General features: G+C 36.9%; 2 protein-coding genes across 2 annotated transcripts; one reads left to right on the forward strand and one right to left on the reverse strand.

Annotated features, from left to right (window-relative positions):
* Nucleotides 1-27,749: 27,749 nt before the first annotated feature.
* LOC122579701 (transcription factor MYB53-like) lies at nt 27,750-29,243 on the reverse strand. Its single transcript, XM_043751924.1, has 3 exons — nt 29,071-29,243; nt 28,850-28,979; nt 27,750-28,576 (listed from the first exon to the last, which is right to left on the reverse strand). The coding sequence occupies exons 1-3, from the start codon at nt 29,201-29,203 to the stop codon at nt 27,838-27,840; spliced, it is 1,002 nt and encodes a 333-aa protein (XP_043607859.1). The 5' UTR covers nt 29,204-29,243; the 3' UTR covers nt 27,750-27,837.
* Nucleotides 29,244-37,319: 8,076 nt separating this feature from the next.
* LOC122610347 lies at nt 37,320-39,216 on the forward strand. Its single transcript, XM_043783342.1, has 5 exons — nt 37,320-37,626; nt 37,724-37,948; nt 38,345-38,518; nt 38,669-39,015; nt 39,067-39,216. Exons 1-5 carry the CDS (start codon nt 37,320-37,322, stop codon nt 39,214-39,216), a joined length of 1,203 nt encoding a protein of 400 aa, XP_043639277.1.
* The last annotated feature ends 32,873 nt before the right edge of the window (nt 39,217-72,089 follow it).

Raw genomic sequence — 72,089 nt, forward strand, 5'->3', positions numbered from 1 at the left:
GCAGGATCCAGTCTTCAGGAACAACATATCCCGGTTTCAAAATAAGTGCTTCATTCTCAGTAAAATGGACATGATTACCCTTGTCGCAAATATGAGAAACACTCATAAGATTATGAGATAACTGTTCCACATAATTGACTTTTTCTAGCGTAATCTTCCCATTGACAACATCACCTTGGCCCGAGATGTTTCCGCCCTTGGGACCTGCGAAACTAACATACAAACCATTTATATCTTCATAGTTGGACAATACTTTCTTGTCCCCTGTCATGTTCCGAGAGCATCCACTGTTAACATACCACAAACTGATAGGCGTCCTTGGTTCTCCCTGCACATCAGATGATAAGATGGTTAGTTTCTGAAAGGAACCCAAACCTTCTGAGGTTTAGGTTTGCCGAATTCATCTCTAATGATTAATTCGGTCCAATATCCATCGCTCTATAATGGAGCCTTGGATGAAGATGGTGTCATAGACTGTTTCTTAGGTGAACTGAAACGAGCCTTAGGAGGAGAATTCCTTGGTGAATTAGTACCATATCTTGGTTGACTTTCGAATCAATCATAGATTTTAGACGAACTATTAATTCTAGAAGGGGGTGATCAGTTCTGTTGAGCCATCTTATTCCTAGGTGAATTACTCCTTTGAGGTGTACGGGAACAACTGGACTTCCACTACTAGTAGTAGTATTCTGTGAAGGTCCCTGTCGTTCTGGGGTCTTAGATCTATTGTTATGAGCAACAATGTCTGAGTCACTAGATGCTCTAATGGACATACCCTTATCTGGACATCTTCTTTTCCTATTAGGACAGCAACTGTATACATGACCTACTTCATAACAATAAAACATGATTTTTTCGCCCTTGCTTTCTTAGCTTTAACATCAAACTCAGCTGAAGTTACGCCTAAACATTCCATAAGTTGAATTGTGGCTGACTCTTCTTTTGACAAAACAGTTGACTCATTATAATTTGAAAAATGTACTTTCTTTTGAGAGTTTTTATGAGTCGAGTATGGAGTGAATCCACTTGATATAGATTCATCCTTATTCCATACTTTATCAATTTTTTCATGATCTATCTTTTTAAATTCAACTTCAGTAGATGCATAAACAGTATCACATCCCTTCATTGTAAAGCATTTAATATTCTTTTCATCGGGACAAGTTAAGCTCCCTTGACTAGACCCTAGTGGAGCACTAGCATCATAAACTCCATTTTTAGGATCTACTTGTTTAACAAAAGAACTTCTAAGCTTATGTTTCTTGTTTAGCTCTTTTATCTTATCAATCGACTCTTTAGAAGATTTAAGATCAACATTTTGGTTTTCTGAGACTGGTGGAGCAATTTCATCAACCTCTACCTTCTCAGAAAGTTGTGTTAGAGACTCTGTATAATTATCATTAAAAGGACCTCTAACTTCTTTATAATCCAAATCCAAACCACCTTTATCTTTTGAATCCTGTGGTATAGCTGTTTGCAACTGTATTGATCTTATTAATTCAGATCCTCTAATTTGTTCCAGTCTTGTATTAAGCTTAACTACTTCAATTTTTGCATCAACTAATTCATTCTCCTTTTTAGAAAGGTCTTCAATTAGTTGAGCATATTGTTCATTTCCTACCTTTTCCATTAGAACTGACTCTCTTAATTTTTCTTTTAAAACTAGAATATCCTTATCTGATGCACAAATTTTATCATGATAAAGACTTTCTTGTTTAACAAGGCCAGAATTTTTAGCAAACAAAGAGTCATTTTCTTTCTTAAAGGCAGAATTTTGACTAGTTAAGTTAATGACTGATTTATTCAGAATGAACACCTCAAGTTTCAAATCTGACACCATTTTACAAACATCAACGATTGAAAATAACGAACATGATACCTTTTGATCTGCAGCCTTGCAATCTGCCATGTATGCAACATAATCTTCAGTTGTCATACCTTCAGATATCACAAAATTCTTCATTTGATCTTCAATGCTCTTATTAGACATGTCATCAACTGGCTTAGTTAACTCCATCTTTTCTTTAGATGTCTTAACAGCAGTCACAACTTCACTCTCAGATCTCACAGTCTCAACAACTTTTCGAACATTTTGTACAACAATTGCCTTTGACTCCATAAAATGAGGAGTACTTGCTTGTTGTGGAGAATCAGGTAACGTTATCATGGCTTGAGTTTTCTGACTATTTGAAGGAGTAATACCGCCTTGATCGTAGTTTTGTCTACCAGCAATGGTATTATCAAATCTCGTAGGTCGTTGACACTCTCTAGCAAAATGACCAAATCCATCGCAATTATAACACTTCACCTTGGATTTGTCAAAACCTTTAGTGCCATTTCCTAAAAATCTCACTGTTCTCTGAGTGAGTCTCCTAACCTTAATGGCAAGCATAGCTAGCTGCCATTGTAGATCTATTTCTTCCAAATCATCAGGATCTATTTGATTGTAGTCCTCACTAATCAATGCAGGATCAGTAACCTTTCCTCCAATGAATGCTTCATGAGTAGTACAAAAAGCTGAGTAAACACTCATTCTACCTTCTACAGAACTCATACTCATTGGCGTAGAATGGAAGGATTGTGCACTGTGCTTGACATTCGAATTTGTATCATCATAAGCAACATATCCAGCAAGACCTTCTGCATCTACTATTGGTGTAGCTTTAGCACCACTTAGAAATGCATTATTCCCTAAGCTAGTACTTCCAAAATGAACAGAATTGGCATGATATAGAGACGGATCTTAAGAAAAATCTGAGTGAGTATCCTTAATTCTTCTCTTCATATCTCTGTTCTTAAGTTTGGATACTACCATCTCAAAATCTCAAGAACTATATTCCTTATCATCTTGTAGATGATGGACATAATCTGTCCATGATTTAGGTAGTGAGTCCAGAAACTTATCAACTAACTCAGTCTGAGGATAGACAACCTCAAAATATGACAACTCAGTGGTCAAATGCCTGAATCGAGTAATAATCTCATCAAGAGATTCTCCTTTCAGTCCATTGAAGGCTTCATATTGGTGTTTCAGAAGTTTGATACAATTTTTCTTCAAAGTTGCATCACCCTCACAATATCTTTTGTGGGCGTTCCATAAGTCCTTGAGTTATCACAACCCACATATCAATATCAGTTAGACGAATGTAATCTTCAAATCGTCTTTTCCACATCCAATAGTTCTCATACGGAACAGCTTTGGAGGTGTGTTCCCATGACTAACTTCATGATCATACATGATCATCTGACTGATAAGTAAGGCATTTGGAGAGTTTGCAGCAGCTAGTATGGTAGTCATTTCGAATCTTTTAATATTAAATCAGACAAAATAACAAGTAGTTCATGCGGCACAAAGTCACACGAGGTCACACTAAGTGCACGTGACACGAAGTGAAACCTAAAGGACACTTATCACGAACTTAAGCACGAAGAGCAGTTCGTGCAGACGTGGCACGAGGATGACACGAAGTCAACTGATATGACTTATGCACGAAGACGAAGATCACCTCGTGCTGACGTAAGCACGAGGTCGCACGAAGTACGAATTAAAACTTCAAGAAAACACGAATTTCGAATCGTTTTTGCAATTAATAGCAAATCAAACAGTCTTACACCTTCTAGCAATCAACCTTAGGGCTCTGATACCACTTGTAGTAGTAATTCCTGTAGGAGAACACACGAACAACAAATCAACTTAATTTGTAAATTCGTCAAAAGTTCATTACTAATTTTCGTGAATTAGTGTTGTATTTATACTAATAGGGTTTTGGTTCGTGTGGGCTTAGGCCTTAATTGAAGTCCATAAGCCTAATTAACAAAAGACCAATCGGCCTCGTGGTGATGTTAGCACGAGGGCAATCCTTCATGCTGATGACGTCAGCACGAGGGTCGTCCCTTTGGTTTTTATTTTACTTTGTTTGACCTGTACATAACATCCAACCATCGTTTAAGTGTTCTACGACACTTATAAACCTTGGTTCTATGTTCTTGTACCTGCAAAACAATATATAACACACAAACACAAAACAAAACATAAACAGATATAATATTGAAGTTCAAACGTAATCATTAAATACCAACAAAAGTTCTTATTTAAATGATTAGAAACATAGTTCTTAAAACATAAACGATAATCAAATATATGTTGCTATTGTCATACAAATCTGCATCTACAAAATACTCAGTCTCTTTACTCTGTCCCTGAACTTCATAGGAATCTGTACACTTTGATGTCTGATATAAATGAAGTCCAGATTCCACAACGAATGTTGCTGGCATTCGCAAAACCTGATGCACCAGTACAAGGTGAGTTAGAAAGACAACTGGGCAGGCCTCAAAATAGTGAGGGACCTACCAGTTCGTTTGCTGGTACTTTGCAAGTTGTCGAACTTTGGCAATAGTCTGCCCCCACTAGCTCCAGCTTGTCAGTTCCTCCGCTCGTTTATCCTAAGAGATCTCCCAACAGCTGTTCAGGTGTTTCCAAAGGCAAAACGTACAACAAAAAAAGCCACTTAGGAAGCAGTCAGAACTTGCCACTGACGATAGTACCCATGCCAGCCCTTCAGTTGCTTCCCAACAAGCAACTGGAGAAAGTCAAAGGGATAAACTGCAAGCAACCACCCTCCAAACATCTCTAGGTGAGGGTGGTGAAGGTGATATTGGGTCAAGCTAACCCAACTTAGAGTCCGTGTCAGCACAAAACTGGTAGAGCCAAATTTTTTACACTCTGATTGCACGAACTGACGAAGTTTCTGGCCAGTCACAGCCAGAGATCAATGTTCCAGACTCTATGGCCCATGATATTATGACTGAGGATTGAGCAGTTATAGTTGAGGCACCAGTGACCTCTTCCAGGAAGAAGATGCTTTGGCAATGGATCCCTCAACTGATGAAACCATCCAGGTAACTGGAACTGGTCATCAGGAGTCTGAGCTTGATGTTCAGCCATCCCTAACATTTATGGATCTAGGCATAAATGAGGATGAGTTCCAACTGTAGTTTTCGGATCCAGAAGGAACACAATCTGATCAGGAGATAGTTGATGCATCTGCACATGATCAACTCCCTTCATTTTCTGATCAACCCCTAGAACCATCTGTTTCAGTTTCACCCAGTCTACAAACGTTTACTGAAATACCACCACATCCCTCCAGATCCCTCTTAAACTCTCTTTTTGTGCCTAGAAATAGGCACATCCTACCGCCACCGTTGGTCACACTTGAGCTTTCTCAGCATGATCGACAATTTGTTTTTCTTGAGCTTTCTTCTACAACCACTTATGTTTCTCTTCCTATAGCTGCTGAATTGACAACTGGGAAGCATCACTTACTTTGCCTCCACCAGTTGCATCAGTAACCTATCGTTCTGGTCCAGTGACACCTTCCTCTTCATCACTGGGCAACCAGTTTGTGTCTTTCCAGGCCGATATCTTAAACCTTCTCACAAGGGTAAGGATATCCAAAAGACACTGGACAAAAATGCAAACTCTATCTCCAGATACCACAAGGATCATCTAACCAATATTAAAGTGGTTGATCTTGAGATTAACAAGTTTACTGACAATGAAGACTTGTTCTTTAAAAAGCTCAATGACTTGGTCACCAACTACAATTCATTAGCAACAACTTTGAAGGAAGCTTTTGACTTAACTTAAACTAAAGTCACAACTTCCATCACCAACCTGCTGACCAACACTGTTAAATCATCAGAGGTTGACCTGAAGGAACTGGAAAGACAGGTTAAAAGTCTTGTTGAAAAACCTGGTCTCAGTGTGACTGAGCTTGGGCAACAGTTGGCCATTTCAGTTGGTCAGAAGATTGAGGATACCTTGGCTGCCAGAGAACAATAATTGATTGAAAATGTGATGTTTAAGATCAGCAAGATTGCTTCTCCCCAGGTTGATCTGACCCCAATTAAATCTGAGATCAATCAGTTGAGGGGCAGTCTTGATACATTAGCAACCAAGGTATCTGAGCACATCACTTCTATTGAAAACCTGACAACTGAAGTTGGAAAGGACAAAGAGAAGGAGGTGGTGAAGGAATTCGTAGCAACTGGGCTCTCTCCAGATGATCTTGTAATTCGTAAAGCTAATCAGACTAGTGAAGACCAAACAACTGGAAACGTCTTGACTTAGTCTCAGGAAATCAATCATTTGTGGGGGACAGTTCGTATGATCTGCACAGTCTTCAAGTAGTGCATGGACATGCAATCATGGCAGCCTCTAGTCACATCGATTTTGAAGCAATAAGGCAAGGACTGGATGCTGCCAAGGGGGAAAGATCTGTCCGTGCACCTTGCACTGTTGTTGAAGCTCCAAGTTCAGGAAAAGAACTTGTGGTTGCTGGTGCTAGTACTGATGCTAGCCAGTAGGAAAGTGGGGTTATGATTGCTGCCAGTATTAAAGCTGGTGAGCCAAGGATTGAAGAGTTTGAGGATCTGGTTGATAGGGGAATGTTGATAAGGGCAAGGAACTTGCAATTGAGAAATCTGCCCAGCCGACCACTGATATGCCATTATTTGAAACTGGCAACGTTGATGAGCTTCCTCTAGTGACAGAGAGTGATAGTAAAAGACTGGTAAGAATTGGGGATGCAATTAAAGAAAGAAAGAAACAGATGAAAATAAATCAAGCTGAATCGAGAAGAAAATTACTCCCCAGATTGCTTGATGCCAGTGACTCCCTTCTCTTGGGTATGTCAATTGGGGATTACAAAAAGTTCAGAAATGATGCAAGGATAGTTGATGCACTGAAAGAATTGTTGGAAGTTGAACTTGACAAGCGTTATCTTGATGATGAAGCTGAATACAATGCCAGAAACTTAAACATATCAGTGGAAAAGGCCAAAGAAAGTAGAATCAGTGGGATTTAAAGAAGGATTGAGTAGGTTAAAAAGGTTTTCAAGCAAGTGTTGAGCCTACCCAAGTCCAAAAGAAAATCAAAGCCAAAATCTTCCAAGGGATGCAAACCTGAGAACTTTGTTGGAACCCAATAAGCCTACATCTGAATATATCCGAGCTGCTGTGCAAAAACTGAGTACTAGCCAGATTAAACTGGCAAATGAATCTGAAGCTCGAACATACTTGTCTGCAGTGCTACAACGGAGATATAATCCAGGCAAGATCACTGAAGTTAAAGTTTCGATCAAGCCAGGAGCAAAGCTCTTTGTGGTTACAATTCAATACTTCAATGGACTCATGCTCTCAACTGAGAATCCTGATGTTCATCAGTATGGGTATTCAGAGTGTGTGGAGATGCTGAATCTGTTGGAAGCACGACAACAAAAGAATAAGGTTGAAAGAGGTTGGATTCATGTGCTTCAAAACCTGATCAAGTTCAAAGAGAGCATTAAAGAAAGATTGAACTTCGATCCTGAAGACAAGCAACCCATTTCCTCAGTTGCCAAAAGAAGGAAAACTGGCGAAGGGCCATCTGTTTAAAGTTTTCCCTTCTATCTATCTGCGTGTAATTTTATTTACAATTCTTGTAACTTTTGGAAAATTGTTGTATATACAAGTTGCCAGATTGTAAGCCACAAGATAGATAACTAATAAAATCTACAAACATTTAAAACAAAACACAAGGCATTTGATCTATAAAAATGCCTTGGAAAATTAATAGGTTTTATCAAGCACTAGTTTTTCAAACTTATACATGTATAAAAACAAGTTTGAAAATACTTAGCAATATTTCAGGATAATTAGGGGAATTTGTTAGGTCCAGTTTCACTGAAAACTAGAGCCTCTCTAGTTGTAACTGGAGACCAGAAGAATTGTCCAGAAATATCTGAAATCTAGTTGCAATGTACAGCTAACGCAACTGAAGACTTCATCCAGTTGAGATCTGATCAAACCTGAAGACATTCCAATTAAAGTCGAAGACAACAAGTGGAAAATAGAGAATGACAATAGCAACGAAGCCTAGTTGACATTCTACTATACTCAGATAGAAACTGGAGAGCATTAGTTAAAAGCCTTTACAACGCTTTACACTGATTACGAGGAAGACCTTTTTGCTTTATGCAACTTTATGTAGACAATATCATTTGTCTATGATTAAAGTGCAAAAGTGCATAAAGCAGGTTGGATAAAATAACATCTTGACTTACCTTATCAAGCAATTCAAAGGAATTCAACTTATTACCTTAAATGTTGCCAATCATATCTATACGACAAAGTTGGAATCCTAATACCAACTTTGTCTATAAATAGAGGTCTTTGCACAACTAAGAAACCAATTTTGCATATTCATACATTGCAGTATTCTTGGTGACTTGTGCAATATTCTCTCAATCGCAAAAAGGAACATTTCACAACTTTAAGTGTTTCGATTGTTAAGAGAATTTCCAACTTTTAAATCAATTGTATTTTATAGGTTGTTAGGATATTTACGTTCATGTTATATCTTGGTTCCACAACAACCTTTTATTTGAATTAAAGTCAATAAATAAAATACACTTGAAAATTACATATTGTCTAACCAATTTACTCACAAGTACTTTACATTATTGATTTGTATTTACTTATTTACTTTTGTCACCTTGATAAATAAACCTCCAGTAACCTGGTATACTGTTCACTGCAACTGGTTACGTCCAGATACAGTGAATGTATTGCAAACTTATCTCACCATTTGTAGATGCAGATTCGTTGTGACAATCGCAACATAGATTTAATTATCGTTTATGTTTTAGGAACTATCTTTGTAATCATTTGAATAAGAACTTGTGTTGATATTTAATGATTACAGTTGAACTTCAATATTATATCTGTTTATGTTTTGTATTGTGTTTGTGTGTTATATACTGTTTTGCAGGTACAAGAACATAGGATCAAGGTTTATAAGTGTCGTAGAACACTTGAACGATGATTGGATGTTATATACGAGCCAAACGAAGCTAAACAAAGAGCCAAAGGGTCGTCCCTCGTGCTGACATCATCAGTATGAAGGAACAACCTCGTGCTGACATCAGCACGAGGCAAGTCGATTGGTTTATTGTTTTGGGCCTAATCTTCGATTAAGGCCTAAGCCCACACGATCCAATACATAACTAGTATAAATACAAGACCTAATCTACAGAATTAGGTTAATCGTTGGAATCGTTTGGTAAATCTTAGAAGATATTCATGAAATTACGAATTAAGGTTAATTGTTCCTTCGTGTGATCTCCTACACGAACCACAAGCCTTGTGCATCTCCTTGGGTTGGTTAATTGCTCATTAATTGACAGAAGGCAATAGCAATCTAGTTATCTCAAAAGGATTCCGCACTCTTGACATAACGAATCACGTCTTATTACGATCCAAGTAACAATAGGGTACCTTACAAGTGGTATCAGATCCCTAAGGTTGATTACTAGAAGGTTTAAGATCATTTGATTGGGTATTGATTGCAAATTCGTTCAAAAATCATGTTATTTACCATTTTCGTGATCTTCTTCGTGTCACTTCGTGCTTACGTCAGCACGAGGTGTACTTCGTGTTTGTGCTTACGTCATCCAGTGACTTCGTGTTCACTTCGTGCCATGTCTGCACGAACTGCTCTTCGTGCCACGCAACACGAACTACCCTTCGTGACTTAGGTCGTGACGCGTGTACTTCGTGCTTTACTTCGTGTGACGTGTACTTCGTGTAAGTCATACAGCTTCGTGCCACGTGACTTTGTTTGACTTCGTGCAACACGAACTAAGTGTTATTTTGTTTGATTTGATTTCAAAAGATTCGAAATGACTACTATTCCAGCTGCTGCAAATTCACCAAATGCCCTACTTATTAGCCAGATGATCATGCACAATCATGAGGTTGGTCGTGGAAACACACCTCCAAAGTTGTTCCGTATGGAAAACTATTGGATGTAGAAGAGACGTTTTGAAGACTACATTCGTCTTACTAACATGGACATGTGGCTTGTTATAACTCAAGGTTTTGATTAGCCTTCGTATCAGAAGAATGGAGTGATCAGTAGGTATACTTATGCTGATATGCCAATTGAAGAACGAAAAAGGTATGCAATTGAGGGAAAGGCCTTGTCCACTCTTACTATGGCTTTACCTCAAGATAGTGTACACTTGTTCAAAAAATACACTACTTCAAAGGATTTATGGGACGCTCTTGAAAGATATTGTGAGGGCGATGTAACCTTGAAGAAGAATCGTATCAAACTTCTGAAGTGCCAGTATGAAGCTTTCAATGGACTGAAAGGAGAATCTCTTGACGAGATTATTATTCGATTCAGTCATTTGACTACTAAGTTGTCATATTTTGAGGTTGTATATCCTCAAACTGAGCTAGTCGATAAGTTTTTGGACTCACTGCCTAAGACATGGACTGATTATGTTCATCAACTTCAAGATGATCAGGAATACAGTACATGGGACTTTGAAAAGGTAGTTTCCAAGCTGAAGAACAGAGACATGAAGAGAAGAATTAAAGATACTCACTCGGATTTTACTCAAGATCCATCATTGTATCATGCTAAGTATGTTCATTTAGCAAGTTCTAGCTCGGGGAACAATGCATTTCTAAGTGGTGCAGAAGCTACACCAATAGTAGATGCTGAAGGTATTGCTGGATATGTTGCTTATGACAATGCACATACGAATGTCAAGAGCAATGTACAATCTTTTCACTCTATGCCAATGAGTATGAGTTCTGCAGAAGGTAGAATGAGTGTTTAGTCAGCCTTTTGTAATGCTCATGAAGCGTTTATCGGAGGAAAGATTACTGATCCTACAGTAATTGATGAGGATTACAATCAGATAGATCCTGATAATTTGGAAGAAATGGATCTACAATGGCAGCTAGCTATGCTCACTATTAAGGTAAGAGGATTCACTCAGAGAACTGGGAGACCTATAGGTAATGGCACTAAAGGCTTTGACAAATCCAAGGTGAAATGTTATAACTGCGATGGATTTGATCACTTTGCAAGAAAGTGTCAATGACCTAAGAGGATTGATAATACCGTTGCTGGTCGTCAAAATTACAATCAAAGCGGTATTACTCCAAGTAATCAGAAAACTCAAGCAATGATTACATATCCTGCTACTCCACAACAGCCAGTTTTGTCACCATTTTCGGAGTCAAAGGCCGTTGTTGTTCAGAATCCGGATGGTACTTATCAATGGGATACACAATATGATGATACCTCGAATCATGCCTACATGGTAGAGTTATATGATGAGGTAGCCGCAACAATTGATTATGCTGTATACTCAAGTGAAGAAAGTGCATCTGAGATAGTTAAGCAAAATGTACGTAATGTTGCTGAGACTGTAAGATCTGAGAGTGAACCTATGACAGCAGTGAAAGCATCTGAAGAAAAGGAAGAGTCATTGAGTCCTGCTGATGACATTTCTATGAAGAGCATTGAAGAACAAATGAAGAACTTCGTGATACTTGAAGGTATGACAACTGAAGACTTTGTTGCATACATGGCAGATTGCAAGGCTGTAGATCATAAGGTATCTTGTTCTTTGTTTTCTATAGTTGACGTTTGTAAAATGGTGTCAGATTTGAAACTTGAGGTATTAAAATTAAATGAAAATTTAACTAGTTTATCTACTGAAAATGTTATTCTTAAGAAGGAAAGTAACGAGACTAAAGATTCTGATTTACTTCTACAAAGAGATCACCAACAAACGAAATTAGATTTTAATCCAGATGAAGTAGTATACTACACATTGAACCGAATTGATCATTAGAGATGAATTCGGAAAACCTAAACCTCAAAAGGTTTGGGTTCCCTTCAGAAACTAACCATCATATTGTCTGATGTGCAGGGAGAACCAAGGAAGCCTATCAGTCTTTGGTATGTTGACAGTGGATGCTCTCGGCACATGACAAGGGACAAGAATGTTTTGTCCAATTATGAAGATGTAAATGGTTCGTTTGTTAGTGTCGCAGGTCCCAAGGGCGGAAACATCTCGGGCCAAGGTGATGTTGTCAATGGAAAGATTACGCTGGAGAAAGTCAATTATGTGGAACAGTTAGCACATAATTTATTAAGTGTTTCTCATATTTGTGTCAAGGGAAACAATGTCCATTTTACTGAGAAAGAAGCACTTATATTGAAACCAAGATATGTTATTCCTGAAGACTGGATCCTGCTAAAAGCTCCTAGGAAGAGAGACATCTATGGCCTTGTGTTAGGTGTTGATGATCCTAAGGAGTTTGTTTGCTTATTAACAAAAGCAAACGAATCTGAATCTTTGTTATGGCATAGAAGAATGGGACATATTAATTTCCGAAAGATGAATGACATTGTCAAACATGGTTTGGTTGAAGGCGTTCCCATGAAACGGTTTGGAACGGAAGATAAATGTGTACATTGTCTAAAAGGTAAACAGAAAAAGTCTGCACATAAACCGAAACAAGAAAACTCTATTGCCAATCCTTTCGAGTTACTTCACATGGATTTATTTGGTCCAGTGAATGTAAGAAGTATTGGTGGAATGTACTACTGTTTGGTGGTTACTGATGATTACTCGAGATTCTCATGGGTATTCTTTCTTAAATCTAAAGATGAAACTCTGCAGATTTTGATAAATTTCTTTGTCGAAACTGAAAACATTTATGGAGTTCGTGTTAAGAGAATCAGGAGTGACAACGGAACTGAATTCAAGAATAATGTGATGGATGTCTTTTCTTTGTCAAAGGGAATCCAACATCAATACAGTTCTCCGTATGAACCACAACAGAATGGAGTTGCTGAAAGAAAGAATAGGACTCTAATCGAGACAACCAAAACTATGCTTGCAGATTTAGGGCTTCCTACTATGTTTTGGGGGGAGGCAATGAATACAGCTTGTCATATTTTAAATAGGGTTACTGTAGTTAAGCGTCATAATAAGACATGTTATGAGCTTCTACATAAGAATAAACCTAATTTACAGAATGTTGAACCATTTGGTGTACCGTGTACTTTCTTGAAGTATCTACCTCAGTCAAAGTTTGATCCAAAGGTTGAAGAGGGATTTTTCATGGGTTATAAGCCGAGAACATTAATTCGACGGGTTTACAACAAACAGACCGGCAAAGTTGACTTGGGTACAAATGTCAAGATTGTCAGTCATAAGCCCGCTATTCATTCTGGAAGTGGCAAAAACTTCGATTACGATAGTGTGTTTAGTTCACTACACGGTCCTGATTCTTATTCAGATCATGAGACAGTTGATGATGTGATTATTTTAAGAGATCACATGGATAATAATTCTACATCTCCACCTACTCGAAATGTCGATACTACTCTAACCAAAGTTCAGTCTACTACTGATGTTGATAAAAGTGGTAAGGACAAGAATAATACACTAGATTCAGATAATAGTGAACCCGAGAACACTACACCACTTACTCTGTCAAAGGTTTCATTGCCTGATGATGATCTTATTTCTGAAGAATCGGAAGATGTTTTTAGCTCTCCTGAGTTTTATATTAGAACAAATTTAGGAAAAAGTCTAAATGTTGATTCGGTTCCTCAATATCGAGTTAATAAGGGTCATCCAGTTGAAAATATTCTTGGTAATGCTACAGAACCTGTTCAAACTAGAAATCGATTGAATAAGGATCTGACTAGTTTGTTTTGTGAAGTGAAAGACACTGGATTGATAACTGAGTGTTTATATTCTGGTTTCATTTCACAAGTAGAACCTAAGAATGTTAAGGCAGCACTTCAAGATCCATGTTGGGTTGAAGCTATGCAAGAAGAATTAGCTCAATTTGAAAAACTTGGAGTTTGGGAGTTAGTAGATGTGCCTAGAGGTAAAGAACCGATTGGAACGCGTTGGGTATATATTTGCAAACGAGATGACAAAGGGATCGTTACTAGAAATAAAGCACGTTTGGTTGTTCAGGGGTTTGCACAACGAGAAGGATACGACTATAACGAAACTTTTGCACCAGTTGCTAGGATTGAAGCTATAAGGTTATTTTTAGCCTATGCAAGTTTCAAAGGTATAAAGGTGTATCAGTTAGATGTTAAGAGTGCCTTCTTATACGGTGAAGTTAAAGAAGAAGTGTATGTTCACCAACCACCAGGGTTTGAAGATCCAAACTATCTAAGAAGAGCATATCGTTTGGATAAGGCTCTTTATGGATTGCATCAAGCACCCAGAGTGTGGTATGAAAAGTTGTCGATACATTTGTTGACAAATGGTTTTAGAAGAGGATCGATAGACAGCACATTGTTTATCAAGTGAAAGAAGCCAGATTATCTAATTGTACAAGTTTACGTGGATGATATCATTTTTGGTTCATCTAATATAAAGATGTGCAAAGAGTTTGAAATGAGCATGAAAAATGAATTTGAAATGAGTGCTATTGGGGAACTTCAATTTTTCCTCGGACTGCAAGTCGATCAAAGGAAAGATGGATTCTTTATTCGCCAGTCTAAGTATGTCGATGACATCTTGGAGAGGTTTCAAATGTTGGAGTCCAAGACATATGGTACTCCTATTCAGCAAAATCATGGTTTAGGGGTTCTTGATCCGAAAGATGAACTTATGGATGCAACTTATTATCGTTCTATTATTGGCTCATTGATGTATCTGACAGCTTCGCGTCCAGATATTATGTTCGTTGTTTGTCTTTGCGCTAGATTTCAAGCTAGTCCGAAAGAGTCACATTTGACTGCAGCAAAACGTATTCTTCGTTATCTTAAGAGAAACCAAGGGCTTGGTCTATGGTATCCAATGGGAGGAACGTTTGATTTTGTTGCATATACTGATTCGGACTTTGGCGGTTGTAACAATGACAGAAAGTCTATGACTGGAGGTTGTCAGTTGTTAGGAGGAAGATTAGTATCGTGGCAGTGCAAGAAGCAGACATGTGTTGCTCAGTCTTCATGTGAGGCAGAGTATATGGCTGCTGGTAGCTGTTGTTCCCAGGTATTGTGGATTCAGCAACAACTTCGTAACTACGGTATGGATTTTCTTGATACTCCTATTAGAATAGACAATAAGTTAGTTATAGACATTACAAATAACCCTGTCATAAATAAGGTCACCAAGCATATTGATATTAGACATCATTTCTTGCGTGAGTGTGCCCAAAAGAAGTTAATTCATTTGGAAAAGGTTATAACTGATGATAATTTAGCTGATCTGTACACCAAAGCATTTGATAAGACTCGATTTGAAAAGTTAATTCTTCTCAATGGGATGAAGAATGCTGATTCGTATTAAATCTCTCGAAGAACTAATTTTGTAAATTTGTGTCTGTAAATAGCTAGAGTCATAAAAATACAAAAAGAGTTCTTAGTGTCATAAAAACCATAAAAATATCGAAAATTTGAAAATGACAAAAATATGAAGAGATTTAAATTAATGTTGTGAGATGATTAGAAGTGAGGATACTTAACTTTTAAGTCTGCTTAATCGTAATATAAATGCTTAATTCAGTGATTACAATTTGGGATATATTGGTAGACACAAAGTAGCAAGGTTTCCTTAAATCTAAACTTAATTTATACAATGTTCTTGTGGGAAACACCTAAGTTCGCAAACTATTCAGTGGCATATTAGGCTACTCGGGTTACATGGTGACTGTCCTTGGCTAGGGTATGTCGAAAGTGTCATAATTCAAAGGAAACTGGAAGTACCGAGTGTTTAAGAGGACAAATATACCGGTAATCGTGGTTGGGTCACTGTTCATAACTAATAATAAGAGAATTATTTCTCACTTGCAGACTTATGTAAATGCTAATCTGATCTAATCTGCAGAAACTTAAGATTTCTTGTAAATAAATAAAGTAGTTTAGCTTTTTAGTTATTTTGGTTTTTATTTTTATTTTTTCTTTTTGTACTAATAAATGTCAGTTTATGTGTCAAACTACTTCTTATTGCACGAGAGATTTGATAAGCATCTAATGATTCTTAAGTAAATTATATGAATTTTGTTGCTAAGGGTAAGTATGTTTAAAAGATGAATTTTCTAATTAATACATAAGTTGTTTAATTTAGAAAATGAAATGATTTTGAAAATTGAAAAGTCAAAATATTTTTGAATGTGTTACAAGTAAATTTTTGAAATTTCAATTGTTTTTTGGTTGATAAGTATACTTGACAAAGATTGGACTTGCCTTAGATCTTGTAATGATTTTTAGGTTAAGATTTTAGTTGTTTTGCATATTTATAATTTTTGTTGATCTTGATGCATTGATGAAGTTTGTTGAGTGTGCAGGTTGCAGAGTTCATTTTATATGTATGGAGACGGACAACAATCTATGCACGAACTGTGCTACAAGGATGGATTGCCTTGTATTTATAAACCTAAGACTGAGTGTGATAGGTTATAATTGTATTATCAAGATCACAACCTAAGATGTAATGTGATAGGTTGTTAATATGATATCTTGATGTATTGTAATGCATTATACATTAAATATGTTTTGATGTAAGTTTGCATTTGTTTAAAGTTAAACATCAATGAAGAAATGATCGATTTTATGTCATGATAATAATGTAAGATTTATTTGATACATTATTGTGATGACAAGTTAGTACGTATGATTTATGATTGCATATTCGAGTATCTACAGGTTTTTAGTAACGAGTATCTACAGGTTTATGTTTCTGGAATTTTTGTAGTTTTCCTTAATAAGTTTTCTGGAGAATTTACAAAATTTGTCTAAGGAAAGCAGTTCATGTGTTTTAAAAAAACTGAAAATTCGACTTCGTTCGTGCTGACGTCAGCATGCCTCGCGCTGACGTCATCACGAAGCCCACGAACTCAGTGTTCGGCCCGGACCACGAAGCTCCGGATATAAATATGGGTTTTAACCTTTCATTAATTACCTTTAATCGAAAATGAACCCTAAATAACCACACAAACTTCGTCTTCCTCATGCGCACTATTCATCCGTTCCATTTTCAATCGATTTCATCTACTTTTTGTATTTTTTCATCCAGGATTGTTGGTATATTTCCTATCTAGGATAGATATTGATGTTTTGACTATGAAAATTAACGATTACAAGTCGTTATAATGTCCAATGTTTGAATCCTCTTCGCGTGAACAGTAACTAGGACGAACCAAGAATTTAATCTTCAATTTTTGATGATTTGGACTTAAAATTGGATTAATTGATGTTTGTACACCTTATATATAAAATAATTTCGTATTAACATACTTAAATTCAAGATTAATTGAAGATATTATGATTCGGTCACTATTCACACGAAGTACATCAAGAACACGAACCACTTCGTGTTCATCGAATTTGTTTCGATTTTTTATTTTCTGGGCATACACGATCCATAAACAAGTCCACGTTGATGATTTTATTTGATTAACTCATCAAATGGAGATGTTTTTGCCTCGTGTTTCTGGGTTTTGTTTGAAGCTCGTGCTGACATCACACGAAGAGGTTTTGACCTCGTGATGACGTCATCACGAAGCAGAAGCCCAAAAAACCCTAACTTTTGGTTTTAATTTCTAACTTTTTTGTTTTCTTGTCGTTTTTGTCTGTTTTTGTGCAGGTCTGGCAGGACAAGGTAATAATGCTCGTGTGTTCATCAAGGAGCACAATGCTGCACTCGATCTCAGTATTACTCAGACGGGGTGCACACCAGAATTTCATGGTTTCCTACAGTTTCTTGCACGTTCTCGTGTACATTTTGTAGTGACAGAGAACCCTCCGTTGGTGATAAGTCTCATTAGGGAGTTTTGGAACTCAGCCTGTTCAGTGCAAATGGGTGATCATATGTACATTCGCACTACTGTTGGAGGACGTTCATTCTCGTTCTCAGCTGGAGACTTACGGACGATATTACACTTAGGTGATGTCGAGATAGAGCAAGGTCCGACTGACTTTTCAGAGGAATTTTGTGACGGTGCTCTACGTCGTATGGGGTATACTGGTGCTATTTCTCACCCATACTTCAGGAATCATCTTCGTGGCAAATGAAAGTTGCTAGCTTACTATTTGTTGAGGTCCATTAGTCATCGGAGTACAGGCTATGACCAGATGAATATCCAGAACGCTTCTCAGATGGTTGCTTTGGTGCTGAACAAGCCATACAGCTTTTCTCAGTACATTTTTGATAATTTAGAGAAGCAGTTGAAGTCATTTGGTACAACAGACAAGAAATTTTTTATGTTTCCAAGATTTGTGATGATAATCATTCGTCACTTTGCAGCGGAATTGCCATTTGACGGTCCTATGTTCAATTTAGGTCGTCTTACTTATAAGGCATTTGTTGAAAGTATGAAGCACTTGTCGGGTAGAAATCATCCGATACATGTTGATAATTCACCATTGTTCGGACATTTGATCAATCCAAACGATGTTGCACCTAGACAAGGTTGGGAAGATGAAGAACCCGTTGTTGCTGCTGCTGGTGGTGATGATCAGGCTCAAGATAATCCTCAGGAAGAGCGAGTTGATCAGTTTGAGGGACTCAATGATGTTCCTTTATATGCTGGAAATCTGGAAGATGATCCAGATATGGATGCTCTTATGGAGGATATTGATGATCCTACAAATCTTGTTCTATCAACTTCTGGAGTTTCTATTTCTACCTCTGCTCCAGTTGGTGTTGATGTTGGTCCTACTGAGCTACCAGTTACTGTTAATGCTGGTGATGACTCAGAAGATGATGAAGAAGAGGAAGAACGTTTGCCGAAGCGAAGAAGAAGACAAGGAAAAGGAGTTGACGCTGTAGAAAGACTTCCAACTTCTCAGCGATCTCAAGCTGAAGTTGATAAAGATTTTGCTATGTATCAAGCCGCTATGGAGAGATCTCAAGCTACTCCATCAGTTGCTGCTTTAAGAGCTTCAGTTTCTGATGTTCCTGTTTCTGTGTCTACTACTTCTGCTGGTATTGTTGTTGGGGAGAGAAGGTCGAGACCAAAGTTTATTATTAGAGGAATTGGTTCTCGCGCACAAGTTGTTACTGAGGCTACAACTGTTACGATTCCTACTGTTCCGGAGTCTACAGTTCGTCAAGAGCCAGAGCTGACAGTTGTTGCTAGGCCTTCGTCTACTCCTATTCAGGCTACAGTTCCTGTTTCCACTATAATGGGACGTTTGTTGGCTCCTTTGCAACACCCTCAGATGCCTCCGACAGGAACTTTTAGTGCTCGTATGCCTTCATTTGAAGCTACGATGCCACCCCATACTTCTACATCTGATGTTGCTTCTACGTCACGTCTAGTTGCTCCTGTTCAAGTGCAGCTGAGTCGTTTGTTTTCTGAGAAGAAGATGTTAGAGATGAGGGTTACAACTTTGGAGAATCAGCTAAAGCTCCAAGCTGCCAAGCATCAAGAAGAGATGGACTTAATGACAACACTTGTTCATTCTCTTGGTTCTAGACTTGACCAATTCTTGGCTAAAGGGGGAGATAAAGATGGTTGTAAGGATGATGAGCTTGCTAAGAAGACAAGAGATGATGATCATGAAGATCAAGATCCAGCTCAAGGTCCAAACCAAGGACAACCAACAGATGGTGAGCCAAAGAATAGAGGTCAAGATCAAGATGCTATTGATGATGCTATGGATACAGAGACTGCAAATATTCAGGGGGAGTCGCCAAGACAAAGAGAGTCAGAGATTGCTGGTACAGCTGGTGCTAGTACTTCTGGGACTCAAGATAAAGGCAAAGCTGTGATGGCTGCTCCAGATGCAGATCCTGATGATCCGAATGATGATGATGAGGAAGATTCCAATTCAGGTAACTCCGATTCTAATTATGATAGAATAGAAAAGGGAGATTCGAGAAAAGCTAGTGAATGATCCTCATAATCATATAGAAAAAGAAAATCTTATCAAAGGAAAATCTACTCAGGATAGTGAGTCAACTAAGACTGATTCTACTACCAATGCTTTTATAAAGTCAGATTTGCACCCTTTAATGGTGCATAGACTAGAAAAAAGATTGGGTTATGATCCACAAGCTCATATAAGAGCTAGAGCAGAGATTATGGATTATGATGATTATTATGATCCAGGATCAGTTAGGGATCAAATGAAAGAACAGTCAGGGTTAACTCATACATCTTCAGAGTCAGAGTCAGATTCGGATTCAGATTCGGATTATGAACCTTAGTGCTAATGATTTTTGTTTTTGTGATTATTATAAGATAAATATGAATGTATTTGTTACATTATATTTATGATATCATATTATTGTTGCAAGTTAAAATAGATAAAGATTATAAGATAAATATTAATGTAATTGTTGCATTATATTTATGATATAGTATTATTTATTTTAATTTCTTTTATGTATTTATACTATTTTATTATGTCTTGACTTATGATTTATGTTCTTTATCTTTGTATATGTGAATTGTTTGAATTGCAGATAAGCTTCAAAGGATAGGTGCATTGGACGATCTTGATGCTGAAGATGACTTAGAAAGTATCAATGGTGAAGATATGGAAGAAGGAGAGTTCATTACTTCAGAAGCTGATAGAAAAAGGTTGCTTGATATACCTTATGACTTTGATCGTGTCTTTAATGAAGATGAAGTCATTCAAGTTGAACCAATAGCTGAAGTAGAACATCTCAATCTTAATCCAATCAGAGACAGTCCAGATGAACCTAGGAATGCAGCAAGTTTGAGATTTGCTGTATCTGCAAACATTATTGATGAAGGACATGACAATGTTTTTGATTTATACTGGAATATTGATGCTACACGAGAGATTGATCTTAGAAGATTCAATATGCCTCCGGTGCAGCAAGATCCTGAGTTCATTATTGATAGAAGGATTCCAATGGTTGTAACTCGTGCTGGTTTTCATGTGGGTGGAAATTTGAAACCATCAATGTTTTGGGAGTTTATCTCAGACAAGGATGCACCCAAGTACTTCTCAGTGATACAAAGTTGGTTCTATGATCATAGAATCAAATTGTTTATTATCAAGAGAAAGGAGGGATGCCAGTACATGTCGATGAGTCAAAGACACTTCCACTCTCTCAGTGATTCTGACATGATAGATTTGGGAAGACGATGGTTCGTTAATCTTCAGAGCAATGGACTTGCAGATTTCTACTGGAATAGATTCAGAGATGAAAGAATTAGAAATTTCAGTGATAGAGGTCTGAAGCCAGAAGAGAGGTTGATTAAGCCAAAACCTTTGAAGAAGATTAAGAATCAAGATGGCACATTTCGTTTTGAACAACGAAGGATTAAATGTGTTAAGAAGGTTCCCGCTATCAGATGGGATCAAGATATGCTGACAGAGATGACGTTTTGGCAAATAGATATCAAGTCAGGCGAAGCACAGATGTTTGTTGATGATTCACAGGAACAAATGTTGCTATGCATGTATGATCCAATGCAGGTTATCAATTTGTCAAGAGGTGATCAGAGAAGACTTTTGGATACACCTTGTTCAGCAGTGGAATTTTGGAGAGTTGAAGAAAGGCGCTATCGTAACATTCTCGCACATTGTTTGCAAGAGAGAATTCATGCGAATAGCACAAGACTTTTGTTCAATGGATAGCTTTGTAGTTCAAGTTCAAAGACTTTAAAGAGATCTAGTTGCAATCGTCAAGGGGGAGTCTGTAGATGCAAATTCGTTGTGACAATCGCAACATAGATTTGATTATCGTTTATGTTTTAGGAACTATGTTTGTAATCATTTGAATAAGAACTTGTGTTGATATTTAATGTTGCAACATAGATTTGTTTATGTTTTGTATTGTGTTCGTGTGTTATATACTGTTTTGCAGGTACAAGAACATAGAATCAAGGTTTATAAGTGTCGTAGAACACTTGAACGATGATTGGATGTTATGTACGAGCCAAACGAAGCTAAACAAAGAGCCAAAGGGTCGTCCCTCGTGCTGACGTCATCAGTATGAAGGAACAACCTCGTGTTGACGTCAACACGAGGCAAGTCGATTGGTTTATTGTTTCGGGCCTAATCTTCGATGAAAGCCTAAGCCCACACGATCCAATACATAACTAGTATAAATACAAGACCTAATCTACGGAATTAGGTTAATCGTTTGAATCATTTGTCACGTCTTATTACGATCCACGCAACAATAGGGTACCTTACACCATTGACATAGAGGTGTCTTCAGTTAGTATATACCCATTACCCACATCATTATTGGCCATTTATTTATGTGTTTTAAGTCTATTTTATGTGCATTTGGCGCGTTTATGGTGTTTGTTAGTGTTTACAGGCTCTAAACAGGTTACTCGTGCATTTGGTACATTTCCGGAAGATATTTGGTCAAGAAGTGATTAATCATAATCGAGAGTTGTTTTAAGTGGAAGAAACGGCGAGTTCAAGATCGTAAAGGAAGAATTGTGTTCACAAGTATGTGACTGCGCCGCAGTGGAGGGTGCTATCCCTACTGCGCCGCAGTCCATATCCACAGATATGTTTGGAACACGCCCCACTGCGCCGCAGTGGGGGTTGCACGCCGCAGTCAAGGAATCAAGAATTCAAGCCGAGGAAAAGGACTGCGCCACAGTGGAGGTATCCATTGCCACTGCGCCGCAGTCACTTGAAAGTCAAAGTCAAACCCAGGCCACTACGCTGCAGTGAGGGGAAGCACATCCCACTGCGCCACAGTGGGAACACGGGATCTGAAGTCCTGGAACGTTTTCTGCATCAGATTTTTAAGAGTATAAATAGAAAACATAACCCTAATTCCCAAATTATCAAAAATCTTTCTAGGAGCTGTTTCACAAGGGTTCTTCAATCTCCAATCAAGATAATTTCTTAGGCGGATTCGTTGAAGATTCACGAGCACCCATCTAGATCGTATCTAATTAAACTGTCTTGCAATTTCAATTCCTCAAACGATTGGTACATCATGTTTCTCTTCTATTTTAATTATTATTGTGGATTGATCATGAGTGGCCAAACGTTTAATCATGCACCTTGATGTAATGAGAGTATCAATGTGATTTTAATATTTTTAATTCGAAAGGGTTTATTCAATTATCGTTGTTCTGTGATCTTGATAATTAAATACTTTTTAATAATTTATATGATATTGGTTGCATATATTTCTTTGTTGGTGGTACCAGTTGAATGTATATGTGATTTTAAAACGGTTACTTGTCTATGAGTAATTATCACTAGTTCATGGTATGATAGTGAATGTCATTTTAAGAAAAGATTAATTTTGTCAACATGATTTATAGCGGTTGGTGGTACCACGTTGTTGTCACATAGGTTCAGTTGATAATTCGATAGTCAGATAAACTAATTGTTAGAAACAGTTGTCTTTGCTTTGGTGGTACCGGCTTGGGTAATTCAACTAGCAATTAGGTGATTCGGAAATTTTTCACGGTTGGTGGTACCACGTGAGTATCTTAATATTGTCACGGTTATCTTTGATTTCTAAAGAATTTGGTCTTAATCAAATGCAATCACATTTGAAGTCGAGTGAAGTCAAGGTAGATGACTTTTAATTATATTGTCTGAAGTTATTTTCAAATTTATGCAAATAGTTTGCAAATCAATTTTACTTTAATTGTCAAAGAGGATTTTCAAAGCAACACCCGTTTTCCAAATCATTTCATAAAGCAACTAGTCATTTCCAATCCATGAGAACGAACGCGGACTTATCTCTTAACTATATTACAAACGATCTGGTCCACTGGCCGTGAGTGCGTAGTAGTGAGTTTTTAGGTAGTTCTAGTTTTACAAATTTAAAGCTCGATTTTGCATATCAGTATCTTTCGGACCTATAGGCCACACACCCATAGATGTCGAACCTGTAGGTTATGGGTGATTGAATTAAAAAGAATGAGATTATATAAGGCACGATTAGTTGCACAAAGTTTTTTTCAAATCCCGGGTAATGAGGAAACATATTCTCCCGTAATATATGCAAATATAAATAGATTTTAATCGGCTTTACAATCTCTGAAAGACTACATATGAAACTACTTGATGTCATTGTTACATATTTATACGGGAATGTAGAAAATGACAATTATATAACATGCCTTGGAAGTGCACAGACTCATACTTTGATCTAGTTCGAACCTGTCTTCTTAACTGACAGTAGTATGTCTGTTTTGGGCGTGAGTTGAAACATGAAAGAAGTGCATGTGATCAACATAAAGCTTTTATATTATTATGGGACACAAGACCTAGGTCTACTCTATCAAAATAACAAGTCCCAAGTAATCTAATATAACACATATTCGAAAATTGTTTGATGATAAATCACATATTCGATACATACGAAATTGAATCAATCAAGAAGACCCCAAATACCATTTATGAAGACAACGTTGCTGGTTGCACAAATCATATTAGAAAAAGCAACATCAAAGGAGAAAGAACAAACTCTAGCAAGCTACATCAAATGAGGGACAAATATACAACATATCAAGTCAAGTGAGAACCTGACTGGCTATTAACAAAGTCAGTAGCTATAAGCAGTTTCAAGCAGTTCTCACACAAGATCGGGCTTCGAAAGTTCAATGACCTTTGCTGAGTTAAGGGGGAGCATTATAGACGTTGTACTCTTTTTCCCTTAACTAAGTTTTATCCCACTGGATTTTCTTAGTAAGGTTTTAATGAAGCAACATAACTAGTGTATAACGTCATAGCAATATATATTCGAGGGGGAGTGTTATATATACACATATATATATATATCATGTGTATTTACTATTATACCCTTGTACAAGTCTATATAAGGGGCTTAAGCCTAACCATTGTAACGATTCATTCTATTGTTCTAATACATTCTTTGTTCCCTCCTCCAATATTTCTTCTCCTAATTTATCTATCTATTGATCCAAGATCAAGATTTATAACAATTTTGAAATAAAAAAAAGTATTTATGTTAACAAAAACAAATCATAAAACGAATGAAGATATGGGCTTATGGGCACTTAAAGTTGAGGCTAAAGTAGTATAATATAAAGTAAAAGGTTTAAAAGGTATATTTATCTATATTTCAGGGTCTTAGTACTATTAAAGAATGAAAATGATATCTTCTTTCTCGCTACTTAATATCTAGAAATTTCTTCCATTAACAAAAGCATCTCAGAGTTAGAAGAGAGAGTTTTCTGCCCCTATTTTTTTTTTGATGCTCAGGTCTATCGCCCATCTCGTCCACCCCTAGGGCCGACCCTAGCTGCCAACCACATTTGTACATGTTGAATAAAAGAGTTTATGATATATCTTGTATATTGAAATTTTGTGTCTTGATTACAATATGGGATACGTCCCCTTCTTATACATAAACAAGATAATCTAATTACGGAAATACTATGAATGCTTGGCTGGTAATTATTTTGTGATATCTTCTAAGCCAGGAAATGATGTGAATGCTGACCCTCCAAATCATTTCTTATTTTCTTTTCCAACACTCCCCCTCAAGTTGAATGGTGGCATCTGTGAAACATATCAGTTCCAATTGCTTTTGTCAAGATGTCTGCAAGTTGATCTAAGGACTTGACAAAAGGTAGCTTAACAATTCCTACTTCTAATTTTTCTTTGATGAAGTGTCAGTTGACTTCTATATGTTTGGTCCTGCCATGTTGTACAGGGTTTTATGAGATTTGAATAGCAGTTTCATTATCACACATAATCTGAGTGCTTTCTTGTGGAGGAAACCCTATTTCAGACATGAGTTTGCTTATCCAAAGTGCTTCTGCTAATCCTTTTGCTATACCTTTAAATTCAGCTTCAGCACTTGATAATGAGAAGAGAAGATTACCTTTTGCTATACCTTTTGCTTCTTGCTCCTCCATGTGACAAGATTACCTCCTACCAAAGAGAAGTAACCTGATGTTGATCGTCTATTCAGTTTATCTCCAGCCCAGTCAGCGTATGTATATACCTGAAGCTTCAAGTGTCTATTTGGTCTAAACAGAACTCCATGGCCAACGGTCCCTTTGAGATACCTGACAATTCTTAAAATTGCATCCATGTGTGTAACTTGTGATTGATGCATGAATTGACTTACCACCCCAACAGCATATGCAATGTCGGGACGAGTATGTGACAGATAAATCAGTTTCCTTACCAGCCGTTGATACCTTTCTTTATCAGCTATTTTGGCTTCAGCCTCCATAATCGGTTTTTGGTTGGCCATCATAGGCGTTTCATCTGGCTTATAGTTGATCATCCCTATTTTTGATAAGAGATCCAATACGTATTTTTTATGACAAATGAAGATCCCTTGTGGTGACCTCAAAACTTCAATTCCAGGAACTACTTTAGATTTCTTAGATCTTTCATTTCAAATTCCGTGAATAACCCTTCTTTGAGCTTCTTAATTTCATCTTCATCATTCTCAATGATGATCATATCATCGACATAGATTATCTAACATGTCATGCGACTTCCTTTGGTTTTAAGAAGCATAGTATGATCTGAATTACTTTGCTTGAACCCATACCTCTTCATTTCTAGAGTAAACTTACTAAACCATGCTCTGGGAGACTGTTTGAGTCCATACAAAGCTTTCTTCAATCGACATAGTTCTCCAGGCTCAAAACTGTGAGAGAAACTAGGTGGAGCTTCCATGAATACTTCTTCCTTTAGTTCTACATGCAAGAAGGCATTTTTTACATCAAATTGGTGAAGACTGAAGAGGCCATCCTTGATTAGCTGCTACCGAAAAAAGGACCCTTATAGTATCCATCTTTTCTACTAGGAAAAAGTTTCTGAGTAATCAATCACATAAGTCTGAGTGTATCCCTTAGCAACCAACCGAGCTTTGTATCGTTCAATTTCTCCATCTGTTCTGTATTTTACTGTAAAGACCCACCTGCATCCAACTGGCTGTTTTCCATTTGGTTGCTCCAGCGTCCAGCCTACAGTTGAACCTCAAGATGTTCGTTTTCAGTTCCCAAATAAAGTTTGTTTCAGTTCCAAGTTTGTGGGCCAATAAAGAAGGAACGACTGCTATTAACAGGAAGGAGAAAGGAATGTGTGACAACGATAATCATAATGGTTTATGAGCCCATGTGTAGAAGGAAGCTTTCTAGAAGCCTTACCTGTCCATTTCCTATTGGCTAATAAATTAGTTGTTGTCTTTTACCCATGACAACTTTTTATTATTTTATTGTTGTATTTCGATAATTCCTAGGGAAATAGTTTATATGTAGCTATATATAGGGGCTTTATTTCTCATTGTAAAATCAGTTTTTGTTGAGTTGAATGAAATTAATAAAGCAACCTCTATTTCTTATCCAAAAATCTTCATTTACCTTCATAGATCTTTGATTTCGGTGGTTTGGAATGACCCCTTTATCTATAATTGTGGTGGTTCGTCCTTTATGAATTATAGTAGCAAGGTCTTTAAATCTTCGATTACTTTATCTATGTTTGTGGTGACTACATCTTTATCAAACATAGTGGTGGGTTGAAGTGTTTCTTTTACTCTTGATTCCGATGGCCTGGTCTTTACGAATCTTGATGGTGGATTCTTTATATATCATTTTAGTTTATTGTCTTGTTTGTATTTTTTGTTTTGTTTCATTAAAAATTATAAAATACCAAAAATAGTCTTCGACTGTCGTTTGTCGTGTAATTTACGCATAAGATATATACTTAGTTTTACTTTTACATGCGTATATATACATGAACTTCACAAACTCAACATAACGGTATCTCTCGCATTGCATGAGTAGAAGGGACTAACAATATTATTTGACACACTTTTAACTTGATCCAAGTAAAGGCTAGCCATTTTTCATTGATTATGATCGGCATATCAACATATATATACATATATAAAGAAAAGTAACTTTGTATACTATACATAAACATTACGTAGAATTTAACGATTGGTGCAAGCTAGCTAGGATTGATCTAATGATTAAAGAGCGGTGAAACTTCAAACCATATGCACTCACACGTACATAATATATACATCTCACTCAATAAATATATACTTATAGTATATCGTGAAATAAAGGGTCTTCAAGGAGCACTTCTGGCCAAAAGTTCGGCGGAGCTCCTCCTCCACCACCGGAGTTAGTAGTAGTGCTACACGCGTCATCACTAGTATATTTTGTCGGTGATGGAGCAGAACCCAAAAACACAGCCGATGAAGAACTTGGGTTTGTTAGCCATCCATTATTCGACAAGAAATTTTCGTGTAGCTGCAAGTCGGGCAAGTGAGAAAATGGTAGGTTCATTTGATCATCAAGATTTGATATTCCGCTTGTAGACAAGGATCCATATAGATTGACGTAGTCAGCGTTATTAACATTTGGTGGCCGATTCATGAGGCCAGATTGTAAAAGTAGAAGTGGTGGAGCTGGCTGAAGAAGGCTGCTTCCACCAACGTTTAATTTGTTTATTATCGGATCTAGAACGTTTGTAAAACCAGTTTTTCGTGTAGGGAAGTACTGATCAAGGTTAGAAATTGGGCGAACCGCTTGTTCTGTTTTTAGGTTTGATATCATGGAGAGTTGTTGGTCCAAAGAGAACGAAGAATGGTGGTCTACTAGCTCCCTAAGGGTAGCCAAAACTAGGAGATGAGGAAGGCTGGCAAAGATATCTGTGCATGGACGATGCGTTGTTGGATCGATACCCATGTGAATCAACTTCTTTTTCAAATGTGTGTTCCAGTAGTTCTTGATCTCGTTATCTGTTCTTCCAGGTAAATGAGTTGCGATTGCTGACCATCTATACGTGTAATACACAAATAGTTAGTATGATTAACACAACTCTCAAAAATTAATTTTCGTTCATTTATCCGTTCGTGAACTAAGTTAAACAAATGAACATGAACAAGCTATGGTTCAAGTTCGTTCAGTTCACAGCCAAAGTGGTGATACCTGCACCTAATTTGTCCACATACTAATATAAAATATGGTTATATATGGACAATTTAGATATTGTACGTGTGTATCATCACTTTTCACATATACCAAAAAATAGTTACAAATTGATGCATACTTATTTCCAAGTATCGAGTGAAGGTGAAGGATTGTTTGCTCTTCTTCAGTAGAGAACTTTCCTCTTTTGATATCCGGTCTTAAATAGTTTGTCCATCGCAATCTACAACTCTTCCCACATCGATTTAGACCTAGAAAAAACCGAAATTAATGAATGATAAACGAAAAATCCAATTTGATAAAATAGCGTGCGAAGGTGTAGTTATTTTGTGTGTTTTGTACCTGCAAGTCGAGGAAGGGCTCTCCAACTGCTATGGCCATGTTTATTTATGTATTTTATGAGTATGTCATCTTCTTCATCAGTCCATGGACCTTTTTTTAGACCAGTCTCATCACAGCAAGGAGACCTTCCCATGATGGTTTTTTTTTTAGATTTAGTATGTCACATATTTGTAGATTATATATATACATATGAAACTAGTGTTATATGGGAACATCATAGTGTTGATTACTTAATAGAGTATTAGAGTATCTGAAACCGTCAACAAGAAGAGCAGGTGGCAACTTATTGGTGGTTCAAAGGAATCAATTTCGTCATATGCATAGATTACTGGCATTTTTTTTTTCTTTAATTTGCAATAAATAAGGGTCCACGAGTCGAAACTTCTTGCCAACTTCTTTTGACCTTTGTCTGATTTAAGCTTCTAAAATGAGTTGGTAGTGCCTTTTCATACAAGATTTGCACTTAGTATGAACTGCTACAAATTATCTACTACTCCTATTAAATGTTTATATTTTTTATAATTGTTTTCTTTATAATTAATAAATACGAAGTGTTGTGTTTTTTATATAAGTGTTTATTAGTATATGTAAAAAAAAATAAAATTGAATGATGAATTATATCATGACACTTGGTACAAATATGGTGATCAGTTTTTGAATTGATGGGTTGAAATAACTTGACAACATACTATTGGTTGGTGGTGGGTTAGGCGTACATGACAATTGTTACCGAAATTTAAAAATTTGGGTAAACTCGGGTAAAATATTTCTCCTTTTGGGTTTAATTGAGTGAAAACTAAATTGAATAGCAGGTTCAAATGGGTATTCTAAGCCGTCATGAACAAGTATATATAGTGGATTTTGTAAATTACAAAAAAGGTATCACAGTGTCTCCGCGGTATATTCGTCATCCGACACTCATTTTGATAAGAGTGGGAGACACCTGCATGTATAATTAATACTACTGTCACTACACAATAATTATTAAAATAATACTAATAATTTATTTCTTTAAAAATAGAGATATATATGTAATTTACAATATATAACAAATTTCTAAAATCTTTTATGAGAAATTAAAGACCGTTACATGTAACCTTTTACTAATTATAACCCTAAGATTAAGTTAATAATATCATTACCAAATTTATTATTAAGTAATCACAACATTAGTGTCTCTACTTTACATAACCAAACTTCGTCAAATTTATTATTAAGTAAATAAACACATCATTAGTCTTTCTACTTTAAATTATTAAACTTTGTGTATTTAATTAAACTTTTTTTTTTCGAAAAAAAAATATATTTTTTTAACACAAACCCATTCTAAAAAAAATCAAACATTTTCTAAAATATAAAAAATTTTTAAAAAAAAATACAACTTACACATATATAGACCTATCAAAGGGTTAAAAATCCACATACTAAATTACTAAATGCACAGTATAAGAGATCATATTATACTTCAAAAATAAACATAAATCATCAATAGATTTTAAAATATATATATATATATAATAAGGGAAAGGAATATGAGGTTGTTAGACACTTAAGTTGGGTAAAAAATCTATCATATACCTTTTTTTAAACCATAAAAATAATGGGGGCCCAAACATTTATCCAAAATGTTAAGATATTTGTATGTAAGAGATTTTTCAACCAAGTTGGATGCATAAACTTATTGCTAAACCGGACGTGTTCTGTTAATATTTACCTCAAACTATCATTGACTTATTTTTGGCCAAACACAACATCACCCCCTTTATTTTATATAGAAATGTTCAACAAACCATCAAACCATGAAAACTAGACCAAACCGAGTTATTTGGATTGGTTTGGTCGGATTGAGTTGTTAAACTTTGATCCGATGATTTAAGTTTTGAAAAATCGGGTTCTTTGTTCCGGTTATGGTTTGAGTAAATAGTTAACCGTCAAAAAATCGGACCGGACCAAAAATATATATATGTATATATGTACACTAATTTATTTATATAAACTTACTTTTACTTTTATACTTTCATATTTTCATTTTATCCTTTTATATTTTCAGCTTTATTCCTTTATTATGTTTCCACTCAAAAATCAAAATATTAAGCCTTGAGTCCACCATCACCTTTAATATTTCATATTTTATAAGTATGAAATACAAGGTATTTCTAACTTTATCGATGTTTTTAATAATATTAAGATTATAGAGTTTCTGATTTCTCTATGTGTGATAAAAAAAAAGTTATAAATATGCAAAAATGCATAATTTATTTGCAGATTAAAAATAAAGATCTTGAAATCGTCGATCCGAACAAATCATATTGGTTTACATGGTTTGGTTTAGTCTGGTTAAACAACATACTTGGTCTGGTTTGGTTTAATATATGTTGAAATTGGGAATGCCAGTTTGGTTTGAGATTTAGTCAACACTGGATCAAACCGGACCACGAGCACCCCTAATTTTATATATTTAGGCAAAAAATACCCATTAAAAATATTCTCCATCCGTCTTACTTTAAATTTCTAAGTTTGACTTTTAAAGTATCTTTATTTAGTTTTAACTGTCACTGGGAAATGATTAATGCTCCTAACCAAATTGTCTAATAATCCTCTTAACTATGAGATAATGGCATGTGAAAAGAGAATTAGTGTATACCACATGTCACCTTCTTAATGTATTAGAAGGATTATTAAGCTATTTGGTTAGAAGGATTTATCATTTTCCAAAATCATTATATGAGTTTTAACTTTTAATTACAACTCATTGCATCAAAATAATAAAGTCATCATTGACTTTATTATTGGTCAAACATAACATTAATTCTTCTATCTATACTCTAGGCACAGAGTAACACCACCAGGCAAAAGTCAACACGATCAAAGCATTTGCGGCGACGTCGCCGCTAATACTCTGACACTGACAGGGGGCCCGCTATTTTCTCTGCCAGATTTATCATTACGGACATGGGGGCCCGCAGTATTAGCGACAACGTCGCCGCTAATACTTCCTGGTCGGGGTTTGACTTTTTTTAGCCTGGTGGGCTTACGCTCCTCGAGACTCTATTAATAAACAAACTATTCCTCTCTTTTCAACTAGGTACTTTTAAAATACCCAAAATACCCTTAATTTTCAATACATTCCTAACTCACACACTAAATCTACACAATATATGCCTAAAATATTTTACACTCATATTTATCAAAACTATCTATCTCCTTTATTCATTAATTTAAATATTTTCACCTAATATCTCTATAATATTCTTAATAAAGTTATTTATAAAAGATACACCCCTTAATCATAAAATAATTACACTACCATTTACATAAATTATTTTTAGATTAATTACCAAATCGTTACCACCACCACCACTAGCACCACCCGTTGCCGCCACCGCCGCCGTATTGTGCGGATACCTATCTTGTTTAATATATTTAGACAAAGTATAAGTTGATTTATCTAAATAGTACTATAATGTTAATATATAATAATTATATTATTAATTAAGTTAAAGATATCAGTATATCACTTTGTTTTATAGAATAATGTTTATAACATTATTTTCCTTTCAGAAATAAAAGGTTATGCATACAAGAATATCTTTAGGGATTAGGTTGGTAATCTTTAAAAGGATAGTTGGTAAAGATTCAATATGTTTTAAGTTAATAGAATGTGTACCAACCGTCTTAGAATGTTCTAAAACAAGTTCTTTGAAACGTACTTTCGCCACTAGAACGGCTAGACAGTTCAAATTATTTAAGTTCTCGACGTATATGAAGGTCAATTTGATCTTAAATCTTGATTTATATGACGAGTTCATGACTAAGTACAATGAAATATTAAAGTTCGGTTCATAAACGTTCAAGTTCATAAAGGTTCTAGACCAAAATGTTCGCAAATGGTCCTTGCATTAATTGAGTTCATTTAATATGGGAAAGGTATATAAAGAAAAGGATGAGAAACATAGAGAAAGGAACAACCATATTTCGTCACCTTCTTCTTTCTTCTTTCTCACTCTAGAAACACATAGTGCAGCCATATTTTCACACACAAAATTCATCTTTTGATTTTGGATTGTTAAACCAAAATCATTTGTACTTTTAGCATCCTTGTGATAGTCAAAACATATTTCTGGAATCAAATCTGAGGTAACAACAACAAATTATGAGTTTTTGATCAAATTAAAAATGTACTTTTTCAAGTTCATGTTCTTGATGATTTGGTCAAATTTTGATATGAAATCGTGTGAATGATTAATGGGTTTTGTGTCTAAATGTGTTCAATAATATTTATGTGAACAAATTTGGGTCATAACATGCTTTAATCTACAAAACCCATTTTTGAAAGTAAAGGAAAACTTGTTCTTGATGTGCCATGGCTTGTTCATGTTATAGATGGTCTTAAAATCGTTAAAAGTGTTAATGGTTAATGTTATTATGCACATATGTACTAGTTCTATGTTCTAGCAAGTCCCGGAATCGATCTAGATTTTCATGTTATAATTCTGTTCTTATTCAGCTCGTGGGGAACCTAGGACGGTCTTGAAATGGGACGATCTTTTCCCAAGACGATCTTGTGCTAGAAACCCTAGGACGACTTTGTGCACTCATAACACAACGTGTACTTGTTCTATAACATACCACACTTGATCATTGATCATCAATTCAGTTCATAACATCATTATCACTCGATTATTCACATTAAAGGCTACTTATTAACATCGAGCTAGTTCATGAGTCGATCTAAATCAACGTACAAAGTGCAAACCCTAATTGAGTACACATAAGATATGTTCTATCTTGATTACTAAAGTACGAGTTCTATGAACAACTAAATCGAGTTCTTAAGGCTAAAGTTCATTAATAAAGGCATGTGCAACTAATTAACACGATAAGTACTTATGTGTGAGTTCAAAGACGTTCCGTTCGAGTCCAGTTCATGTACTTAAAGTTCAATTAAACTCTTTTGAGTCAAAACGTTCAAAGATCTTCAAAGGACCAAATCATCAGTTCATCAAGGACATTTCAGTGATTAATTAATCACATGAACTAATATATGTACTTATCTATGATCAATATGTATTTCGGCTTTCATCAAGACGTGCTTGGATTGAGATAGATATAACTTATCTATCTTTGTGCTTGTTTTCTGTGCTAATACTACTTGTGCTTGTACCAGATCACTGTGAGTTCACTAATCCCCTTTTCGTACATTTTGTTCAAAGTTCTTAGCGGGGACTGAAAAGCATGAAAACTATTTTCGTACTTGTACATATGTTCTTGAACTATTTTACGTACTATATTATGAGCTTGATCTTGAACTACTTATGAAATGTTTCTTAAACTGTTTAAAGAAGTATTTAAGTCTTGAATGGGCAGGATCTTAAATACATTTATACTACCGTACTTGATCTTTATTATGTCCTAGTTCGTACATGTACTTGTTGAGTTCTTGTTCACTGCTATCAAATTCATATCCCACAGTTCAGGGAATGAACCCTAGGTAATTATGGACAGCGCTGTTTAGGGTAGGCCCACCCTCATTTTCCACAGTTCAGGAGGATGCATATTACTTGTTCTTGTTCATGTCATTGTTCTGACATAGATCTTATTTGACGTACTTGAGCTATATGAGCACATTACTACATTACAGTGCAGTTCTGGCCAATCGGGTTAGCAGTGACAACTTATATCCAAAGTTCATCATATGTTCTTGTTCTGTTCACATTATTATAAAGTACATACGTTCAAAGTGCAGATCTTGACCTAGTTCATATTATTATAATGTACCTAAGTTCAAAGTGCAGATCTTGATCTAGTTCTTATTATTATTACAAAGTACTTTATTCCAACGTACAAAACTTATGATCTTGTTCTTATTATACATATATACGTATATGTAAACTAAACGTACTTTATGTGAATCTCACCAACTACTTTTGTAGTTGACCTTTTGAACTTACATGTTTTTCAGGCTAGGCTGAGTAGATCTTGTTAGCATAGGAGTCTTCCTTTCTAAGCTCATCCTTTTGGCGATTGTTCGAGCGTACAAGTTCAGGAGCTATGAAGACCTTCGTTGCTACTTCAGTTCAAGTTCTATTCTTAAAAGACAATTGTTCTGTCTTCCAGATATTGACTATTCTAAGTTCATTTATGTTTTGTAATAACAATCGTACTTCTGTTCTTTGTCAATGTCAATGGCTGTGTTGGAACTTGTACTGTGTGCAAATGTGCTTATCTGTGCATCCCGTATATTCCGCTTTAGCGGGGTGTTACAGTTGGTATCAGTAGGCATGGTTATAGTGAACACCGAGCTTTTTCCTAAGGAAAACTCGAGCTATAACTGGAATCCACTCTGAGGTAATTCTTTGATGACCGGTTTGAGTAGTAGGTACTCTTATCCTAATTAGATGTAATCTGATCAACTACATCTAATTACAATAAAAGCACCTAGGACCTCAAGGTGTGTCATTGAAGGTATCATCCATTTCTTAGAGCTCTATTAAGAACTTCGTGCAATCTCGTTCTTGATCATATCGGTTTTAGTTCATGTTCTAGTTCATTCGTTCTCTTATAGCTCATTCGTTCTGGTAAGACATACGTGCTTGTGCTTCGGTTATAGGCCTTAGAGCTTATACGACTATAGGTCCTTATCGTACGACCGACGACTGTTCTTGTTCATATAATGTGCTAAAGACGATCATTTATTAACGTACTACGTGCTTGGAGCTATAGACTTGTACGAAACGTAATCGAGTTCATATTTTCTGTCTTATCAGGAGATATAAGGAAGGATGCCTGCTAAACGGGGGAGAAAAGCTAAGGTTGCACTCGCTGTTGAACCGACTGAACCTGAACCAAGTGCTAATGCTACTGTCAACTCCACTCTAGAAGACGTAGCGAACCTCATCACAGACCGCATGAATGCGATGATGCCGAACCTTGCTACTCAAGTCGCTCAGATCCTGGAAACCCCCCTGACTGAAGGTACCAAAACCACTCAGAACAAGAGAGCTCAAAAAGAACCTGAACAAAACCAAGAGGTGAACAGTGATTCAGATGGAGCTAGCAAGATCAACACCCAAGCTGCTACTGAGGGCAGAGTTACCCGAAGCAAAGGTTGTTTGTTCAAGACCTTTACTCAGTGCAAACCCCCAGTCTACACAGGGGAGAAAGGTGCTGCAGAACTATTGATGTGGTTTGAGAACATGGAAGAAGCCCTGTACCACACAGAGACCACTGAAGACAAGATGGTGGAGCATGCGACCAGCCAATTTGACGGAGCTGCTAGGTCTTGGTGGACTGGCATCGTCACTACTGTTGGCAGGAAGACTGCTTATGCTCACTCTTGGGAAGAACTTCAGAAGATGATGAGAGCTGAGTTTTGTACTAAAGATGCATTGCAGAAGTTAGAACAAGAATTTTAGGATTTGAAGCTGGAGGGTTTGGAGATTGAGAAGTACATTTTGAGGTTTAATGAGCTTGCCAGACTTGTACCACATTTGGCTTCTACTGAGGAGAAGAAGATTGATCGTTTTATCTGGGGCTTGATTCCTGAGATCCGCCGTGACCTCATCAGCAAAGGCCCCAAGACCATGTCAAGAGCCACTGTACTGGCTAAGACCTTGACCAAAGATATCATCAGATCTGGAGGATTGGCTGAGAATGTTGAAAAGGGGAAGAGAAAGGCTGAAGAGGTGGTTGAGAAGAAAGTTGAGCCCCCAAGTAAGAATGGGAAGATCTTGAAGAACTATGCTGTGACCGCAGTGCCTGAACCGACTAGATACTCTGGAGCTTATCCTAAGTGTAACCTTTGTAACCTTCATCACACTGGTGTTTGTTCTGTCTGCTATAAGTGCCAAGGTGTTGGGCACATGGCAAAGTATTGTAATGCTGTCTCAGCGAACTTGATTAGAACCAACCCACCGCCAGTGAACAGAAATCCACCTATGAGAAATGCAAGACCTCTACTACCACCTGTTGTTCCAGTTCAAAGAAATCAGAACCAGATCCAGAACGCTAAAGTTCAGCGTGTTGCTTATCCACGCGGGCCAAGAAACTAGAACCAGAACCATTAGCAACAGCAAAACCAACAAGGCGCTGCTAACGCCCGTGTTTTTGCTCTGAACGCTGAGGAAGCTCGTCAGAACCCTCGGGTTGTGACATGTACTTTTCTTCTGAACGATCATTATGCTTCCGTACTATTTGACTCCGGTGCTGAACGTAGCTTTGTTGCATTAGACTTTAAAGCTAAGACTGACATGAAAACTGGCAAACTAAATGATAAGTATGTGGTAGAGTACGCAAATGCCCATAAGTACGGCACTAATGAAATTGCTTTAGACTGTCCTTTGATCTTAGTAGACAAGAACTTTATGATTGACCTAATCCCTGTCGAGATTAGTAGCTTTGACGTTATCGTGGGAATGGATTGGCTATCCAAACACCACGCGACTATTTGTTGTCACGAGAAATTAGTTCATATACCGCTTCAGAACAGCGAGATCTTGATCGTACAAGGCGATAAGTCCACGAACGAACATAAAATCGTCACAGCCATGAAGTTCCGTAAGTACTTAGACAAGAAAGAGCATCTTGTGTACCTAGCTCATAAGTGCTAAAGAACTAAAAGTTCAAGACATCCCCATTGTTCGGGACTTCCCAGATGTCTTCCCTGACGACTTACCAGGTATCCCACTTGTTAGACAAGTCGAGTTCAATATTGATCTTGTTCCCGGTGTAGCACCAGTCGCTAAAGCACCATATCGTTTAGCTCCTCCTGAAATGCAAGAACTGTCCAATCAATTACAAGAACTTTTGAGCAAAGGCTTTATTCGTCCTAGTTCATCCCCTTGGGGAGCACCGATCTTGTTTGTTAAAAAGAAAGATGGTTCCATGAGAATGTGCATAGACTATCGTGAACTGAATAAACTAACCGTTAAGAACCGGTATCCTCTACCTCGCATAGACGATCTGTTTGATCAATTGCAAGGTGCCTCGTACTTTTCTAAGATCGATCTATGTTCGGGTTATCACCAGATTCGTGTTCAAGATGGTGACGTCCCAAAGACAGCTTTTCGTACTCGTTATGGTCATTACGAATTTCTCGTTATGCCATTTGGTCTAACTAATGCTCCAGCAATCTTTATGGACTTAATGAATCGTGTCTGTCGTCCGTTCTTAGACAAATTTGTGATTGTGTTCATTGACGACATACTCGTGTACTCTCGGAACAAGACTGATCATGAGCAACATTTACGTTCTATTCTCTAACTTCTTCGAGAAGAAGAGTTGTACGCTAAGTTCTCTAAGTGCGAGTTCTGGCTTCGCCAAGTACAGTTCCTCGGCCACGTCGTAAATGATCAAGGCATTCATGTCGACCCGGCCAAGATTGAAGCCATTAAGAAGTGGGAGGCCCCGAAAGCTGCTACTGAAGTTCGTAGTTTTCTCGGATTAGCTGGTTATTATCGTCGTTTTATCGAGAACTTTTCTAAGATCGCACTACCGTTGACTCAACTGACTTAAAAGACCAAAGACTTTATTTGGGGTGAACAACAAGAACGAGCGTTCCAAACCCTAAAGGATCGACTATGTAAAACACCTGTTCTAGCTTTCCAAGAAGGCACCGAAGACTTTGTCGTGTACTGTGACGCTTCACATCAAGGTTTAGGCTGTGTACTGATGCAAAGAGGCAAAGTGATCGCCTACGCATCCAGACAACTCAAAGTGCATGAAGAGAACTATACCACCCACGATTTAGAACTTGGAGCACTTGTTTTTGCCTTGAAGATTTGGAGGCACTATTTGTACGGAACTAAATGTACTATCTTTACCGATCATAAGAGCTTGCAACATGTGTACAATCAAAAAGAGTTGAACATGAGACAAAGGCATTGGGTGGAACTGCTAAGTGATTACGATTGTGAAATCAAATACCATCCTGGAAAGGCGAATGTGGTAGCTGACGCCCTGAGCAGAAAATAACGAGTCAAAATCTTATCCATTAAGGAGGCAGATCGTACAAACTTAAGACAACTTGTGATCGAAGGCCAAGAGATCGGCTTGAGATCAAAAGACAGCATAAAAGCAGAGCGGTTAGGCCCAATTGCTCAAGAACTTGAAGTTGATGATGAAGGAGTCAGGAAGTTCAAGAACTGAGTTTGGATCCCTGCAGTCAATGGTGTTCGGGAGATCATCATGCAGGAAGCTCACAGTTCAAAGTACTCGATTCATCCGGGCGTAGACAAGATGTACAAGAACTTGAAACTAGACTACTGGTGGCCTGGGATGAAGAGAGAGATCTTTGAGTACGTCAGCAGATGTCTAACATGTTCTAAAGTCAAGATCGAACATCAGAAAGCTTCCGGTTTGTTGAAACAATTAGAAGTCACGGTGTGGAAGTGGGAGGATATTACCATGGATTTCATTATGAAGCTACCTCGTACAAAGAACAACCAAAACTCTATTTGGGTTATTGTAGACAGACTGACGAAATCAGCTCGTTTCCTTCCAATTCGTGATGACTACTCACTAGAGAGACTCGCTGAGATTTATATAGATGATATTGTGGCCAAGTACAGTGTCCCTTTATCGATTGTGTCCGATCGAGATCCACGCTTTACGTCCGACTTTTGGCAGTCACTTCAAGAAGCGTTAGGTACTAGACTTAACTTGAGCATCGCTTATCACCCACAAACGGACGGGCAAAGCGAATGTACTATTCAGACTTTGGAGGACATGCTCCGTTCTTGTGCATTAGAGTTCAGAGGAAGTTGGGATAAACATCTTCTGTTGATCGAGTTCTCGTACAATAACAACTATCACACTAGTATTCAGTGTGCACCGTTCGAGGCCTTATACGGTCGTAAGTGCAGATCACCACTTTGCTGGCTAGACGCCGGTGAAAGAAGCTGGATGAAGCTCCCAGTCGTACAGTTCACTATAGACAAAATAGCTGTTATCAAAGAAAAGCTTAAAGCTGCTCAAGACAGACAAAAGTCCTATGCAGACAAACGCCGTAAGCCTCTAGAGTTCGAGGTAGGCGATAAAGTTCTATTAAAAGTTTCCCCATGGAAAGGTACTGCCCGGTTCGGCAAGAGAGGCAAGTTGGCGCCTCGGTACATTGGACCTTATAAGATCATTAAACGTGTGGGGCTAGTAGAGTACAAGCTGGAACTACCGTTAGAGCTTGGCAACGTTCATGACACATTTCACGTGTCCAATCTTAAAAAGTGCATGGCTGACAACCCGACCGTCATTCCTGTTAAGGATGTTCATATTGACGAAGGGCTCGAGTTCACTGAAGAACCCATCGAGATCATTGATTGGGATGCTAAACAGACTAGACAGAGCAGAGTACCACTAGTTCGTGTACGTTGGAGTGCTAGACACTGGTATAATGATACCTGGGAACGCGAGGACATCATTAAGAAGAAGTACTCTCATCTTTTTGATCGGCAAGACTCTTAATTTCGAGGACGAAATCCTCCAAGTGGGGGAGAATGTAACAATCGTCTTAGAATGTTCTAAAATAAGTTCTTTGAAACGTACTTTCACCACTAGAACGGCTAGACAGTTCAAATTATTTAAGTTCTCGACGTACTTTAGACCTAAATTATGTGCTTATATGAAGGTCAATTTGATCTTAAATCTTGATTTATATGACGAGTTCATGACTAAGTACAATGAAATATTAAAGTTCGGTTCATAAACGTTCATGTTCATAAAAGTTCTAGACCAAAATGTTCGCAAATGGTCCTTGCATTAATTGAGTTCATTTAATATGGGAAAGGTATATAAAGAAAAGGATGAGAAACCTAGAGAGAGGAACAACCATATTTCATCTCTTTCTTCTTTCTTCTTTCTCACTCTAGAAACACATAGTGCAGCCAAATTTTCACATACAAAATTCATCTTTTGATTTTGGATAGTTAAACCAAAATCATTTGTACTTTTAGCATCCTTGTGATAGTCAAAACATATTTCCGGAATCAAATCTCAGGTAACAACAACAAATTATGAGTTTTTGATCAAATTAAAAGTGTACTTTTCCAAGTTCATGTTCTTGATGATTTGGTCAAATTTTGATATGAAATCGTGTTAATGATTAATGGGTTTGTGTCTAAATGTGTTTAATAACATTTATGTGAACAAATTTGGGTCATAACATGCTTTAATCTACAAAAGCCATTTTTGAAAGTAAAGGAAAACTTGTTCTTGATGTGCCATGGCTTTTTCATGTTATAGATGGTCTTGAAATCGTTAAAAGTGTTAATGGTTAATGTTATTATGCACATATGTACTAGTTCTATGTTTTAGCAAGTCCCGGAATCGATCTAGATCTTCATGTTATAATTCTGTTCTTGTTCAGCTCGTGGGGAACCTAGGACGGTCTTGAAATGGGACGATCTTGTCCCAAGATCGTCCTGGGCAGCTCACTTGGTTCCTAGTTCTTGCTCGTTCGATCTTGTGTGGTGTTGTGGTGTTGTTGGTACGTTTAATGGGTAACTGATCCTTTGGATTGGTTTAGCTCAAACAATTGTTCAATCAATCGATCATGTGCCTTGTTCTTGTTCATTGAAATCATTGGGACGATCTTGTTCATGTCCATTAGGACGATCTTGAAGTATTGTACACCAAAAAGGATCTTGACTAAACTAAGACACTAAGACGATCATGAATATAGACTTGTGAAACGATCTTAGCATTTTACCTGAAACGATCTTGAACAAGGGTTAACTAGGACAACCTTGTACTTCATGAGTGGGACAATCTTGAACTATAAAAGCCCTAGGACGATCCTGAAATGGTCTAGAGAAATGATCTTGTGCTAGAAACCCTAGGACGACTTTGTGCACTCATAACACAACATGTACTTGTTCTATAACATACCACACTTGATCATTGATCATCAATTCAGTTCATAACATCATTATCACTCGATTAATCACATTAAAGGCTACTTATTAACATCGAGCTAGTTCATGAGTCGATCTAAATCAACGTACAAAGTGAAAACCCTAATTGAGTACACATAAGACATGTTCTATCTTGATTACTAAAGTACGAGTTCTATGAACAACTAAATTGAGTTCTTAAGGCTAAAGATCATTAATAAAGGCATGTGCAACTCATTAAAACGATAAGTACTTATGTGTGAGTTCAAAGACGTTCAGTTCGAGTCCAGTTCATGTACTTAAAGTTCAATTAAACTCTTTTGAGTCAAAACGTTAAAAGATCTTCAAAGGACCAAATCATCAGTTCATCAAGGACATTTCAGTGATTAATTAATCACATGAACTAATATATGTACTTATCTATGATCAATATGTACTTAGGCTTTCATCAAGACGTGCTTAGATTGAGATAGATATAACTTATCTATCTTTGTGCTTGTTTTCTGTGCTAATACTACTTGTGCTTGTACCAGATCACTGTGAGTTCAATCCCCCTTTCGTACATTTTGTTCAAAGTTCTGTATCAGGGACTGAAAAGCATGAAAACTATTTTCGTACTTGTACATATGTTCTTGAACTATTTTACGTACTATATTATGAGCTTGATCTTGAACTACTTATGAAATGTTTCTTAAACTGTTTAAAGAAGTATTTAAGTCTTGAATGGGCAGGATCTTAAATACATTTATACTACCGTACTTGATCTTTATTATGTCCTAGTTCGTACATGTACTTGTTGAGTTCTTGTTCACTGCTATCAAATTCATATCCCACAGTTCAGGGAATGAACCCTAGGTAATTATGGACAGCGCTGTTTAGGGTAGGCCCACCCTCATTTTCCACAGTTCAGGAGGATGCATATTACTTGTTCTTGTTCATGTCATTGTTCTGACATAGATCTTATTTGACGTACTTGAGCTATATGAGCACATTACTACATTACAGTGCAGTTCTGGCCAATCGGGTTAGCAGTGACAACTTATATCCAAAGTTCATCATATGTTCTTGTTCTGTTCACATTATTATAAAGTACATACGTTCAAAGTGCAGATCTTGACCTAGTTCATATTATTATAATGTACCTAAGTTCAAAGTGCAGATCTTGATCTAGTTCTTATTATTATTACAAAGTACTTTATTCCAACGTACAAAACTTATGATCTTGTTCTTATTATACATATATACGTATATGTAAACTAAACGTACTTTATGTGAATCTCACCAACTACTTTTGTAGTTGACCTTTTGAACTTACATGTTTTTCAGGCTAGGCTGAGTAGATCTTGTTAGCATAGGAGTCTTCCTTTCTAAGCTCATCCTTTTGGCGATTGTTCGAGCGTACAAGTTCAGGAGCTATGAAGACCTTCGTTGCTACTTCAGTTCAAGTTCTATTCTTAAAAGACAATTGTTCTGTCTTCCAGATATTGACTATTCTAAGTTCATTTATGTTCTGTAATAACAATCGTACTTCTGTTCTTTGTCAATGTCAATGGCTGTGTTGGAACTTGTACTGTGTGCAAATGTGCTTATCTGTGCATCCCGTATATTTCGCTTTAGCGGGGTGTTACAGACTGCTTTATTCATAAGCCATAAAATTTCCATAATAATAATAATATTATATTGAATAAAAGCTTTTACATAAGTTGGATGGGAGTCTAGACACTAATTATGCTCCCACCCCTTTTTGGATGCAAAAACATAATCTATGAAAGATAAATCTACCGCTCCTAGCATTATTAGAATGACTACTAGAAATAGACTTAATGCGTGAGAGTGTGTCCAAAACATCCTTGTCGAATTCCCCGAGCGTAGAGAAAGCGAATGGTATGAACTTGTGTCCGTTCTCCTCACATTTAGATGCGTACTTCCTCTTTTTCTTCTCCACGGCATTGTGCAAGGCTACTCCGGGTGCCAAGGAAGTGACCCCCATACCAGCAAAAGGAGAAATGCATGTCACATCTAAACATGCATCTTTACCTTGGACCCAATTAAACAGTAGAAGGTCAGCGGGGCGTAGATCTTTGCCATTATCTGAGAAAAACCCCATTGGAGCTTCCTTACGCACCATAATACCCACCTTCGAACACATGTCAACAAGAATATCACGTACCAAGTTATGTCTGAACTTTACACCTACTTCACTAGAACAGTGGACCGCATGATCTCCCCATTTGTCCATCCGATGCACATTGCAACTCGGGCATATATTACCTTCAGAGAACATCGGTATCGAAAGCCTGTATTTCAAGACACAACGAAACTGACGATGGTTCATCCTCTGCCCCAAGCCGTCAATAGGTATGGTGAATAAAAAATCCTGAGCATGTGAGGCGCGAATGTTGCTAAGAATAGCTAGCTCGCGAGAACTTAGAGAGTACTTAGAAGCTAGGTCTTTGTCAATGACACCAAATAACACTTTGCCAAGGTCTTCATCATTTGGGGGGCACAAGTGCGTGTGGTGACAGAGATCATGTCACCATTGCATCTAGAGTTGAAAACATCGGAAGCATGCTGAAAAGAAGAACCAAGTGAATCAATACCAGTCTTCACCAATATCTTAGCTTGCAGAGCGCTCGTTTGCAAACGAGAAGCGAGGAAAGCATAATGAATAACGTCCCCGGCTGAAAGGATGACTAGACCACCCAAATTGATCGGGAGAGTGGCTAGACGCCATTGCCAATCACCAAACCCCGACCCTGAAGCTGTAACCACCTTTTCCAATGAGGCGCGTAACGCCTTATCAAAATGAAGTTTGGCCTCTGATAAAAATAAGGGAGAACATGTCCTCAAAGAGTAAGATAGTTTCACAACCCCGACACAATTGCGTAAAAGAAGTAACTCACATTGGGGATCTTGAAGTTTTTAAATTGCCTCCATTAAAGAGATGGTTTTTGAGACCCTTTTCAATGCCAAATCTTGACAAAAACCTCCATCCAAACTAACTGAACTACCAAGAAGCTTGACACCTTTTAACGGGCGTGAAATTTTTATAGGGAAAACCCCCTTTGTTCTACTTCTAGGATCCTCCACGGGCCTGAAAAGTTCAGTCTTGTATACATTGAAATGTAAACCACGAGCTGGTCCATCTGCACTAATGATGTTCAACGCCTTTGCTACCATAAGGGTATCTCCAACAATAGTACCATCATCAAGGTACCAAGCCTGAAGGGCAAGATCGCACGACTGATTAATAGTGTGAACCAAAGGGTGTAATGCAAGGGCAAACAACAATGGACCCAATGGATCCCCTTGTTGAACGCCCTGACAAGACCAAAGAATAGAGTCATCATAATAGAGCCTAGCGGGTCGAGCATAACAAAACTCAACCCAAGGAGCAATGGATGGACATCGCGCCCAAGTCTCCTCAAGTAAAATGCCCCTATCGACAAGATTAAACGCATTCTTAAAATCGACCAAAAGCATAGAAAGTCCAACCTCAGTACCCTTAGACTCAATGAGCCTATTCACAGAATGCAAAACAGCCTCACACCCACCAGAAACACCGACACCAAATTGAAAGTCCTCTAAATAAGTATTCATAGAATTTCCAACAGATACAGCAGCAACCTTAGAAACAAGCCTCCGCCACACCGTACCAACAGCAATAGGACGTATACCACCACCCGGTTTGACCAACGGAGTTAGAGGGGCACTAGCAATATACTCTCCTAACTCGCTTGGGCAATTACCACTAAGGAACAGGTTGACGACCCTAGTAATAGACCCTAACAGGTCATCAGCGACCGCGGAAGCAGCCCCTCCTAAAATATCCATTAACTGTTGTGCTCTGAGCCCATCCCGCCCACATGAAGTCCCTTTGGGAAAGCTGTGGATCCTATTCAACACCATTTCTTTCTCAACAAAAAGGGCATCCCCATCACCCTGAAAAGAAGGCCGAGCGGGGGGTGGGGCATAAGGGTGTTTGGCCTCCAACTCATACAAGGTGTCAGGAGTAGGTGGGGCAACACCAGAAGACGTGAGCACTTTAATAGCAGCGTTAAAGTGCCCATCTCCCAATTTACGCTTACATTGTAGCAAGTTAGCATCACCTTGTTTATTAGATTTCTTAACCCCACTCAAGGTTGGAGTTACTTCAGCCAAACGATCCAATACCAAACCAAGCCTATCTGCTGGAACACTCCATCTAACAATAGCACGAGAAATGCTATCAAACTGACAACGTTCTCTTTCACCAGAACGCCTTTGAGCTCTATTAGTGGGCACAAAAGAGGACAAAACACAACATGGCAAAATTAAAAGTTGCACCCATGCTGCCAAATCCCCCGGTCTCACAAGGACATTGTCAAGTGCACTGCGAAAAAGCTTGGCAAACCCGAGCCTTAACCTAGGAGGAATGCATTTAATAGTACGCAACTTCTTTGAGAAAACACGGCTAAGAAGGTTTATGTCAAAACAAATGGACTCACTATCAACAACAACCTCATTAGAAGCAAGAGTACCCGCCAACTCGTCACTAACAACCATACACATATCGGGTCTAGGAGGCACAGGGATACCACAAATTGCAATTCCATCAAAACAAGGTGCAGGAGCTACCACCCCATCATCATGTTTACAATTCTTACTAAAGGTGTGGGTACAAAAACAGACACCACAAAATTTATTATTGTTATTGTTATTATTATTATTGTTAATTCATAACGTAGTTTAATTTAACAAAATTTAATATAAATTTTTAAGAAAATTATATTGTATGATATTTTCACTAAGTATATCTGGGTATAAAATACAATAACACTTAAATTTTACTAATTGTTTATAGAAAAACAAAATCATGAAATTCTATGTTTGTTTCTCTATATGCAAACAGTTGTAGTGTTACTTTATATTTAACTTTGATTGTAAACGTTATAATCCTCAATAAGATTTGTTCATTTATATATTAACTCTTTTACAATGATAATAATTTATAGAGTTAATTGTAAAAATTGTTCCTTGTGGTTTATACATTTTAGGAAAGGGTTCATTTTCAAGAATTATTACAATTGGAGTTCCTATTTTGAAAATGTTTTGCACAATTTGTCCAATTTTGACAAATCCGTTAAAGGTGGCCGTCAAGTGTGCACGTGTGCATCACGTGCGGGGTATTTATGTACTTTCAACCCCACAGGGACCCCCATTGTTAAAATAGAAAAACTACAAGGACTAATCTTGCAACTAACTCTTATTTATATATAATAAAAGACTATTGGCCTAACCGCTTCTTAACGTTAAAAAATCTTAGTTAACCTAAAAACTAAATTTACATATATCATTATTAAAATTATAAATCAAAAAATATGAAACTAAAAAACTTTTGATTATAAACTGATGCGTAAAGCACGTAAAAACAAAGCACAACGGAATTTAATGATAATTGGGAAATTCTATTTTTGGTATTTTCTGAGTTTTATGATACAAACAAACAAAAACAAGACAAACAAATACAGATAAAGGAAACATTCCAACCCACCACTATGTTTGATATAGATCGAGTCACCACAAATACAGATAAATGAATCAAAGATTTTGGATCTCACCACTATAGTTGATAAAGGACGAACCACCACAATTATAGATAAAGGGATCACTCCAAACTACCAAGATCAAAGATATATAAAGGTAAATGAAAATTTTTGTAAAAAACAGAGGTTGCTCTATTAATTTCATCCAATTCAACAAAAAACTACGTACTTTTATAATGAGAAATACAACCCATATTTATATCCACATAAACTATTTCCTATAAGTTATCAAAATAATAATAAAATAATCTAAAAGTTTTCATGTGCAAAAGACAACCACTAATTTATTAACCAATGGGAAATGGACAGATAAAGCTTATAGAAAGATTCCTTTTGCAAGAAGGCCCACAAACCGTTAGAAATAAAGTGGGCACTAATTCCTTTGTACTCATCGTCTTTGTACAGTTGTCATCCTTCCTTTATTGGACCCCACAAAGCGTGCGTCAAAACACTTTATTATGGTATCTGAAAAAACTGAAATCTGGACTTCCACTGGAGACGTACATCTGGAGCATCCATCTGGAGATTGGAAGTGGTCACTGGAGAGCTTTAGTGGACTGGTGGGCTTCAGTGGAGAACTTCACTGATGGATTTCTGATGATTGTATCTAGAGCTTCTTGCCACTGGAGAAGTGTTATGACTGGTAGCTGAACTGGTTCAACGAATACTTGTCTGAAATGGGCTATCGCTGGCAGAATTAGCATGGCTTGCTCAGATGGCATCAATGGCTCAGAATTCTGCTTTAGCTCAGAAATGGACTTCATCTCAAAATTTAACTTCATTTCATAATCTTTTTTTATCTCAGAAATTCTAGTCAGTTTAGTCGATTTGCTCAACTCACTGGCAACGGTCAGTTCAACGAATCTGGACATTTCTGCATCATAAAGTTCATTATATTAATACTTGTAGAAAACGTTTATAAACTTACAAATTTTAAAAATCGATCACTAAATGACACTTTTTAACTTTTCCATAAAAGAATAAATCTTATTAAATAATTAACTTAAATATAGTTTTAACATTTTTTAGCTTTTCATGATTACTTATTGTTAAATTACTAAAAACATATTTCCACTCAAAATTTTAAAACTTATAGATACTTTAAAATATGAGTAAACTTCAATTCACATAATAACTTATATATACTTTTTAGAATATATCAAAGATTTTGTTTTTGAAGGAAAATATCTATTTACTAGTTTGTTTTCTCATATATTTGTAAATTAAAATTTATAAGTTTTTTTATTTGCATTTATTTAATAAGTTATTTTATTTCAAAAAATGTTGTTGACTTCCTGTGTATTTGACACGAGAATGGATAATTAAAATACCATATATTATTATTCGAACAGATTTGTTTTTTTTTGTTTTTAATAAACATCAAATATCTAACATACAATATTTTATTTATCTAAGTTTATATATTAGCAAAAGTTTATATATAAATCAGTTTTCAAAAATAAAAATATATAAAGTATATCTCCATTATTAAAATTTTTAAAGTATACATAAATTTACTATTAGAGACCTAATCAGCATATAATTATATATTACAATCTTTTGAATTAAATAAAAAAAGATATCAAGGTGTTAGTTATAAGATTGGTCTCTATGGTTTTTTCATTTTAGCAATGTGGGTCCATATCGGGTGGAAAGTACATAAATACCCCCACGTGTGTTGCACACATGCTGGTGTGCACATTTGACAGCCACCTTTAACGGATCTGTCAAAATTAGACCGATTTCGCAAAAAATTCTCAAAATAGGGACCCCCATTGCAATGATTCTCGAAAAAGGACCCCCTTGCTAAAATGTACAAACCACAAGGACTAATCTTGCAGTTAACTCTACTTTGTATTATTTGCATCATGACACTCATTAACCAATTCTAAACATTTTTCTATGTTTATCAAATTACAATATCATGAAACGATAACATGTCACTTATTATATATGTTCGTATTACGTGAAAGAATAATCTAGTTATATATATATATATCCTAGTTATTAATACGATGTGGATATAGGCTATTTAAAATAAATGAAAGTTGCAGCTCGCTGACAAAAACTTAAATTGTTTTTGGGTTTAAATAATTGAATTCATATTTTGCAAACCAAATATCATTTTTTGCTCTGTGTTAGAAAAAAAAATACGAGGTTGACATGCACCCGACCCGCTTTGAAACGCACCCATTTGATCTGCATTCTTGAAATGACCTGCTTAGACACGCACCTGTTTTGACCTGCACCCGTTTTGACCCGTAGCCATTTTGATTCGTTACCAAATTAAACCCACCCGACCTGCTCATTTTACCAGGCCTAGTGTGGGTTGATGTATCATGACATACTTCCCGTTAAAGGACAATCAATTGATGGTTCCAATACACCCAATACACTGTCAACTCAGCGCCACATTAGCAAAATCTCTTTCCAATACATTTCCCTCAATTCACACCCAATGCCCAATACATCCAATACATTACAATACACTCCAACATATTTATTTTTACACTCTTAATTAAATAAAACCACAAATATTTTTTTTAAAAGTAAACGATTAATGTTATATTAAAACTTAAAAATAGCATTTTATTATATAAAAAATATTACAACACATTAAAAAATATTACAATGCATAAAAAAAGAAACTCAAGAATCCTAAAAAAAAAAACATTACAATGCAAAAAAAAAAAAGATCCTACATTATTAAGAACGAGTCATCTACTCGTTGTCTTCATCATTGGACGCTTCAACACAGTCTTTTTACTCGTCCAACACTTTCGCCATCGCCTACTCAATAACTTTCGTTGTCGACGAGTCGGGTTTGATTGACCCGCAAATGATAACGCCGTGTACATGGCATGATTTTTTTCTTCCTCACGAATGGATGTGAGGGCGTCATTTCTTTTATCAATAAGCTTTTGTTTCAAGCTTCCAAGTTCTTCGAGACGCGTAGCCAAGTTGGAGACACTTGAACGAGATGAGGTCGCATCCGACGATCCCGATGTACGTGACGTTTTGCCTTTCGCTTTTGTGGGAAGGGGAGGGATTTCATCCGGACCGAAGAGACCGGTATCGAGTGGCTTATTTTCGTCGAGGTTGATTAGGGCTTGTTCTTCATTTCTAGATTCGATGATGCGGGATAGCCTTATCTTTTTTAGCATGCCATCAACACCACCAAAAGATAGAAACTTTGGTTTATCTTTCAACACATTCCAAGCATCGTACATTTTAAACTGTCAACATATTTCCAAATTGTATGCCCGCCTAGCTTGTTCCATGACTTATGCGTCATCTTCACCACTACGTCGGTCACTATCATAATTGTTCCAAAAGCGTTAAACTTTTCGACTTGCTCTTTAATGAGACAATATTTATCAGTGATTTGATCGGGTCGACACTTGATTGTAGCTGCTGCATTGTAGCTTTCGGAAACCTTGTTCCAAAAGTGGTCACTTGTTTATGAGATGCCGACTGGTGGATCTTCATATACATCGAGCCAACATTTGGTTAAAAGTTTTTTTTCCATCCCGGGCCATGGAACTTTCGGTTCTTTGATTCCTTTTTCAACCGTCGACTTTTTTCCTTTTGCTTTCGACTTACCTCTGGCACTAGTTTCAACTTCTATGGTGGCTACGGGTTCGGTTTGGGGTTGTGGATCAGGGACGGGTATGGGTACGAGTACGGGTAGGGGTACGAGTTGGGTATTTGTACAAAAGTGCCAACAATTCGATATTAGCGATATTTAACGTAAAAAAACGGTAATGGAGGGGACCCTAATCCCCACATGATTTGGGCACTCTGAAGGATCGAACCCGCGTATATAATATTCACATTTGGGTCTAGGATTCATTGGTAATGGGTACCTTAAAGGAATTACTTTTTGTGCCAAGCGAGGATCGAACCTGAGACCTTAAGGTCATTAAGTGATTGTCTTACCATTAGGCTAACTCCTTGTTGGTAAAGCGATATTTAACGTATTTAAATAATACGTATCATTTGAGTATAAATAAGTCGACAAATATTTCATTGCATAACATATAGTTCTACAATCATAGAGAAAAGCATAGTAAGGTTTCACAGAAACACTTACAACCATGACGATTTTACGAGATTTAAGATCAAAATTAGGACGTGATGAAGATCACTGATGACTATTGCTTAAATATAGAAAGAACTTGGACTTGAAATCTTGATAAAAAAAAAGTGTAATAACCCAGCCTTAACTCAACATTATAACAGCTCCAAACATTACTTGAGAATTTCCTTATGCTTTAAAAATTAAAGGGCCTTCTTTTTACTTAGAACTTTCAAGAGTCCAAGATTAAGATTATTATCATGGGTGGGGGGTGGGGGGGGTGAGTATAGAGTTGTGGAATGCCCAATGGAGGGAGAAAAAATTGTGGGAGATGCAAGTTTAAATGTGGTTTGAGCTTGCTATTTGTTTGATCAAATAATCGCATTATGGCTCAACCGAAGGTGTGAGTAGGGTCGTGGGTGTTTTGTTGGCGATTCCCTCCCGGACGAAGGGTCGAAGACCGCTTTACGCCTATTGCTTATTGATCCTAAGCCGTTATATGTGACTTGGGTTTTAAGGGTTTTATCGAGGGTTTATTCGGAGGTCGAATAAACGATGGTGATTGAGGGTTTTAGTGTATTGCGTATATGATGATATGACGTATGGCTTCTACCCTCTATATATAGAGGGTAGAGGGTAGAAACTAGGAGAGGATGGTAAGAGAATTAGGGTAAATCTCTTCCCCCCTTATGAATATCTTATTTCATTCTTGAGTAGATTGATGGTAATCTTGTTACGAAACGTGTCCGATATATTCGAAGCCATATATATGTTATTAAGATCGGATAATCATAGAAAGTATCTATACCCGATCTTCTTAATGTATTTTGGTTTAGAAATGGGTATTTGTTACCACGGGAGTTCTGGAGTGACTGTACTGGACAGAAGTCGAGCTCCGTTCTAGGTAAGTAATTTTACCTGTACAAAAGTGCCTTCGTATCTGCTTCGGATACGGAACTAGAGCTCCGTATTGGGTATCTCATCAAGCCCCCCAGTCTGATGGGAGGTTCTATCTGTAGAAAATCGCATTAGACTTTAAAAAATAAAAATAAATAAAAACATACCTGCATAACCTGGGGTTCGAGAGCTATGTTTAAGATGCTTTGTTCTTTTTTTGGAGCACTTTGTTTGGCTAAAGTCGTAATTTCATCATTGCGTGTATATATCCCATCAAGAGTTTATTTCTTCTTCGTGTATCTCTTGACAATGAGTTTGTTCGTCAAGTTCACAGATCCCTGTTGGTGCATGTTTCTCTGTGACAAACGCATTCTAGATGTGTTACATATATTTTTATATATTTAAGTATTGTAATTTATCTTGTAATTACCGTTTGTCAATAATATTACCTTGGCATATATTGTTGATCATATTGGGATCCATTTATGTTTATATGTTCGTTTATTATTTGTATTTTGCAGGTTCTAGACAAAACATGTAAAGAGTCATTAAGTTAATTGTGTTTCTTCGTATTAACAGCTGGAGAAACATTATCTTAAATATATATTTCCAATTGGTAATATTGACGACGTTTGTTTCTGCGTATCCACTACAGTAGAAAACTGTAAGTCCCAACTCAAGAGATGGTACTAACTAAAGATACCTCTATGTCGATGGTGAGATACTTTACAATACACACACTGTATCTGGACGTGACCAGTTACAGTGTGTAATATACCAAGTAATCTGAAAGTTACTTTTTAAGGTAACAATGTAAATAAGTAAACACAATGCAATAAAGTAAAGTGCTTGTAAAGTATATTGGTGAGACAATATGTAATTTTCAAGTGTATTTTATTTATTGATGTTTAAATAAAATACAAGGTTGTTGCGGAACCAAGATAATACACGAATGTAAATATCCTAACAACCTATGAAATACAATTGATCTATACTTGGAAATTCTCTTCTTCAATCAAAATATTTAGATTTGTAAAATGTTTATTTTTGCGATTGAGAGAATATTGCACAAGGTAACCAAGAATATTGCAAAGTCTGAATATGCAAAGTTGTTTCTTGGTTGTGCAAAGGCCTCTATTTATAGGCAAAGTTGGTATTGGGATTCCAATTTTGTCGCCTAAATATGGTTACTAGCATTTAAGGATTCAATTTGAAATCCTTTGAAAATGCTGGATAAAGTATAGACATAGAGTCACTTTATCAACCTACTTTATGCACTTTTGTATTTAAATCAAAGACAATTGAGAATGTCAGGATAAAGGTGCGTAAAGTAAAAAGGTCTTCCTCGTAATCAGTGTAAAACTTTGTAAGTACTTTACACTGATACTCTTCAGTCTTGATCTGGGTAGAAAGTCAACTGGGCTTCGCTGCCATTGACATTCTTCTTCTTCCACTTGAGGTCTTCAACTTTAACTGGAATGTCTTCAGATGTATTGGTTAGATCTTCAACCAGAGGAAGTCGTCAATTGCATAACCTGTACATTGCAACTGGACTTCTATATATCTGGACAAATCTTCTGGTCTCCAGATGTAACTGGAGACTGGCCAATTTTCAGCAAAACTGGTCCTAACATATTCCCCCTATTTATCCTGAAATATTACCAAGTCTTTTAAAGGTCTTGTATCTATACAAGTATGAACTTGAAGGACTTGTTTGATTAAACCTAACTAATTTTTCAAGGCATTTTTATAGATCGTCAAATGCCTTGGGTTTTACTTTTAAGTTTGTTAGTTCTAATTTGTCATCCATCTTGTGGTTACAATTTGGCAACTTGTATATAAATGAATGAAATTACAACATTTACAAGAAAGTAAATGAAAATACAAGTAGATAACTTGAAGAAGAACTTAATCAGATGGCCCTTCGCCAGTTCTTCTTCTCTTTGCAACTGAAGAAATAGGTTGTTTATCTTCTGCATCAAAGTTCAGCTTTCTTTGAAATTGATGAGACTTTGAAGCACAAAAATCCAACCCCTTTCGAACTTGTTCTTCAATTGCTTACCTTCCAAAAGACTCAGCATCTCCAGATGCTCTGCATGGCCATACTGGTGAATGTCTCGATCTTCAGTGTAGACCATTGGTCCATTAGAATACTTAACACCAACATAAAAATGTTTGGTTCCAGGCTTGATCGTTACTTGCACTTCAATAATCTTGCCTGGATATTGTCTTTGCTGTTGTACTCCGGCCAGATACTCTCTTGCTTCAGTTTCATTTGCCAGTTTCAACTGGCTGGTGCTCAGTTTTTGTACAGCAGTTTTGATATCTTCAGTTGTAGCTTCAGTTGGTTGCACCCAGGTCCTTAGGTCTGCATCCCTGGACAGTGGCTTTGTTCTTCCTTTGGACCTAGGTGGATTAAGTAACCTTTTCACCACTTTATTATCATTCTCGATCCTTCTCTGGATCCCACCTGTTCTATTCTCCTTGGCCTTCTCCACTGATATATTCACTTTCTTAGCATCAAACTCGGCTTCATTGTCAGGGATAGTGTTTGTCCAGTTCTATTGCAAGCAACTCATTTAAAATGCCCACTATCCTGACATCATTTTTTGCCTTCATGTATTGTCCTGTTGACAAGCCCAACAATTTGGCATCACTAACATCCAGTGACTTTAATCTTTCAAGTTGTGACCTAGCAACTGACTGGTTAGCTTGTCTTTGTTTCTTTCTTTCTTTAATTTCATTACCAATCCTTGTCAATCTTTTACTTTCACTTTCAGTTACTGGAGGAAGCATGTCACAATTGCCAGTTTCTAATAAAGGTATATCAGTGGAGATCTGCAAAGATTCATCAGTTGCAATCTTTTTGCCCTTATCAACATTCCCCCTATCACTAACATCCCCAAATTCTTCAATCACTTGTTGACTGGCATCAGTACTAGCAACAACAACCTGCCTTTCCACCAGTGGCATTGTACCTACACCAGGCAACTTTGGTGCAAGGACAGTCCTTTCCCCATTGGCAGCATCTAGACTTGCCCGTACAGCTTCCCAGTCTGCATTATGGAAGGGCAATCAGTCAAGAGGCTGCCACGATTGCATGTCCTTGCACTCTTTGAAGATTGTGTACATCATTCTGAATGATCTTGAAAGATGGTTGGTCTCTCCAGATTGAGTCAAGACATTGGCAGTAGTTTGGTCTTGACCATTCTTCAATTCTTCTAATAATTTGGCCAGATCTGGAGAGATACCAGCCTGTTCAACTGGGGAATCCTTCTCTTGCTTCTTTATTTCTTCCACTTCATTGACTAATTTGTCAATCGAAGTGGTGTGAGATGACATCTGGGTGGTCAGATTATCTATAACACCCCTCAACTGTTTGATCTCAACAGATATTGGGGCCAGATCAACCTGAGGATGGGGTATTTTGGTAATCTCAGACATTACCTTTTTAACCAATTCATCCTCCCTGCCAACTAGTATATCTTCAATTTTCTCGCCAATAGAATTGGTCACTTGTTGCCCAAGCTCTGCCACATTAAGGTTAGGTTTTTCCAAAAGTGCCTTAACCTGTCTTTCTATCTCCTTCAGATCAACCTCTGATGATCGAACAGTTGTATTTAGCAAGTTGGGGTTAAAAGTGGAAACCTTTGACTGGAAAGGTCAAAAGCTTCTTTTAATGAAGTTGATAAGGTGTTGCAGCTTTGGACCAACTCGTTGAGCTTGTGGAATACCAAGTCCTCATTTGCAGCAAAGTTGTTAATCCCCAGATCAACAACCTTTTGATTTATGAGAGATTCCCTTGTTGTATCTAGAGAGGGACTTGGTATTTTTGTCAATTGTCTTTTGAATATCCTCCACCTTGGCAAGAAGATTTCAGATATCGGCTTGAAATAAGATAAATTGGCTATCCAGTGATGGAGGGGAAGGTGTCGTTGTGCCAGCAACAAGGCCAACTGGAGCAACTGGAGGAGGCAAAGTGAAAAAAGCCTCCCCAGTTGACTGACCAGCAGCAACAAAGATAGAAACAGAAGGGGTTGTAGAAGAAGAAGGAATAGAGAGATCAATTTGTTGTCCATGCTGAGAATGCTCAGGTGTGGACAACGACGACGGTTGGGGAGTGTGCCTATTTCTAGGCACAAAAAGTGAGGAGATCAAAGATCTTGGGCATGGTGGCGGTGGTGGCATTTCAGTTGCTATTTCTAGGGCTAGATCTTGTAAAGAGAAATCAACCATCTCTTGATCAGAGGCAGTCCCTTCAGAGTTTGAAGACTTCAACTGGAATTCATCAACATTCAGGCCCAGATCCATGAATGACTGAGATAGCTAGACGTGTGGTCCAGACTCCTGATGACCTTCTTCAGTTGCCTGAAAGGTTTCATCAGTTTGTGGTTTAGTTGTCGAAACAACTTCAGCTTGAATTGAGGTCACTGGGTTGCCTCAGTAGTGGTTGCTCTATCCTCAACAAAAACCTCATCGGCTTAAGAGATTTAAACCTCAATCTCCAGTAGTGTTTGGCCAAAGGCGTCGTCAGTTCGTGTAATGGAAGTGTCAGAACTTTGGCTTTGCAAGGGAAATGCTGACACAGACTCTATTATGGGTTGGGTTGACCCAGTTATCTCTTCACCACCCTCTCCTACAGAAATTTTGAGGGTGACAGCTTGTTGTGTTCCCATTTAACTATCTCCAGCTTCCGGTTGGAAGGAAACTGGAGGGTTGGCTGGGTTTCTACTATCAGTGGCAAGTGCTAACTTTTTCCTAGAACGTTGTGTACACTTTTCTTTTTTGATTACCTTGAGACCTGTTGGGAGGTCTCCAGTGATAGTGGTGGGAACTGACAAGCTGGAGCTAGAGGGGTTAGACTATTGCCCAGGTTCGGCAACTGTCACATTTCCAGCAAACGAACCGGTGGGTCCCTCATTATTTTGAGGCCCACCCAATTGTCTTTCTGACTCACCTGGTAATGGTGCATCAGTTTTAATGAATGCCAGCCGCATTCTATCTGGAATGTTAACCTCTCCAGCTTCAGATACTAGAGAGTCAAAATTCCTCAACAAATATGGGACAGTGAAAGATGATGTAGTATTTTTTATATTCATCACCGCCCAGGATCAGTTTAAAACAGAGAGAGAGAGATACCTGGAGAAGGGGATGCATAATCCCATGGTGCCCTTCAGTTTCTGCATCAGACTTCTAAACAGAATGTCAGCGAAGTCTACTCTCAATCCGTTCCATAAGCAGTAGGCTATCTCTGCTTGTGAGGAGTTAATCTAGTCTAGTCCACTAGAACTCCTACCCATACTTTCCACCTTGTACCTCCAGGATGGTGTGAGGCCTTTCATTGTCATGGAGCCTTTTGTTTTGAGGACACCGTTTTCCAGACACTCCTTGTGAACCATTTCAAGGAGGGTTTACCTGCAATTGACATTTTAAGGGAAAACTACTGGAGATTCTCCATGTCCCAAGTAGTTTAGTTTAAGAGCATCCCGCAATGTCTCTGCAGTTAAGGTACACTCAACTGTTCCACTTTTGAGTGTGAAGGTGATTGTTGAACAGTCTTCATTGAGTTTGGTCGTGTACCAAAACTCACACAAGTAGTCGTGAAACATCTTGAGTGGATTAGCAGAGAAGGATGGGCCGATAGGTGAATCTTTGAGAAATTTTTGGATTCTCCCAATCAGTGTATCGGCCCCTAGGTTCCCACCAAACTTGCCAAAGGATTATTTGGATTTAGTTTGATTCAATTAGGGTTTGATAGGGCACCAGATGCTTGTTTAACATCTGGTGTTGGAGCATATGGATCAGAAAGCCAATTGATGTCTCTGGTGCGGGATGATTTAGGAGCCATTATTCTATAATATGAAAGTGAAATTGAATAGAATTTGGGAATGTAAATGTGTTTGGAGTAAATAAGGGGTATTTATAGGTTGAATTTACAATCCCAAAGAAATACCACGATTATTTTAATGGCAAAAATCAAATTTGTAAGATATTTTGTAAAAATAAATTTGAATTTTGAAGAAAAACATTTAAATCTCCGTGTCAGCATTAAATTCTACGACGACTTAACTTCTCCAAGTGCCCAATAACTTTCATTTTCACAATTAAAAGTGCATTTTCTTCTCAAAAAGCCATGACATGACATGTGATAGTTGTAAGTGGATCAAAACAGTCGAGTGTCTTCACATGTCATAAACATTGACCAAGTAATCTTACTGTTATGAAAATCTGGTTGACCTCCAGTTTTAAGACAAGATCAAACATGTACACTGGAGTATTAATCCAATGCCAGTTTCAACTGGAGAACTCTCTAGTTGCAATTTTTCAAACAAAAAACAATTTGGTCAGAAAAATATTTTGAGTCTTTCCCCCTGGAATCATGACCTAGAGATCAATTAGTGCCAGGATAGTATCACAAAGGCATTCGATAGCCTAACGAGCAAGGATCATTTGGACCTCCTCAACTGGAGAACTTCATCAGTGTCACTAATGCGTTCATAACAAAATCTCCATTTTTAAGGATTTAGCATTCCCAATTCGCTGATAAGGTGTTTAAAAGTTTTCTCATCGAGAGGTTTTGTAAAAACATCAGCTAATTGTTTATCAGTGGGGATGAAATGAATTTCAATGTCTCCTTTCATAACATGATCACAAATGAAATGATACCTGATGTCAATATGCTTTGTTCTGAAGTGCATCACTGGGTTGTGAGATATAGCAATTGCACTGGTGTTGTCACAAAAGATTGGTGTTCTTTTGTATTTTAGATCATAATCTAACAACTGGTTCTTGATCCAGAGAATCTAGGCACAACAACTGGTCCCAGAAATATACTTTGACTCAACACTGGACATAGAGATTGAAGTCTGCTTCTTGCTGGTCCAACTTACCAGTTTTCGTCCAAGGAAATGACAACCACTAGTGGTTGATTTTCTATTAATCTTACAACCTGCATGATCTGAATCTGAATAACCCATTAGATCTACCCCTGAGTCTTTGGGATACCAAAGACCAAGGCTAGGACACCCTTTCAGGTATCCGAAGATGCGCTTAACAACATGCAAATGTGATTCTTTTTGGTTAGCATGAAATCTGGCGCATAGACATGTTGCAAACATTATATCTGGTTAACTGGCAGTTAAATACATCAGTGAACTAACCATTACATGATATTCCTTTTGGTCCACTGGTTTGCCATTTGGGTCAGAATCCAAATTCATTGGAGCTGCAATTGGTGTATTTATCGATGGGATTGAATCATATTTGTATTTTCTTAACAAATCTCTGACATATTTTTCTTGGTTAATAAAAATACCATCTTTGGTTTGTTTATTTTGAAGACCCAAGAAAAATGTTAATTCACCCATTAAACTCATTTCATACTTAGTTAACATGATTTTTGAAAATTTTTTACACATTGCATCATCAGTTGACCTAAATATAATGTTATCAACATAAATTTGTACCAATAAGATATTACCTTTTTCTTTCAAAATAAATAAGGTATTATCTATTGCACCTCTTTGAAAGCCATGTTTGAGAAGATGTTTAGTTAAAGTGTCATACCAAGCTCTTGGGGCTTGTCTAAGACCATACAAAGCTTTGTTCAGTCTATATACCAAGTGAGGATGCTTCTCACCAATGAAGCCTGGAGTCTGCTTAACATATACTTCTTCTTCTAGTGTTCCATTCAGGAATGCACTTTTGACCTCCATCTAGTAGACTTTGGACTCCAGATGGGTTGCATAAGCCAAGAAGATTCTTATGGCATCAAGTCTAGCAATTGGAGCAAAAGTCTCATCAAAATCAACACCCTCTTCTTGATAGTAACCCTTGGCTACCAATCTGGATTTGTTTCTTACAACATCGCCATCTTTATCCATCTTGTTTCGGTTAACCCATCTTATACCAATGGGTTCTTTCTTCAACCCTGTTGGACAAGGAACAAGTTCTTAAACATTGTTCCTTTCAAACTGGATAAGCTCTTTTTGCATTGCTTCTAGCCAGCTTGGGTTTGCCATAGCCTCGTCAATCTTCTTTTGTTCAATCAGGGATAAGAAGGTGACATTCAAGCATTGCTCACTTGTGGCTCTTATAGTCTGAAGCCCACTACTTGGATCTCCAATTATCTACTCAATTGAATGTGCTTGTGTCCATTTAGTGTATTGACTAGGTTGATGTACAACAATATCAGTGCAAGTAACTTGATGAGCCTCCCTAGTTGTTGCATATGGAGAAGGATCAGTCCAAACTTTTTCAACATCCTCATCAGAGTCAAAGAGATCACGATTTGCATCATGAAATTCTTCAGATTGAGCCAGTTCTTGAATAACTGGAGAATTTGGAATTTGAACTGGTTCTGATATTGGAGTGGCACGTACATCAGATCCAATCACCAATTTTTGTGGTAAATTAAAACTGATGGAAGGATAAAATGGAGTGTCACTGGTGGTGTTATCCTTTACAACTGGTTCCAAGTCTTTATGATTGGAAATATCTTTTGGCATATTAACTGACTGAAGAACTGAGTCAAATACACCAAAATCAACTGGAACAACTGGAGATAAATCAAGGTTTGGTCTTTTATTGATTGCTTCGTTTGATTCATCAAATGTGACATGAATTGACTCATGAACCTTTTGGAGTCTATAATTGTAAACTCTAAAGGTCTTTCTAACATCTGAATAACCTACAAAGACACCTTCATCAGCCTTTGCATCGAATTTTCCTAGATGACTAGAATCATTTAAGATATAAACTGGACAGCCAAATACATGAAAATATCCATCATTTGGTTTTTGATTCCTAAGTACTTTATAGGCTGTCTTCCTGTGTCTCTTATGTTTTGAGTGTGATAAGCTGTTGCCACTGCTTCAGCCCAAAAACTGGTTGGAAGACCAGATTCAGACAACATACTTGTTGCAGCTTCAATCAAAGTACGATTCTTCCTTTCAATAACACCATTTTGCTTTGGAGAGTGAGCTGAAGAAATGTTTTTTGAGATTCCAGTGTCATTGTAGAAGGAGTCAAGTGTCTTGTTCTGAAATTTTGTACCATTATCACCTCTCAACTGACACACCTTATAAGTATACTTGAGCTCAATTCTATTGATGAGTGAGATGATTTCAGCAGCTGCATCACTTTTGGTGATGAGGAATACCACCTAACATAATCTGGTGTATTCATCAACCACAACTAGAGTATATTTCTTGCCAGCTCTAGTTTGAACATTCACTAGACCAAAGAGATCCATATGAAGCATGTGAAGAGGTTCTGTAATGCTAAAATTCTGTCTTGTCTTGAAACTGGCCCTTTCTATTTACCCATCTCACACCCTGGACATGGCTTTTCCTTTTTAAAGGAAACTAGAAGTATCCCATCTGCCAGTTGTTTTTGAGACAACTTATTAATGTGTTTGAAATTAAGGTGGGATAACCTCTTGTGCCAAAGCCAGTTGGTGTCCTCATCAGCCTTGGTATATAAACAATGCTCTTTTAGAACAGGTTCCATATCCATGATGTACACAATCTCTTTCCTTGGAGCAATCATTACCACTTGAGAATTCTTGTTAAATATGGTGCCTTGTGCAATATCAATTTTTCTCATAGATTATATCGCGTCCACTTCCTGTATCTAGTTGTATGTTTTTTTGGCACACATTGCCTATATTTACTTTTATATTCACCAGGTCTATTGAACCTTGAACATCAAGACCACCGAAGTGGTAATGTTGGGGTCCCTTATTGATCAAGGTGTTCGAGAGTATCCTTCTTCGGTGCTCATCTAGTTCTGCTTCATCAAAGTTGGGTTAGGTTCTTCTCACCAGGTGTGTAAGCTTGTTATCCTTTGTTGCATTGTCTATCTGCCTTAATAGTTTGTAAGTATACGTTGATGTCAATAGCAGTCTAGATTAATTGGGCTTATTTGTGATATGTCTTTGTAATGTGATTGTCATTAATGTACTTTGTATTATGCATAGATTACTAGATTAAGTTAAAGTATTAAATGTGTAATAGATGTGCTAAGTATGAATTACGACCTCGTAATTCATAGAGGAAATGCGACCTCGTAATTACGGGGTCAATTACGAGGCAGGACATCAATTTCGACCTCGTAATTGTGTCGAGCTGGGCAGTAAATGCGAAGTCGACTCGCTGAAGCCCATGTCGCATGATTCCTATATATATCGAACCCTAACAGAGATTAGGGTTGAACATTTGTCGAAATATAAAGCATATGTTGCAGGTTATAGTCGTCAAGGGTTGTTCCGCTAGCCTCAAGAAGATCTGCGAGGCAGCAGATAATCTAGAGGCTTTGTTGTGAATCACCTCTGAATAATTGGAGCAAACTATTAACGATCCGTTTCAAGGGGTATCAGAGCCTCTTGTGTAACAACCTGATATGTCCATTTATATGCATATTTCCATATCATTTATAAGTCGTTTTAAGCTTAATAATGTGCAAATTATATGTATATTCGATGCTTTGATGGTATTGTTAGTGATTGCAGGCTCAGAACAGGTACATTGGTTAGAAATGCCATTTGGAAGGTTAAAAGATGCATTAGGATGATTCTTGGGCGAGTACGAGTGAAGACGAGTTGAAAAACACAAGTTTTGTAAAATCTGGAAGCTCGTGCGGCACATGGAAGTGGTGTGCGGCGCACAGAAGTACATAATTTTGGTCAGGGAATTTGGCGAAAGTTGGCATGCGGCGCACAGGAGGCTTATGCGGCGCATATCGGGGCAAGGAGAGTCTGAAATTTGGAAATTCTGAGTTTGTGCGGCACATAGAACTTGTGTGCGGCGCATAAACTAGGTCGGCTGAAGGGTTTTTGATTTTTGATTAAATACAAGACCAAAACCCTCCCATTCAATATACAATCACCTCTAGTCGATTTTAGGGTTCTTTGGGGCAATACTCAGCAGCTTTTTCGTCCATCAAGGTCCAAGGGTTGTTCGTGAGCTTCAAGGCATTCGGTTATCGATTTTCTTAGCTTCTACTTGTTTCTATACATTGGTACAATATGTTCTCTTATACTTTTACTCTTTGTGCTATGTTTATGATTATGAGTAGCTAAATAATTCGTCATCCACTGAGATGAAGTGATACATTGACTATGGTTGCATATTTTTAATCCAAGTTGATTTTATTAACGTTATGTCGTGATCTTAATGAATAGTTTTCTCGTTCTATATTATTGTGCTTGTTGGTGATTCTTACATGCTTTGTCGATTGTGTCGGAAGTATATAAGTTTGATTTCAATTATTTGTCTATGAGTAATTGGTGCTAGTTTATGGTGTGATAGTAAACGGCATAGTAACTATAGGAAACGATTTGTTAATTGGAATTAATAGTTGATGGTGTCACATTAACTTCAAATAGACATGATTGTTAATACTTAACCAAAAAAAATTAATTAATTAGGGTAAATCTTATTAAACGTTGGTGGTGCCAATTTTCTAGGATTGAACTAGTTAGTTAATGGGTTTGAATAGAGTTATAAGCTTGTCGGCCACCAAGTGAGTTTCTTTGTTCGAGTCTAGGTTATCTTGTCAGCATATTTGGATTGGGTCTTAATTTAAATGCAACCTAAGTTAGTGTATCACGGAGTCGAAAGTGGATGATCTTCTCATCCTATTTGATATAAGAAAATTTTCTTTTCGATAAATTCTTAGGAATTTCCAACTCTTTCAATCAACTAACTTTTTAATATAAAAATCAAGATGACGTGGTGCCTTTAAAAACCAAAATCTTTTTAACTACTTTAAACTCGCTAGCTTTTTGTAGTCTCCGTGGAACGAACCTTTACTTGCTTTGATCTATATTGCATACGGATGGGTCCACTGCCCGATTGTGTGTGGTATTCGATTCGGAGTATTTTTAAGGATTTTAATTTAACTAGATTTTCACACATCACAACCCTACTTTTTAAATATTATATACGTGCTAGTTAGGTTGTCTATGATCCCGCAAGCCATAGTTATACTTGAAGCTAGTAGATAATGCCCCTAAATTAGCAATCTAAAGCTATTGTTAGTGTTAAGTTCAATTTAAAAAATGTCTCTGAACAAAAAATTTTAATTAATATTTAATCAACTTATAAATAATAATATAAGTCTCACAAGTTGAGCTAGCAATCAAAAATACTTATAAATGCCCAACAATTTAACCATCAAGCTAACTAAATAATATTTGGTTGTGGAAATAGTAGGAGCATCTTGAAAAATTTGTAAGTACTTTATGTACATAAAATGCTTGAATAATAATAAGTATATGTATACATGTTTAATATAAATACAAGATTTATAACCATTGAACCATGTAACAAATTAAAACACCAAAAATGTATACACACATATATATATATATATAAATACTAGACTAACTAACAAACTTATACAAACAAACAAATACATATTACACTTATAATACAAACACCCATCTAAATATATACAAACACTTATATATATACTTACACTTTATAAAAAAAAAAAAGTAAAAACCCCTTCATTCCCCCTCTTGGTCGTCCCCCCCTTCACCCCCACACACATAATCCATTTTGAATTTACATGCACTCTTTTTAGTCTTGGAACTCTCATTTCTCACACACTCTTCACACTCTTCACACACTAGTCTATATTTTCTGTCAAAAAACTCTTTCAATTTCCTTTTTTTCTTCATCATTTTCGGCAGCCAAAAGGAGTAAAAAGCAAGGCAAATTAATTTGAAAAGGGGTTGAGGAAAATCAGTTTGACGGGGTTGTTAAGTGGGATCCGTATGATCATGTGGAGAAGTTTGAAAAGGTTTGTCGATTGTTCAAGTATGGGTAGACTCAAATGCCACATGTTAAGCTTGAATTGTTTCCGTTGTCTCTCACGGGAGAGGCGGCGACATGGTATAATAATCTCGATGAAAACATATTTGAGACATCAGAAGAGTTGAGGGAAGTATTCATTGAGCGGTTCTTTCCGGCTCAATTGGTTGAAACAATGAAGTTGGAGATCCGGGCGTTTAAGCAACATAGTGGTGAGGATTTGGTAGATGCTTGGAAAAGGTTGAAGGAGAGATGAGATGCCTCAAAATTATATCCAAGTTTGCGAAACTTTTGATATTTGGGGTATTGATTCCATGGGTCCATTTCCACCTTCAAATAAGAATGTATATATTTTGGTGGGGGTAGATTATGTTTCAAAATGGGCCGAAGCAAAGGCTTTGCCAACAAATGATGCTAGAGTTGTCATAAATTTTTTGAAGTAATTTTTCAGTAGGTTTGGTTGTCCTAGAGCCTTGATTAGTGATAGAGGAAGTCATTTTGCTAATTCACAACTTGATAAAGTACTTCAAAAATATGGGGTCGAACATAGGTTTTTTACTTCGTATCATCCTCAAACTAGTGGTCAAGTTGAGAATACAAATAGGGCTTTAAAAAGGATTTTGGAGAAAACCGTAGGGGATAACCCGAAAAATTGGTCTAGTAAGTTAGATGATGCTTTATGGGCATTTCGAACCGCTTATAAGACTCCAATTGAGACTACACCCTATAGGTTGTTGTATGGGAAAACTTGTCACTTGCCAATTGAGATAGAGCATAAGGCATATTGGGCTCTTAAAAATTGCAATACGGATTTGGTGGAGGCGGGTGAGTTGAGGTTTTTACAATTGCATGAAGTTGATGAATTTCGATTGCAAGCTTATGATAATTCTAGGCTCTATAAAGAGAAACTAAAATGTGGCATGATCGTAAGCTTAGGATGAAAGATTTTAAGGTTGGTGATAAAGTGTTGTTGTTTCTTTCTAGATACAAGTTTAAACAACCTAAATTGACCTCTAGATGGATTGGACCGTTTGTTAGTAAACATGTTTATCCTACGGGGTATGTGGAGTTGTATCGGTCGGATGGAACGTCATTTATAGTTAATGGTCAAAGGTTAAAAGTGTATCATGAAGAAGAGGATGTGAAGGGAGTTGTAGTTGATGAACTCCCTTTCTTTGAGTTTAATGAATGATTGTGGGGATGAGTCTAGCTAATGACTCTTTAATAAATTAAGCGCTTCTCGGGAGGCAACCCGTGTGTTTTTATTTTAGTTTATTTCATTTTTCGTTCTTTATATTGAAAAATCTAAAAACCAAAAAGATTTTTGTTTTTGTTAGTGTAGTTATGTTTATTTTTCGTTTTTATAGCTTTTTGTTGAGATGTGCAGGTCCCGAAGTGTCCAGAAGTGTTATGGTAAGTCAAAACGAGCCAAGGTAAATTTTTAGTTTTGAAAAAGGGCCTGTGCGCCGCATGGTTTGGTTGTGCACCGCATAGAATGGAAAAATTGTCAAAGAAAATTTCGAAAAAGCGTCTGTTCGCCGCATATATGTTTCATGCGCCGCATATCGGGCCTATTTTACAAAAGAGATTTCTGAAAATTCATTTTGTGCGCCGCATGGGGTGTTTTGATTGAGAGTTGACCGAGCTTTGACTTGGGTTTAAGTGGATTGAATTTTATTTAGATAAGTGGGGCCCACGAAAATCTTAGTTGTTCTTTTGTTTGGGTCCTGGAATGGCTGGAGAACATACACAAACAAACACATTCAAAACTTTCAAGTGTTCTTTGTTTTCTCTCAAAAAACCAAAACCGACTACCACCCTGTTAACTCGAATTTTCTTCTTATTTTTCTTGTTTATTCAACATGGTTCGCACATCCAGGGTATATTTCTCTCCCTCTATCTCTTTCATTTGTTTCTTGCATTGTAGGGAGGATGGTACTAGTGAGCCTAGGTTCACTTCTTCATCATCATTTGCTTTTGACTTCTCTTCTTTGTAGGGTCATCTTTTTGCTATGCAGGGGTCTATGGATTTGATACTTGATCAGACTCGCTCGATGACTGGTATGTTACATCGAGTGGTGGACCAGCAGGAGCATTATCTTCCACTTTGGGAGAGACAGATGGAAGAACATCACAAGCAGCAGAATGAGTCTCTTCCAGAATCTGAACGTACCGAGTTTGTTGGTTATACTCCTCCAGCGATCACGCCTGCCAGCGAGCGTGCTTTTGACTTCTTTTTCCCTCAGCAAGGATACCAGCAGGAGCAATATCGCTTCCAACCTCCCCCATTTGACCCTGCATCCCAGTCCTTGGGTTTTGGTATGTACACCAGTGCTCCCCGTTATCAGGGGAATTACTTTAGCTATCATACACCGGTGGGAGATGAGGCTGGAGGGCAATCTACTATGGGTACGCCAAACATTATTCCGGGTGAAGATTTCTTTTCTGAGGGTGATGGTCGTGGTAGAGGAGACGGTGTGGATTCTATTTTCCATCCTCCTGAGTTTTGATGTGTTATGATTGAGGTTGATGGCGGTGCCGGTTTCCATGGGCATTGAGTCATTGTGGTTATATGTGGTTCATCTTGGTTGTTGGATTGTTGGGACATTGCACATTTGTTTTAAGTTTGGTTTGTAATGCCTTTGTTGGCGCCTTAACATTTTTTTTTCCCGTATTTAGGGTAGTTTATTTGGTTTATGTAGAGTGAACAGTAAGTATGACGGGGTGGTTGGTAGTTTAATTCGATTTATGTTCTAATGCTCATTATGTTTAAGTTTGTTTTGGTTGTGTTTTATGTTTTTGGAGAGGAGCAATTCATGTGCATATGTTGGCAGTAAGTTCAGCGCCCATTCATTTTTGACAGTTCTATCAAGCATACAAACATTTACCTACATCCGGCAAGTTTTTGAGATCTTTTTCTTTTCTTTTATTTTTGCTTTTACCTATTTCCCGTTAGAATGTTTTTAGTTCATTAAAAAATTGCATGAACTTTTTGATGATTTTTGAGTAAATTTTTAACTTTTGATTGCTTGTCCTATAGTTTAATTACTTTGTCATTTAAGATTTAATCATACTAGTAAGTAATTGAGCTATATTCCCTTTGGTAAAACTGTTTTAAAATTGTGAAATGTGTTTTTAATGATCGTTAAGGCAAATCCATTCGGGATTGATTACATGACTAGCACACTCTACCATAAAACACCCAAATATGTGAGATCTTGATTCATGTATAGATTTAATAGGTGTACGGTTTTGGTTTAGTTGCCTAGTAAATTTGCCCCTCTCATAGGCTTTTGGATTTATCCGAAAGTAATAGTCTCTTTTAGAGCTTTGAACTATGACGTGCAAGTTTGAGGTTAATTTATTCCATTTCCGCTTTTCTTTATTTGATATGAGTGTGCCGGTGATAGCGTTGATTCTAGAACTTGTCTTAGTTGATCGTCCCGTAGTTTGCTAGATGATAAAGAGATAAATTTAGGATTAAACCCTTTTTCTTTGTTTATTCACCATTTGTTATGTTTATCATTGTTTAACCATGTTCGTATGCATGTGTTTTAGTAGCTAATCACATTGGTTAGTGAATTTCCCTTGTTTAACCTTTGTTTGCACTCATTTTTAGTGCAAGATACACTTAGAAAACTTGTTGAGCCTAACCTTTCGTTTGTTTTAAATCCACTTAAATATATAACCTATCCTCACCATACCAATAGTCGAAATCCTTGGTTGATCATTAGTTGCCTATACTAGTTGGATGATTTGGGGTTGTCTTGGTTGTGTTGGGTTGGTAGATTTCCTTTTGATGGGATCGATTCGTTATAATTATGGAAAAATCTAGATTGTTCTAATTAGTATTAGTTATGATTTGTCAACAAATTTCAAAGTTATAAAAGGGGGTACCAATTAGACAGGGTAAAAGTAGTTCATTAAAAAGAAGAAAAAGAATGAATGACAGAAAAATGAAAAAATGAAAGAAGAAAAAAGAACTTGGACTGTCATTTGGTATTTCCCTCATATTTGGCAAATCAATGTAGAGTTGGTACCTAAGTTTAAACCAACAAAGTGTTCTTTGATTGATTATAATCTTCATTTGAAGTTGGCAATGTTTGTTTAAAGTCAATATGGGTAAGATTCGGTGGTTTGAAGTCGTTTGAAGGTAATACACCACAATGGTGGCGGTTTTTATCGTTCTATTGGGGAGTAGAGTCGGGAGAATGTCTTTTGGAGTTTAGATAGATGGCAACTAGTGATATGGGTTGTGTTGAACTAGACTATATGTAAAAACTTTGTTAATTGTTGTGTTATTTCCTTTTAAAACCAATTATAACCTTAAAATTCCATACACATTGTTAATGACCTTTGTAAGCCTTTGTACATTACAACCGTGTTTATTACCTCTTTTGATAGACGTTATATGGTGCTGGCGACATAGGGACGATTCTATTCCAAGCCTATGGTTAAAATATATGCATCACGACTAGGATTCGAGTGATCGATACAATATTTCAACCCAATAGTTTGTTAGTTGGAGAAAGTTAGTTGAGATATTCTTTTTTCATTTGATTAAAGTGCTTAGTCGTGTTTTCGAGGTTTGTGGATCATTCAAACATTGTCAAACATTTTGATTTTTCATTTAAGATTAAAACTGCTTAACTATTCTTATGGTTTTGCTTCTTTTTGATTAATTTCATGTTTTGCAATTGAGAACCAAGGGAATGAATGCTTTGAAATCTGAATTTGCTTGAGGAGAAGCAAGACTTAAGTATGGGGGGATTTGATATGTCCATTTATATGCATATTCCCATATCGTTTATAAGTCGTTTTAAGCTTAATAATGTGCAAATTATATGTATATTCGATGCTTTGATGGTATTGTTAGTGATTGCAGGCTCAAAACAGGTACATTGGTTAGAAATGGCATTTGGAAGGTTAAAAGATGCATTAGGATAATTCTTGGACGAGTACGAGTGAAGACGAGTTGAAAAACACAAGTTTCGTGAAATCTGGAAGCTCGTGCGGCGCATGGAAGTGGTGTGCGGCGCACAGAAGTACATAATTTTGGTCAGGGAATTTGGCAAAAGTTGGCATGCGACGCACAGGAGGCTTATGCGGCGCAAATCAGGGCAAGGAAATTCTGAAATTTGGAAATTGTGAGTTTGTGCGGCGCATAGAACTTGTGTGCGGCACATAAACTAGGTTGGCTGAAGGGTTTTTGATTTTTCACTGGAGGTTTTTGATTTTTCCCTATAAATACAAGACCAAAACCCTCCCATTCGATATACAATCACCTCTAGTCGATTTTAGGGTTCTTTGGGGGAATACTCAGCAGCTTTTTCGTCCATCAAACTCCAAGGGTTGTTCGTGAGCTTCAAGGCATTCGGTTATCGATTTTCTTAGCTTCTACTTGTTTCTACACATTGGTACAATATGTTCTCTTATACTTTTACTCTTTGTGCTATGTTTATGATTATGAGTAGCTAAATAATTCGTCATCCACTGAGATGAAGTGATACATTGACTATGGTTGCATATTTTTAATCCAAGTTGATTTTATTAACGTTATGTCGTGATCTTAATGAATTGTTTTCTTGTTCTATATTATTGTGCTTGTTGGTGATCCTTACATGCTTTGTCGATTGTGTCGGAAGTATATAAGTTTGATTTCAATCATTTGTCTATGTGTAATTTGTGCTAGTTCATGGAGTGATAGTAAACGGCATAGTAACTATAGGAAACGATTTGTTAATTGGATTTAATAGTTGATGGAGTCACATTAATTTCCAATAGACATGATATTTAATACTTAACCAAAACAAATTAATTAATTAGGGTAAATCTTATTAAACGTTGGTGGTGCCAATTTTCTAGGATTGAACTAATTAGTTAATGGGTTTGAACAGAGTTATAAGCTTGTCGGCCACCAAGTGAGTTTCTTTGTTTGAGTCTAGGTTATCTTTTCAACATATTTAGATTGGGTCTTAATTTAAATGCAACCTAAGTTAGTGTATCATGGAGTCGAAAGTGGATGATCTTCTCATCTTATTTGATATAAGAAAATTTTCTTTTCGATAAATTCTTAGGAATTTCCAACTCTTTCAATCAACTAACTTTTTGATATAAATATCAAGATGACGTGGTGTCTTTAAAAACCAAAATCTTTTTTAACTACTTTAAACTCGCTAGCTCTTTGTAGTCTCCGTGGAACGAACCTTTATTGCATACGGACGGGTTCACTGCCCGATTGTGTGTGGTATTCAATTCGGAGTATTTTTAAGGATTTTAATTTAACTAGATTTTCACACATCACAACCCTACTTTTTAAATATTATATACGTGCTAGTTAGGTTGTCTATTATCCCGCAAGCCATAGTTATACTTGAAGCTAGTAGATAATGCCCCTAAATTAGCAATCTAAAGCTATTGTTAGTGTTAAGTTCAATTTAAAAAAATGTCTTTGAACAAAAAATTTTAATAATATTTAATCAACTTATAAATAATAATATAAGTCTCACAAGTTGAGCTAGCAATCAAAAATACTTATAAATGACCAACAATTTAACGATCAAGCCAACTAAATAATATTTGGTCATGGAAATAGTAGGAGCATCTTGAAAAATTTGTAAGTACTTTATGTACATAAAATGCTTGAATAATAAAAAGTATATGTATACATGTTTAATATAAACACAAGATTTATAACCATTGAACCATGTAACAAATTAAAACACCAAAAATGTATACACACATATATATAAACACT

This window comes from Erigeron canadensis, chromosome 8 (assembly GCF_010389155.1).
Source record: "Erigeron canadensis isolate Cc75 chromosome 8, C_canadensis_v1, whole genome shotgun sequence".
In the NCBI taxonomy this organism is placed as follows: Eukaryota; Viridiplantae; Streptophyta; class Magnoliopsida; order Asterales; family Asteraceae; genus Erigeron; species Erigeron canadensis.

Excerpts from the sequence above, each read along its gene's own strand:
- LOC122610347 (XM_043783342.1), top strand. The coding sequence starts at position 37,320 with ATGAAAACTGGCAAACTAAATGATAAGTATGTGGTAGAGTACGCAAAT. Across the intron at positions 37,949-38,344 it reads GTTTGTTAAAAAGAAAGATG|AAGAGTTGTACGCTAAGTTC; the intron begins GTTCCATGAGAA and ends TTCTTCGAGAAG. Across the intron at positions 38,519-38,668 it reads TAGTTTTCTCGGATTAGCTG|CTTTCCAAGAAGGCACCGAA; the intron begins GTTATTATCGTC and ends CACCTGTTCTAG.
- LOC122579701 (XM_043751924.1), bottom strand. The coding sequence starts at position 29,203 with ATGGGAAGGTCTCCTTGCTGTGATGAGACTGGTCTAAAAAAAGGTCCA. Across the intron at positions 28,980-29,070 it reads AGCCCTTCCTCGACTTGCAG|GTCTAAATCGATGTGGGAAG; the intron begins GTACAAAACACA and ends GGTTTTTTCTAG. Across the intron at positions 28,577-28,849 it reads CACTCGATACTTGGAAATAA|ATGGTCAGCAATCGCAACTC; the intron begins GTATGCATCAAT and ends TTACACGTATAG.